This window comes from Solanum pennellii, chromosome 1 (assembly GCF_001406875.1).
Source record: "Solanum pennellii chromosome 1, SPENNV200".
Taxonomy (NCBI): domain Eukaryota; kingdom Viridiplantae; phylum Streptophyta; class Magnoliopsida; order Solanales; family Solanaceae; genus Solanum; species Solanum pennellii.
Window position 1 is genome coordinate 108,626,109 of NC_028637.1, and position 70,288 is coordinate 108,696,396.

Consider the following 70,288-nt stretch of genomic DNA (forward strand, 5'->3'; position numbering starts at 1 on the left):
TTGGTTAATCTTTCTTATTATTTCTAGTTTCTTCCAGTAATCTGTCATAGTGTCTTAACAGCTGATAAGTATTATTATATGATTTCATATCAACTACTTTAGCTCAGCTTGTTCTTATGGATAAGACCACTCCAAAAGTTATGACGCTGTTTATTCATGTACGGGAAGGCATTACTGAAGTGATAAATGCTGCTATTTACTGGCTGAACCATGAAACTGAATCATCTCAATCAATAGAGCGCTGATTGAACATGAATTTGTAGGACACCACAACCTTGAATTTCAGCAACAACATACCAGTGCTGTCTCACACAGTTGGGTTTGGGGAGGGTAGTGTGTACGCAAACCTTATGTCTACCTTAAAGGTGGTGTAGAGAGGCTGTTTCCAATAGACCCCCAGCTCAAGACAGACTAGGAAAATGCATAATGGAAGTACAATAGACAATAGATAGTAAGTAACTTGTAGCCCACCACAACCTTGAATTTCGGATGCCTTCTAAACTGGAACCAACTCTCTGAAGAAGTACTTACGTTGTCGCAGAGAAAAATGTGAGTTAGGTATGGTTAGGCAGAGAGGAAATTCGATTCATACAACTAGAAGTCTTGGATCTCAGCTATAATCACTTTCAATAACTCTAATTGTTATGTGGTCCAACTGCCAGAAAGTCTCTTTGAGAAGTGACCTATTGCAGATTGAGATTTGAGATAGATGAAACAGTTAAGTTTTGGTTAAAAGTTTCAAGTCTCATTTAAATAAATGCAGCAAACGTAAAATCTATGCAGTTTTATATGGCTTAGCTAGCCTAACTTTTGAAAAGAGTCATGTAGGAAAGTCACTAATCACATTACTTTGTGTCTGAATTAGAATTGGAATGTGTATCTTCAAATTTTAAGGCCAAAAAATACTCTAAATAATAGAAAACACATTGCCTTGATTTTGGAATTGGAAGTTATTAATGAACTTAAAACAGATTAGTTTACTGTAATCTATCGCTGAAGTTCAAATGTACTACTGTTGAACTTAAAAGTTCACAAAATATTCTAAACCTAAACGTGAAGGATATATCTTCTTGAAGTTACATTCAAGGACATTTTTTCTTACATCCAAATACATAAAGAACTTTTTGTGGTTCCTATCTTCTAATTTGCAGCTAAAATGTACTTTCCTTTTCTGGAAAGTTTTAATTTAAATTCTCTTTCCTAGGAAGTTCAGTTTACACGAGTCTAATTCCTTTTTTCCATTGCCTCCTTTAACTTTCTTCTCATCTATTTCCATGTTCTTTAGTCTAATACTGTTGATGTGTTTCCATTAGATCTCCGAGAGGATAAGCAATTCTTTGTGGACCATCCAGGTGCTGTTCCACTTAGCACAGCTCAGGTATACTACCTTCTATGTGTTTTGAATAACAACTGTACATTCGGTGTTTTCAGTTTCACGATTAAAAATTTTATGTGGCCCCTTAGCCCTCGGACAGAACCGTAATTCGTGCTTATTTTTAAGGGTGAGGAGCTGAGAAAGTCGATTGGTGCTGCTGCTTACATTGAATGTAGTGCAAAAACTCAACAGGTGCTTTTCTGATTCAAAGATGACTATATGCATAAGTTTTCAAGTTATCTTGTTACATATTTCAATTGCCAAAATTGCAGAACATTAAGGCTGTTTTTGATGCCGCCATTAAGGTGGTCCTACAACCACCCAAGCAAAAGAAGAAGAAGAAGAGAAAGGGTCAGAAAGCCTGCTCTATCTTGTGATTGCTAAAAGCATTAGCTGAAGGAAGGAGATGTAGATTGTTTATCAACGTCTTCCAAGTTCAAAAAATGCAACATAAGGTTCAATATTGTTAGTCTTGACTGACTATAACTGGAAAGCATCAAACCTGCAGTTGTCCGTTTGATTATAGGCCGAGATGTATATTTGTGATCCGAAGTATGGTTTAGGGGTACGAATGTGCAAAAATCATCTCAGTTCGTTTTAAATATGTATAATCTATTATGTAACACTAGTATGATGATTTTTCGTCTGCTAAATGTCGTTGTGTAATGTACCTGAACATACTGATTTAGATTGTCCAACAAGTTGATTTGCTATCGTCATTGTTTTGAAACATAAAGATGGTGGTGCTGCATTTTATAATTTTCTGATGGAAACTATTAGGTCACATTGGCTTGTATTAGTTAGAAGTTGGAAATGCATGTCATAGTTGCAGTGTTGGTCAATTTATACTGATCATTTTTCAAAGAATGATTTTGGTTTTCATATAACTGAACAAATACAAGTAATTTGGTTGATATTCTCGGAAAATATCAAATGAATTATGAGCTCAATACTTTCTGTTTATCATAAAGATGTCCATGTCTGCATATAACTTATGAGATATTATGAGACGCAAAATATAAATTTATGACCCATGAAGAATCGTCTGTTATGAGAAGGCGTATAGTATTTTTGAAACAATTTTTTTTTTACCTCTACGAGATAGGATAATGTGTGTTTGTTGTTGCTGACACAAGACAGATGTGTTAAGTCCGTTCGAGACTTTAGTTAATTAGAGCTGCAAGTTAAACAATCGATAATATATATTATAATACAAATTATAGAGATTAGGTAAGATCTGTAAGTATAATTAGGTAAATAAATAGACAGATACGCTCCTCAGTCCTCACATCATAAAAATTGGGTCAAAATTTGAAAAAAAATCTGCCAATAATATATATGCATGTCCCCTGTAAAAAAATCTAATATGAAAGTGATTGATGGTTTTTAAAATTTGTGGGCCTGTATCCTAATGGGCCACTCATTGTGGGCCTTTACCCAAATCTTTTCCATTCATGTTAGAAGGCCTATGGATCTTCAATTTAAATTTTCTCCAATAACAGGTAATGGGGTGGGGAATATATGTTCTAATTTTATAAGAGAATTGAATATTGTGCATATGAAACTAAGATATTATTTCTATTCGATGTTAAAAAGATTATGCAAAGAAGACACGTGTCGTACTTCATCAGCTTAATATAAAATATCGAATGTAAGTAAGTTTGTTTCTCGGATGACAAATTGCTAAAAACGACGACCTATCTTTTTTAAGTGTTGTTATTTTTCCTTTAATTGATACAGAATAAATTCAATCAATAATATTCTCAAGCAGTGCTTTGTAATAATTCATATTTCTGAATGAAAGATTTGTCATATAGAAGATAAATGGATGGTTATTCTTTGAGTTGGATCTCTTTATATTCTTTCCATTTTTCTATAGTTTTAGCATAAAATGAATAAATAGTATTTTAGATATTATTCCATTGGCCTTTCTAATTTTAAAGGTTGTTGGGGGTGGGGGTGGGGATATTGATGGGAAAAGTTACAAACATCTGGTAATGCTCATACTGTGCGACCGTCGGTGGTATTATTGTGAATTTATTTTTGTGATACGATTTGGGACAGAATAAGACATATCACCAAAGCATTTTTTTTTAAGTTTCTTTTATTTTTTCATTTCGTGTCGGAAGCACATATTAAAGCTTTAACTAAATTTGAATTGTATGGACTTATTTTAGGGTGACATTCTTAATAAAAAAAATTTCAGACATCAAACTCGAGACCTTTGATTAAGGGTGAAACAGTTCCACCACTGCACTAAGAACCCATCTTGATAAGGGACTCCTTACTGCTCTAATGTTTTCTGTCATATGTTTGATGTCTATTTCATAGCCCAACAAATTGACTTGTGTCGAGAAGTTCTATTTAGGCACATGTAGCGCTTTAAGTTATGAGTTCAATAGGTTAAATAATTTTAGCTTAAATATTTCTATATATGTTTTATATATATATATTAGTTTTTAGCATTTAATATGACTGTCCTACTATCAAAATTCATAAAATTTAAATTTATATAAGCTTCGGAGGTAAAAGGCTTCCTTTTGAAAGGCGATTCTATTTTTATGTTTGAAATTCAAAATTTTTGATTAAAAATCAAGGAGAATTATTTTTTATGTGAGCTTACTTTTTATATATTAAGACAATTTAAAGTTAAAAAATCTTGAATTTTCCACTATCCTACGACAACTCATTGGCGGTATGTTTCCTAAACTATGACCTTAATACTTTTTGTCTAAGGTGAAATAATTACCATATATTATTTGAAAATAAAATCATTTATTTAAATTATACTTGAAATAGTGTGAATCATCAATTTTTGAACTAACCATGAATACATGAACGATTAATACATACTGATGAAAGGAGGAGATATGCCATTTGTAAATTAAATTACGTGAAGTAAGTTCTTATTTCTAGTAGACGTAAAAAGCAATCCTACCTTTTATATTTATTAATAATTGGAAGTTTATTAATAAAAACATATGAAAAAAGTTGAAAGATATTTGATATTTAGTATATAAGTATAAAAATATAATTTTAATAATATATTTGATTTTTTTTTAAAAAAAATTGAGATTAAAAATATATTTGGTATGAAAAAAATATTTTTTTCATATCAAACACATTCTAAACACTCAACCTTTTTTAATTCCGCTCATAAAAAGAATTACGAATGTTTTCCCTTTCTCATTTTTGTTGGAGAAAGATGATTTAAACTTTATAATAGATGATAAAGTCCAAACATTTCTTGCCACGTTCTGGCTATGAGTATTTTGCTTTATTTCTTTTTTCTTCCTTTTTTTGATAATTAATGGAAGCTTGCACATGTAAGATATAAGATATTTTAGTAGCCGTGACCATGACATATTGAAACCGTCCGTTTTTTAAAAAAATTCTTAATAAGAGATTTTATTATTTGAAGATTGAAAATTTGAATTTAAAAAGAAGAGAGAAAAGAGTTTTAAATTTGCTTTTCACGAGGAACGTTAAGTGACACTTCTTCGCATGAAAATTAAATTATTATATATTGATACTTTTCTTTTATATATTGAAGGTTTAGTTTAGTGAATAAGAGAATACAAGAATTTCTAAAAACTACGTGCTTTAGTCTAGCCAGCTAAGAATATCAACTCGAATCATAAGTACGAGTCAAGAGAATCAAACCTTGATTGTCCATATAAAAAACACGACAAAAAGAAATATCTTTTTAGCTTTTATTCTAATATTTAATATATTTTTATAAAAAAAAGTCCAGAGGAATATGCAATTCTCATTTAATAACTTGGTTACTACTCTCTTTGACATTTTTAAATAATAATAATAATGAAAAATATTTATATATTATACATATTCTCAATTTATTTAGAGAGTTAATATTTTAAAAAAAATATAAAATTTTTTAATGATTGATAAGAGTAAAATATGAACTTACTTTAATTATTTTCTTAAATATGTGGTAGTAAAAAATGTACAAATAACCGATGGAGTATAATGAAAAGATATTGGCTATTAATTAATGGACAAAAATAGTTACACTTGTCCATTTCATTTTCCTTTAAAAAATTAAACTAAACCTTTCAAAAACTTTCTAATTATAGTTTGACATCTCATATTAACAATAAAATAGAAACAAACAATGATATGAGGTAACCAGAGTTTGACGTTTTTGATGGCATATATGATAGCAATAATTTGTCATTATAGATTATAATTTAATTATGTAAGTATTAAATTTATTATAGTCATGCTTATCTTTTCAGTAAGCACCTTTTTGTTCTGTTTGAACTTTGAAGAGCTGCTAAAAAGGAAATTGTAATAAATTTCTTACTGGCAGTCAAATTTGATTTAGTCATAATTAAAGTAAAACATGATAACCTCCCAAAGTTGACCCAAAAAATCCAATATTCCAAAGGCTTTTTTTCTCCCTTTTACTTATTTTTGACCATTAAAAACTTATTTTAAATGTCTCCAAATCATTCAATATTTTTTTAGTATTATCATGATAAATACAAATAAGTTTTAATAAAATTTATGTATATATACAAAGTTGCCTATTGATTTAAACGAGTTTTAACTGTTTATTGACTTTTAAAAAAAGTTCAAGTCACCCATTTGAACCATCAAATGAAGACAAGTAGTGCTTTTTAAAAAAATAAAATAAAATGTAGTACTCCATAAGGAACTTTGAACTATCGACTAGATTAGCCACGGACATAAATACTTTTTTTTTTTTTATATTCTTTTTAACTTGTACATTTAGTAAAAAATAAAAAGTTGCTACACACAAATATATATTATCATATCATATAAATTCAATTGTTAAAGAGCAAAATTTAAAGATAATTCATTTTAAGGACAATTCATACAAATTTATCAAAATTACCTTAACCTCAAAATGAGATTTAATGTGTTACCATGAAATATTTTTACCTTTTTTCCCCAGAATTCAACTCCAAAATAACACTAGATCAAACTCCAATTTTCAAAAATTATTGTTCATTTTGGAAATAATTTTTTTTTCAAATTTTAAAATGAAACATGACCAATTACCTGTTAAATTATTCAAATTTCAAAACGAATATCTAAAAATAAAAATTTAAAATTTAAAATCTCCGTCACAAATGAAATAGTTTCAGTATGTTTTGAAAATATGATCGTTGTCGTAACGTTGCGGCAAGCTATTAACTCAACCAACAATATAGTAAGGCCGCTGGAGTTTTCTTAGCCCTATTTGTCGGTGGTTAGCAGAATTCAATATTTTCACCGCGACTTACCTGCATGATTTTATGAACAGAACCCAACAATATTATATATATAAAAAAAAACAATCTTAATTTTAACCTCTGTTTTTTCAAATACGTTGTTTAATGTTTATCTCTGTTTTTATCCCTCTTTCCCGGCAATTCTTTATTCCTTACCCTTCCTTCCATCTTCACTATACTACCTAGGATTTTAGGTATCAAATTCCAAAAATAAATTCTCTGTTTTTTTTTCTTTTTTTCTAAAATATAATATTTTTAAAAAAATTATTGAATTTCAAGAATGCCCATTTGCTGAAGTAAGCTTTATTGTCAGCAAAGCACCTACCTTTGGCATGTATTTGTTTGTTTGTTAGTTCAAACAAGTTTGTATATAATCTTGGTGGCTTTTCTTTCTTTTTTCCAATGGCTTTAGGTAATTCCCTTTTTTCCAATGGATTGATATAATATTGATTATTGGTCATTGTGGGTGTTTATGAAAATCTCCATTTTTATTCTTTAGAATTCAAGATTTGGATCATTAAATTCATATGATTGGAGAAAAAAAAAAGAAATCTTTTTGGTTGTTAAATTTTAGGAAGAGAAGATGATATTTGCAAAGATATTAGAATCAGAACAGAGAAATGTTATTGTGGGAATCCGATTTGATGGACATATTAGAGAGTTGTTGAATTGGGCTATTGTAAAAGTTGCAGAACCTGGAGATAGAGTAATTGCTCTACATGTTTGTCGAAATGCCGGTACGAAAATTAAATTGAATTTTGCTCTGTTTTTTAAAAACTAACTGTGTTGTTTTTGTCTTGACATTGTAACTTTAAATCATTGTTCAGAATCAATTGCAAACGTTAAATCATCGTTGGACACTTATCTTTATGATTACGATGGCTTGTGTAATAAAAAGCAGGTTCTTTTTTTTTTCCTTCCTAGTGACAGATACAATTCAAGTTTCTTTAAATTGTTTGTTGTCTTTTAGGAAAATAAAGAAAAAGGGCCGATTTTGATTGACGTGGGTTGTCTTTGTTTGTGAAATTTCAGGTTGATCTTATTTCTTTGGTGACAGAAGGAAGTTCTACTAGAAGAGTTTTGGTGAGGGAAGCAAAGAACCATGATGCATTAGCTGTAATAGTAGGAAATTGCAAGCATAGTACTCTTGGGTAAGTAAAAGCTATATGCTAGCCCGACTAATTCAGATTTTGGGTTCATATATATCTTGCTAATTCTATTTTGAAAGCGGACTTGTATAGGGGCTGGACCTCAATTGCTAAATATTGTGCGAAGAAGCTGCCTACCACTACTGAAGTTATGGCAATTGACAATGGGAAAGTTTTGTTTAGAAGAACCTCTACTTCCCAACTCAAAGGTACTTCAAGATTGCTTGCACATTTGAGCTAAAAAAATAATAGTCATAACAAAATTGAATATTTGTTCTGTTCTTGATGACAGGTTCTTTTAGTGATCCAAAACCAAGTCTTTATCTAGAAAGAATTTCTACTGCAAAGGATTGCGAGTCTGAATTTGGTGAATCGGAGATATCCGAATTTGGAAGGTTCAGTTGTGAAGTGACTAGAACTTTGGAGAGATGGACAAATGGTACACAGAACATAAAAGAGGAAAATACAAGTACTTCAGGAAAACACAAGAAAGGTTCTCTTTCACTAGGTTCAATTTCTCTTCCTACCGAAGATTGTGCTGCTGTTACTACTACTACTCCTGGTTGGCCCCTTTTACAAACTACGAGTTCGTTGAATGAACCTGCTAAAGTAAAAAGAAAGATGTCGGTAGTGCAGTGGGTGATGACCTTGCCAAACAGATCTATGTTAGATAGTCCTAAATCAAACTCTTCTCCGAAAGAGAGCCAAAATGCTTTTGGAATGGAAAATAGTTACTCCCTCATGGATTTTATCGAAAAGGAAAGTGCATCAGTTGGTAGCCAGCTGATAAAAGATTATTTTGGCTGCAAATGGTTTAGCTATGATGTTATAAGATCATCGACTTCTAACTTCTCCTCGGGTTGGTTTCTCTAGCTTTTTGTCTACAACATATTCTCTTTTCAGCCTTGCTTCTTTAACATTGAAAATTTGTGCAGAGAAGTTGATCGGCAAAGGTGGGGAAAACAGTGTATACAAAGCGGTTCTTCCTGATGGAAAATCAGTGGCGGTGAAGGTTTTGAATTCATCAGATGAAGCAAGGAAGAATTTCAGGCAGGAAATGGACATTATGACCAGAGTGGAGCACAAGAATATTGCTCATGTACTTGGAATTTGCATACAGGATTCTGATCTGATATCTGTTTACGATTTTCATTCAAAAGGGAATTTAGAAGAAAATATACATGGTAAGCTGCAAACCAAAGAATATATTCTATACATAAAACCACGAGTTAATTCGTTAATTTGGAATGCAGGAAGAACTAAATCAGTATTGCCATGGGAAAGAAGATTCAGAATAGCGGTTGGAACCGCAGAAGCTTTAAATTACCTACACAATGAATGTCGAAGGCCCGTTATTCACAGAGATGTCAAGTCATCAAACATTCTTCTGAATGATGATTTTGAACCACAGGTGTGCTTTTAGATAAATCCGTGATTATCTTATGATTGATTTGATAATATAAAAATATATTTCATATTATGAGTAGATAGAACTTAAACTTGTTGGATAATTCTTGTTTGCAGCTATCCGATTTTGGGTTAGCGATATGGGGACCCACAAAGGCGTCGTTCTTGACTCATAGTGATGTGGTAGGAACATTTGGTTATCTAGCACCAGAGTATTTTATGTATGGGAAAGTTAGCGATAAGATTGATGTCTACTCCTTTGGAGTGGTTTTGCTGGAACTATTATCAGGGAGAAAAGCTATTGGCTTTGAGACTCCCAGTGGTCAAGAAAGTTTGGTCATGTGGGTAAGCATCATCTCTACTTTGACATGAATTACTACTTCCATTAGTCGCTTCATCCGAAATTTTTAAAAAATAATTATTACTTTCCAGGCAAAACCTAAGTTAGAAAGCAGGAACTACAATGCCATTCTGGATGAGAACTTGAATGTAAATATTGAAGATGATCAAGTCCAAAGAATGATTCTTGCAGCAAGACTCTGTCTTACACAGGCAGCACGACTACGTCCTAACATAAGCCAGGTAACTATAACAGCATTTACTTTTCAATATAATCTCAGTATAACTCTTGGTTTTCGTATTTAACTCTGCATGAGATATACGATATTTGTGGAAATCAAACGTTATGGGAGAAGCTATGCACTTTTAAATGAGATAGAATGTAGGATAAGAATACATTATGCCATCTATACATCTATGTTGCTTGGACCTTCCAAAAACACATCTGCACCTATGTCGGATCCTATATATTATTGTTTTATAACTCAAGCATGTTGTGATTTACGTAGATCCTAAAGATGCTGAAGGGGGAGAAAGATGGGAATGAAGAAGTAATTGCTAGAAACAACAATACGGAAGAATATAATGATGATGAAGTATATCCAGATTCAAGTGCAGAGTCTCATTTAAGTCTTGCATTTCTTGATGTTAATTATGATAATTCGACATGTTTCAGCAGTAGTCAAGACCAAAGTAGTCCTCTTTCATCAGTAGATGAATATTTGAGAAAAAGATGGAGTAGATCATCAAGCTCTGAATATTAATAGCTTTTAATTAATTTACAATGTGATTTGTACAGTTAAAAAAAAAAAAAGCACCCATTGTTGAGGTGATTAGATGTAGAAAGAAGGTACCAGAAAACTTTGTGATAATAGCACAAAAGTTTGTCAACCCCACAGAGATTTTGCAATTCTGTGGATCAGATTTGAAATTTGAGTGTGATAAAATATTGTGTTTGTAATAAAGTTGTTTGGTATTTTATTCTTTTGCTTTTTGAGATAGTTTAACTTAAGCTCGAGGAGATTTTTTAAACTTTCGCAAGTTAATCAAGTTACATGACATTTCATAATGTATTGTATTATATTATAGTGTGTGTTGTGTTGTATTATGTTATGTTGTATTGTATTGTTTTAATATAACATTTTATTGTTTTTCGTCGTTACATAGTCATGAGGTAGAGCGATTATAGAGAGGTAAATAGAAGATAAAATAAGATTAGTAATGTTCGCAACAAATTTTCGTAGTCGCTGAAAATTAACTGCAAGCAAAATAAATAAAAGAAAAATGTGATTTTATTAATAAATCGTGTGAGTACAATGCTGTTGTTCTCTTGATTCTTCTCTCATAAGTTTTTCCGTGATTCGAGGGCCTCAGTACCGTATTTCTCGAATGTAGGATGATGTAGACCTCCTTGAGATGTATTTGATCTCCAGAAATGTCGGAAAGTGCTTCGTCGTTGCAAGTGATCTCTGGAAAGAACTCCGTTGATCAATCCTTTGAAGAGTTATGTAGTTGATGTTGTAGCTTATGTAGACCTCCTTGAGACGTATTTGATCTCCGAGAACGTCGGGAAGCGCTTCGTCTTTCCAAGTTGATCTCCGGGAAGAATTCCGTTGATTACTCCTTTGAAGAGCTATGTCGTTGATGTTGTAGCTTTCTCCAATTGCAGAATGCTTGTTGAAGTCTTCCTTTTTTGAATGTCATGTTCATCCCCTATTTATAGTTGTAAGGGGTGGACAAGGTTGGTTGTGATTGGCCGAAGGATGTCGTTCTGACACCTGGCGCATTATGATTCGTTCTTGCATTTGACTGAGACTACCACCTCATTTGGACATGTGGCGTCAGCTTGTTGGTCTTAGATGTCTAGTCACTATGACACGTGGCATGAGTTTGGGATTCAAGGTTAAATGAACCTTGGACTTGAATTTAAGTAAAAATTGACTTATTTATTTATAAAGCCCAAATTAATTATTCAACCCAAATAAACATGGATTTAATGCCAATTTTGTATGAATTAAATCCAATAAGATTTGTGTGTCTACAAGTAGATAATAAACAAAAACTAATTAAGAAGAGAAAAATGATAATGACATAAAAAAAAATTAAAAGACAATCATTATTACAACATAACAAGTAACTTTGAATTATTAGAAGACAGCAATAACATAGAACAAAATTTTAAGTAACAATTAAAAGAATCATTATTACAATTCTATATAGCTTTATGATCCATATAACGTAGTGTAATTTCTCTTAATTCTATCCTATTCCTTGGTATGGAGGACTTTTGTTTACTGTATATATATCCTCATTGCTTCTTTTGGATGGGTTGTAAATATTAAATACCCGATCGTTTCAAAAATAGGGAAAAAGACCCCTAAAATCTAAGTAATTCTATATGGCTTTTTGATCCATATAACGTTACTTAAAAGTAAAACTTACTCCTATTAAATTTCTTGTGGAAACAATTCTAACTAGCCTACAAACTCTAATAAGTTAGTCCAACAAAAACATTGAAAGCTTGCCCTAAGTGAGAATCCAACTCAAATATTTACAACATTATGCTAGAAGTAGCTCTTTATCTTATGGCAATATCAACGTATTAACGTCCGTTTGGCCATTACGATATGGAATCATGATATAATATCTTATGGCAATATCAATGTATTAACGTCCGTTTGACCATTACGACATGGAATCATGATATGAAATTAAGAGATTAAATTAAAGTTTTGTTTAGACATGTGATATGAAATTATATTATCAAATTCAAGTTTTACAATCTGAAATTATAATATATTATCAAATTCAAGTTTTACGCAAGGTATCAGAGGTTAATTAATTAGTATTAGGAGATTTGATATTAAATTCTCAAAGAATCCAATGTTGATTCTATTCTTTCACTAATTAAAAAAAGTGAACTTTTTGTTTAGGATAAGAAACCAAAGTTACTATACTACTTAATTTCTTTCCAATCACTTAAAAAAAGTGAACTTTATGTTTAGGTAAAGAAACCAAAGTTACTATACTATATTATTTTCTTTCATATTAGAAAATTTTCCTTTGCTAAAAATCTAACTTCGTGTATGAAGAAACTATATACTTAATTTTAAAATTATTCGATATCTATGCCACATTTTCACCTACGTAATAAGTAGTTAAAATATAATATTTTATGGAAAAAATAATAATTTTAAAACTCTAATAGGTAATTCAACACAAGTATGGGAAACTTGCCCTAGTTAGAATCCAACCATAATACTCTATAAATAAATTTGACCTTATGACAAAATAGTTGTTGCAGTAAAGGAAAATTATTAATGCATCCTCTACTTATAATTTGGTGTTTCCTCGTGGATTTATATTAAAGACAGTTAATTATTTTGTTGACAATATTATTTCTTTGAAATAAATTTTTAGCGATATTAAATATTGACATTAATAGAGAGTGTTGAAATCTTTGCCGGTATTAGTTAAGTGTTATTAGAATCAATGTGGCTAAATGTTTTAGGGACATATATAAAACTGCTTATTAGTACTAAAAATACACATTTAGCGATAATTAAAAATTAATTACTGCTAATGATCATTTTAATGTTGTGTATTTAGCTTCTAGTAGAAGTGTTTTTTTTTTAAAACTAAGTTGTAAACATTGTAGCTAGATATATATATTCTTTACCAATTTATGGATTAATGTGCATTTTCATTTAATTTCAGTCTCACCTAGTTTTGTGCAGTCAATATTGCTCTATTTCAATCTTACTATTGCTATTAAGTATTATCTTTAACTCAGTAATTTACTTCATTATATTGAAAATTTAATACTAAAGTTAATTTTTGAAGATTCTACTTTCTAGTCAACAATTATATAATGGGGCCCAGAAAACAAGTGGAATTAGGGAATGGGCTATATTACCTAAATGTCAACGTCTATTCACAATAATTTGATTATATTCTTGTCGTCAATTGATTACCCCAAAAAACAGATTTAAATGGAGCTCATTTCATTTTGTCAAAAAAAAACAATTAAAGAACTGGTACGTTTTTCAATTAGCACATTAATATTTGTTTAATTTTAGTATAAATCTAAGCAAGGCTGACAAATAACTTATTGGGATGGAACACTTGTCATATATTATATTTATAAAATCAAGAAAATAGAAACATTAAAATCTAAACTTTGATGGACAATAATTTTTATATAATTATATTATTGAAGTTAGCTTATATATAGATATAAGATAAGTTTGTTAAAGAAATTTAGCAAAAAATTAAAAAGTAAGGCCAATTTGTAGCTATACAATTTCAAATAATAGAAAAAAGGAATGTGCATAAAAGAAGACGTTCCCAAAAATAATTATTTCACTTAAAATACTTTTCAAGCATATTGAAATGGACAAAATTCATTAAAAAAAAAAGAAATTTGTTATATTTTATAATATTTCATTATTTATTAATACTATTTTTTAAAAAATATGAAAAAAAAAAGTAAAAAGAAAAAAAGAGTAAAAAATAGGAAAGTACCAAGTACGAAAAGAAATTAATTAATTATAATGTTGTGAATACTCTTTCTTTGATTAGAGAACTCAAATTTTATACCATAGGACAAAAAAATTCTTAATAAAAATTATTTTTTAATTAAGCCCCTACTAAGAGCCTGTTTGGTTCAGCTTAAAAGTTGGTCAAACTGACTTAAAAGCTGATTTTTGACTTATTTAGCTGTTTGGCAATACTCAAAATAACTTATTTTAAGCCAAAAGTTAAAAGTTGGGGTAGGGGTGCTTTTTCTTTTTTAGCTTATAAGCTGTTTTAAGTTGACCACGTTTTTATCTTTTTGCCCTTAATATTTTTATACAATATCCAAATTACCCATATAACCCTAACATCTCTTTCATCAATTTCTCCCTTTTCACATTCGGCATAGCATCTTCAGCACTTTTATCCAAACGCATAACTGCTTATTTTAAAAATAAGTTTCAGCACTTTCAAAAGAACTTTTTTAAAGCTGCTTTTATTAAGCCCATCCAAACGGGCCCTAAATATGAATACAAAGGGAAAAGGGTCAAATATGCCCCTAAACTATTCGAAAAAATTTAGATATACCCTCCGTTTAAAGTTTGGTTCACTCATGCCCTTATCGTCCAACTTTTGGTCCGAATATGCCCTTATGGGCGTTAGTTTCCATGTTGGACATATCCAACTCATTTTTTTTATTTCTTTAAATGCCACATAGAATTGTCATGTCATTTTGACCTTACCACATGACATTTATATGAAAATGAAAAGATATTCAGACTCATAAACACCTAATCCGATCCATAAATCAACTCTTTTTGAATTTACTATCCGACCCATTTTTAATAATTTTATTTATTTTTTTTCCGATAAATTCCGAAAATAAGTAATTGATTAATAAAAATAGGAAAAATATGAAAAAGTATAAAATTAACGCAAAAAATTCACAAATAAATATAGTAACCTTAAATCTAACATTTTAATATATTTTTTTTTATTTTTTCGCTAAATCTCGAAAATGAATAATTTGATCAATAAAAAAATATGAAAAGTATGAAAAAAATATAAATTAACGCCAAAAGCTCAGAAATAAATATAGTAACATTTCATTCTACAATTTTTTTTAAATTTTTTATTTTTTTCGGCAAATTCGAAAGTGAGTAATTTATTAATAAAAAGGGGAAAATATGAAAACAAAATAAAAAATTTACGTCAAAATTCACAAATAAATATAGTAACATTTCATTCAATAATTTCAACTGCTTTTTATTTTATATTTATTTCATATTTCCTATTTTTTATTTTGTGAATTTTTTTATGTAATTTTTATATTTTTTCATATTTTTTGTTAATGAACTCATTTTTGGGATTTGCCGATAAAATTAAAAATAAAAAAATTGTTGAAATTGTTGAATTTAAGGTTAATGTATTTACTTTTTAATTTTTGGCGTTAATTTATATTTTTTTCATATTTTTTATCAATCAATTACTCATTTTCGGGATTTATCGAAAAAATAAAAAAAATTATAAAAGAGTTTAAATTGAATTTAAGGTTACTATAATTATTTGTGAATTTTTTGCGTCAAATTTATCTTTTTTTCATATTCTTCCTATTTTTTTATTAATCAATTACTCCTTTTCAGAATTTATCGAAAAAATAAAAATAAAAAAGAATTGTTGAAAATCAGTTGGATATTTTTTTAAAAAGTGGATTGATTTATGGGTCGGATTAGGTGTTTATGAGTCCAAATATCTTTCATTTTCATATAAATGTCATGTGGTAAGGTCAAAATGATATGACAATTATATGTGGCATTTAAAGAAATAAAAAAATGAGTTGGATATGTCCAACATGGAAACTAATGCCCATAAAGGCATATTTGAACCAAAAATTAAACGGCGAGGACGTGAGTAAACCAAACTTTAAACAGATGATATATTTAAACCTTTTCAAATAATTTAAAAATATATTTGACCCTTTTCCCGAATATAAATTAATCAAATGTGACAAATGACCCGATGAAACAGAAAGTAGTTGATTGTGCACCGCTAATTGAGTCCGTATAAAAAAATAATTAGGATCGGCCCCTCAAATAGGTATAAATAACAAATTGAGATTTGCAGAAACGGGAAAAGACGAACTCAATTTGCAGCAGCCAGCAGTCGTTTGTTGTGGGTGTGCGCGCATGTGTATGTGTTGGAATCTTGACCTGTGGCCCATTTGTTTTCCTCCATTCTTTTTCCGCCATTAAAACTATTTGACATCTTAACACCCCTTTTTAGCTTTTTCTAGGGTTCCTTCACTTTTCCTCACACCCCCATTTTTCTCTCCTTTTTCACGCCCAGACTCTGCTTCACTGTAAGTGCTTTCTTTTCCCGTCTTTTTTCAATTCAATTTCACTGTTTTGTTATTGATTTCGATGAATCGGAATCCATCGCCTAGCTTTGTTGTGATTCGGTGGGTTGTTTCTTCTAAGTTGTTTGAATTTGACCCAGATTGAAATTTTATATCAGAATTTCAATTTCAAGATTTGGGGTTTTCTCGGAAATTATAAATATCGTACCTTTTATGTTCAAGTTGAAAACTTTATGCCTTGAATTTCCTTTCTTGAGGGCTTGCTCTGTTTTTGACTGGACTCGTAGTTAGGTTTTTATCTTGAGGGTTTCTGAATTGCTAGTGTTTTACTGCAGAGTTTGACATATTGGTTACTATTGAGGTTTCTGTTATGGCTGACGGGGAGCTGGACATTTCTAACCAAGAAATGTTGTCAAGTTCGAATTTTGGTGAATTTAGTAGTTCAATGGACAGTTTTTTCAATGAGATTCTCAAGGATGCGCATGCCTGTACTCATGCCCACACTTGTAACCCGCCTGGTCCTGATAACTCTCATACTCACACTTGTTACCATGTTCACACCAAAATAGTGCCTACCACAGATGACGATAAGAACCCCAGTGATGATACTGCAGAGTCTGCAGAGAATAAAGGAAAGAAACGTCCGGTGGGTAATAAGGAAGCTGTTCGCAAGTATCGTGAGAAAAAGAAGGCTCGGGCTGCTTCATTAGAGGATGAAGTTGTCAGATTGAGGGCTATAAACCAGCAACTCTTGAAGAGGCTGCAGGGTCAGGCTGTATTGGAAGCGGAGGTTGCTAGGCTCAAGTGTTTGCTTGTGGATATACGTGGAAGGATTGAAGGGGAAATTGGATCATTTCCATATCAGAAGCCCATGAAGAGTGGCAATACATATCAGCACATAGTTAATCCTAACTTTCCTGGTGCATATGTGGTGAACTCTTGCAACCTACAATGTGATGATCAGGTTTATTGCCTCCACCCAGGCGCAGAAGGTAAAAACTCAGACGGCACTGTATTAAATGGACAGGGCTTCAACAACTGTGAATTTGAGACTCTCCAATGCTTGGGTAATCAAACCTCTGGACTGGAGGAGGTTCCTGGATGTGTTGTGGGTAATAGCACACCTACTGACAACACTTCTGGTCGAAGCAAGAGAAAAGGTGAATTGAAGTGCATTTTCTCTTCTTTTTTTTAAGCTGAAGATTTGCATTTTCTCTTAAAGTTGATATTATCTGAAAATTGTACCATGTTAACTATTTTACAACTTAACTTAACTAAGCATTGTCCTTTAGTCACATGAGTGCAGTATCCATTTAAGACTAGGACTTAGTTTCTTTACTTTCACAAAAGGGTATCTTCATTTGTGTACAGTTAGTTACTCATCTAGTCGAACCACTACTTTGATATATTTTTAAACAGTAACTATTAACTGCTCCATATTCTTCCTCATGCTATCTTTAGTATTTTGTTATGGCCTCTTCACTTCCATTTTTCTTTTGCCAAACTGCTTTGATCTGCTTTTTCTTGAGGCGAGGGTCTATTGGAAACAACCACTCTACCTTCCAAGATAGGGTAAGATTTGCGTACCCCTAGCCTCCCCAGACCCCACTTGTGGCATGGGATTACACTAGGTATATTGTTGTTCTTCTATTAACTAATATAATTCTTAAGTCAAATCAACTTCTTGAACCTCTTATTTGGTCAAATATCGTCATATAAAATGGATGGAGGGAATGCATGTATATTTAAAAAAGTGTTGTGTATATATATGGAAGAAAAGTGTGAATACATAAAAAAATGTACCTCAACTGGCATGGTAGATAGTTCACTTTTTTTGAGCACGTGAATAGGTTATATTATGTTGACGTGATAAAAAAAAATACCAACATTTCCTCTCTTATAACACCATCTTCTTCCTCCTTCCCTACATCCTCGGTCACCATTTACTATCCACATAACAGAGCGATGCATAGAGGACGTAAGTCATGTTTTCCCCTTGTCAACCACAAATACCCTCCAGTTTACATCTCCCCGGAAACCATTCAACCAACACCAAAGCTATCACCATCTTCCTCGACAACTCCACCATCACCAATGACCAAATGCATTAAGCAATAGCAATTGTAACAACACATCATTAGGAATGCCGTTTTAATTTTTCCAATATTAGCCAAACCCCCTCCTCCCACTCGAAAGAGAAACACAATCATTGTAATCCAGAACTACTTATTTGTCCAGTAGAAATGCCATTGTAATTTTGCTTCTACTCTCCTTTAAGCAAATCACTCTTGACTGTAAAATCTATCTTCGTTGTCTTACACTTACAGCAGGTTGGGACTAAACCCAAACTTTGTTAGTAAATCAGAAAACTTAAACGATATTTTGGAGGTTGTTCTTGTTTTTGTCTCGAATTATGAGGCTATTCTGTCTCTGTAGTTAGTCTTCCCCTCTTTTCTTCCCTTGAATTTAACCTGGAAATTCTTAGAGTAGTGAGCCTTAATCTTCTGGACTTTGATTATAACATTAGATGTTGGCGTGTGTATATATAACATGTTATATTGTATTTGTATATATAGGGGATTTTTATGGTAATGGTACTTGATTTGGTTCCCAAATAAATAAAGAGAATAGACATTGACATGCTGAATAGTACTCCCTCGATTTCTGAATAAGTAACAGCAAAGAAAAGGCTGAAGAGGTTCTGAGTAACAAGTGTCCAAGCATCTAATTCGGTCTAGTTCTGACAAATATTTCATAAAAACTTGGCATAATATAGTAGTCATTATAAAATAATTTATAAGTACATTTGAACTAAGATCAACTACATGTAAAACATTTTTTTCTTATTGATAATTATGATGTTCAAGTACACCCGAACATTAAATTATTGGTATTTAAGTTGGAATGAGGCAGATTCTGCTACCATTTCCCGAAGATCCAATATTATCTAAGCGTTCAGGGTCGTCCTTAAGTCCCTTGTACTTGTTTGTAACTAAAATATATGTATGCAAAGAAAAACTAACCTGCTAATATGGAGTGAAAACAAGGAAAATATTCAAGAAAGTCTGGATCACATTTCTGTGGTGCAGAATCTGGTGTGCATTTGGAAAGAATAAAATCGAAGATGCTTTGAAGATAAACTATACCAGCAAATCCTTGGGAGAACTGTATAAATCTTTTAGTTTTTTGGTGTAAGTTGGATTTAAGACGATTTGGAATAATATATATTGATTCTCTCCGGTCCCTTGAGTTATTGAGTAGGTAAAAACAATTGTTAGGTGTCTGATATTTTGCTTCAAATAGAGCATATAATTGATGTCGTGTGAATAATACTTAAGGCATACCTCATTACAAAATGAGAAAAAATAACTTGCTCAGCTTGATTAGTATCCATACATAATTATCTTTTGACTGAAATTCTAAAATTATGATGGCAAGAAGAATTTAAATGGTAAAGTTTGCAACCTCTTGTACCCCTTTTATGTAGCTTGTAAACTTTGTTAATTCCATTAATGCCAAAAAGGAATCTCTATGTTGATTTCACTTTGAAATTGGTGAACTGAAAGAGTTAGTGCAATCTTCTTGATCTGAAAGGAGTGTCAGAGATCTTGGGTGGCTTCTGGTATCTTTGCTAGAACTTTTGTCCTTAAGATTTGTTTAGGAAAAAAGGTTTTTCTTTTCGGCAAAAGAAAGATCCATATATTTGCAATATCTGTCAAAATAACTGTTTTCAAGCGCTTGTATGCTATGGCATTGGTTGATGACATTTATATTATTAATTAATGAATGTGAGTTATGATGTGTTTTATTTGGGTTGGTGGTGCAAAACAACCAGTAGCTTCAAGTTTGACTTTTCTTTCATTGAGCTGAGTGATTAACGCATTGATGTACCAGTGTAGAATGGCAACTTAGTTTTGTGTTTAACCCTCCTGGCTGTGCTCCTTTATTTTGATCTTTGCTTTGCTTTTTCAGGAGGCGCGCGTACAACAACAAGTTGATGAACTTCTTAGGAGAGCATCATTATTGTTGAAAATAAGTATGTTTTGTTATGTGCTCTCTACCGTGAAGAATTCTCTACTTTGCTGAGTTCGACTTGAGAATCTTCTTCTGGCTGTTGAGTTGGTGGTCTTGTAGGTGTTTGAGTGTCTGTTGTTTATCAACAGTCATGTAAAGCAGAAACAACCGAATGGATATAGCTAGCAGAACTCATGAAGAGGATGCCAAGGGTTGTGGTTTTCTGTGAAGATCTGGAAGCTTTATTCCTCACTGTTGTATTTATTCATTCTTTGATCTTTGATGAATGTCGCCTCTTACCGATGGATGTCTAAATTGATGGTTATCGTTCTTAGTTTATGTGAATTTGAAATAGATGGTGGTTTTTTATGCTCGTGATTCTGCTATAAAGAGTGGAAAATTGAAACACTAGACAAATTATTGAAGTACATTTGCTTGGTTTCTCAGTTTCTGTTCCTTTGTATTTACTTGTGGCACCATATGTTGGTGTTTTGAGCTGCAGGAAGTACGACAGATCTCATGAAGTAGAAACACTGATTGGTGAAATATGTGGCATTTCATATGCCCTCGTCGGTTTTCTCCTTTTCTATGTTTGGTTGTGGTCCTCTTTTGTCATTGGGTTATAAATCAAAGACCGCTGGTCATGGAGTGGTTGGTAGGGGAGAACAAAATCTTATGTGAAATTTGAATTTCATGTCTCAACTGAGTTTTACATTGTTGGCAGTGTTTAAATTATTTTTTGCTTTGATGGTTCAATCATCAATAATTTGGAGCAAGAAGACATGTAGGATTGTTGACACTTGCCATTGGCTCATCACCGCGTACCGTAAACATGATGCTTAATATATTGATTATTGAGATTAGTGTGATTGTTATTGTATTAAATGCTGGATGAGTTCAACATGCTATCTGAAACTTATCTCTTATAAGACCTATTTGTAGATGAAGCAACTTAGCTAAATCTGTGCCAATTCAAACCACCATGATTAATAGTATAGTTGCACTTGTACATGGATTCAGTTCTCAATGTATATAAGTTAACAATGCAATCAACGATACTCTTCTACTTGATGATTTTACACCTAATAAAGTTGATACTCGATGCCATAAACGAGTATATAACACTCTTCTAGTTCAGATCTGCAGCATACAATTAGAATGGCCTCCACTTATGCCAATAAAATTGAACATCTCAGCAGTTGCCATTGCCATTGTCCTCACGGTAGATGCTCTCAGCCATCTGCCAGACTTGGACACAGTTGTCTTCTGCCACACTTGAAATGACCCATGGCTCGTTCTTGTTCCATGAAAAATCAGATATCTTTGCTTTGTGACCGCCATGAGAGAAAAGAAGTTCTGACGGTCCGTCTTCAGCTTCCCCTTCCAATTGCTCGTCACCAATCCTGAAGACAACAAATCTTGTTGTCAGACAAAAAATGTAAACCATACAATTCTCTCTTTAATTATTATCACCATTATCCCGTATTAAACTTTAGTGATAACTGATAATCCACCACCATCATTTTCGTGTTGTGGAATTCACTTCATGCATGATGTACCTGTTAAGATCCCAGACCATCAACCTTCTATCACCACCTGAAGATGCCAGTACGGTCTCATGATTAGGATCCCATTCTACCTGGAACACCTCATCCCTGCAAAAAGGTTTAATGACAAAAACCGTATCATTGGTAGAAACAAAAGGTAGAAGAGTTGTCACATTTTAGCAGAATGCATGAGAATTCCTACAGCAATGTCATCTAAAACCAGGAATTGGCTGAGTAAGAGCATAAGCAGGGCTCAAAAGCAACAACAGATTTGACCAATTTCTGTGTGCATACACAGGCAAAATAATTCAACAATGATGAAAGAACTGCACCACGACAAGTAGATTTGACAGATACTTATAGTTTTCATAAGTTTTTTGTTTCAAAAGGAGTTCTGTATAGCATACTAAGGGATCCAAATATTGACAAGTCAATCATCACTGGAAACGAGCATCAGTAAACTGTGATTTCGATAGTCACCAAGCCAATAAAATAATGGAGTGACGTAAAAAATTGACTACAATAAATTTGAAGACTTGAAATAAGCTGAAGGACATACGTATGACTGCCAAACACGTGCAATGGAGAGCTAAGCTTTCGCATGTCGAACAGACCAACAGTACTATCTGACGATGCTGTAGCAACAACCCATTCAGTATATGAGTTGAAAGATAAATAATTCACCTGCAGAGAGGAAGAAAAACAAGATCAGCAAGACTGCCTCAGGAGAACTATTGAGAAAAGTTTGTTCAGACGGTGCACATGCTATTAACTTTCTGAATTCGCATTTCATTAATGCATGTGAAACAGGTGACAGGATTAACCTCTCAAACAGATAAAAATAAGACCACTAAAATGTACGAACGACAACCATTGTTGGAGGTCCCGTTACTCCAATACTCATGACATCTCAACAGTACTATCCAATAGTTTCATATGTTTTTCTTTAATACCATATTGGGTGCCTTGTGCATGATCTATGGGTTATCTTTGAACGATTAGACAAGCATAGTAGAGATTAATCTCAATGATACAGATAAAACAGTGTGTGGTAAAATATTAAACAAGATGGAATTTGAAGACACTGACCTCTTTCTCATGCGCTAAAACCGAGTGTTGGGCTTTGTTTGTCCGTAAGTCCCAAATGATCAGACGACAATCATCTCCGACAGAACCAAATAGGTTCTCATTCTTTGGATGCCATGACACATCCTCAACTACATCTTCATGCTCCTACACAAAAATACCAGAATTAAATTCATATCTGCCATAGTGATATTCAATTCCGGAATCAACAAAAGAAACTCAGTTGAATCAGCACATTGGGTGAAAGGACAGATCACATTACCTCATAAGTATGATGAGCCATAAGAACTTTATCTTGAGGCAATGCAGATATATCCCACAAACAAATCTTCTGATCATTTGAACCACTCAAAAGAAAACCCTCTTTAAACGGGCTCCACGACAAGCCATAACCTTCTTTATCATGCCCACGAAGTCTAACATCAGGGTTACAAGACCCACCTTCATGATCAAGGGGCTGTTTAGCTGAGTCAAAGACATAAACTTCAGAGCTACTAGTCTTAGCTGCAACTACAGCTGGCTTCTGTGGCATACATCTCGCTCTATTCACTTCTCCGTCAACATGAATCTTTTGTACTATCTCTACCTGTGAACACTAGAAAAACTTAATTGACCAATTTATTCACAGGTTTTAACACTAGGGGAAAAAATAATTTCAGATTAAACTTACTTCATATAAACACCGATAGGCACCACATATTCATAAATTGATTCATTAAGAAATAACTTCCTTCATTTGGATATTTCATCAAACAGTTCATATATGTACACATATGGATCACTCAGCACGAATATAGAAATTCTGTAACTAATTTTTACACTATTAGCGCATTTTAACAGATAGGAAATAACTTTTTCCAAATATTAGTGTAGTTTAACCGATTGTAAGGAGTTACAGACCTTAGGGATTTGAGGATTCATGAGATTGTGTTCAAGTCCTGAAGCAGGATTTCGAGGGAGATGAACATTTGCGACCATGAGGAAGTTGGGGCAATCGTCGGAGGTGTGAGTGCCGAGAATGAGCTTGTGTACAGCAAAAGCACCGTCGTCGGTGGTTGGAGACGGAAGCCATTGAACGGTGAGAGAAGGCCATTCAAGGGCATGACAAACGACAAGATCGTAGAGCAACGGCGTGTTCTTCTTCCAAACGGCGAACTCTTCTTCTACATCTTGTTCGGTTTCTCCCGCCGCCTCCAGTTCTTCTTCAGCCATTGTTAATGGAGTATGAGGGTTTTCTGTTTCCCGCCAAAAATGGAAAATGGAGTCTACGAAAGGCGGTTGGAAAGTTATCGATAAGTACTGTTGTTACTACTTACTACTACGTATACTTGGGCCTGTTGTGGCAGTCCAAGGTCCTTCTTTGGATTTTCACTTATTTTTTGTGCATACAGACCAAGGGCCCGTTTGGCTATAGATCTTCCAAATTAAAATAAAATTAGTGAAACTTATATTTCTCTTATTTTTAAAAAACCTTTAAACTTTCTTATTTCTTAATGTTAAGTATATTCTATTAGTTACGATCAAAAATGTTCTACTTCACCTAACTTAAGGAAGGATTTAAATATGTTCAAGATTATATTTGAGTTTGTTGGATCAAAGGTGTTCCACTTCAACAGACCTACAGAACTAGAGATATTCAAGATTATATTTGAAATAATTAAAATAGATGCACTCCCCAACAAGGAAATGCTTTTTTTTTTTAGCTAAGAAAAATCCATATTAGTCACCTTTATTTTTTCTTAATTTCTTAAAAAAATATGAATTTCTTTAGCTAGAAATTCCATATTACTCCAAAAGAGATTTTCCAAATAGTTCATCAATCATTACTTTCCAACGTAAACCCACTAGACAATTGTAAACAGAAAAGTTCAATGACAAAGAAATCACTTGACATGTACAGTTTTCTTACTCCCTGCAATCTACGGTAAACAGCCAATTTAACGAGTTTCAGTACTCCATTTTGTCTTTCAACAACAGGATACTCAATACAGTACGTACAATAATGATAAAATTTAAGAGTATGATCAAAACCAAACCAAATTTAACAATAACAGAGTAGTAGATTCATAATAATATAGTTCACATGACCACACAGGCTGCAGGATTCTCGTCGCTAAAGGCAGTAGTATAGCGAACTTCAGTAGAACTAGCACGAGCAAGTTGGTTCGTTTGGAAATCATCTCTTCGCACGTATCCAGCAGGAGCCTTCTTATCGTAGACACCCTGTGCATAAGGATGAGCAACGACATCGTATGGGACATAGGGCCAAATCTCTGCCTTCTTACCTGTGCGATGGGCTACACGAGCCACAACTTTCTCTGGATCTACATAGCCTACTACTGTCAGCTTGTGCTGTTTAGGCTCGATTGTTACAGATGAAACTCCTTTCATTCCCTCAACAGACCTTCGCACTTTCCTCTCACACCCTTCACAGTCCATCTTCACTTTTATCTCCACTGTCTGAAAATTCAAACTTCTCTTATTATTAACACTCCCATTTGCCCATAGATTTGGAATTACATTTTCCACATTCTTTGTTCATAAAATTTTGTGCTAGCTAGTTTTAGGGTGAAATTTTTACTTCCACAAGCAAAACTTCAATTTATTTCCAAAGAAAATGCATGCAATTTCCAAAAACTATTTTTTCAACTAAATCTAGGGTCAAACGCTAGCCAAGAGAACGGAAAGATGAAGTGAGGTGGTAATACAGTCAATGTGGACTAGAAAATAGTTCAACTTTTGTATGATTTCATTAAAAGTAAAATGTAACAATAGCGAGATGAATTTGACACTCCATCAGTTCTAATTTATGTAAAGCTCTTATCAAATGAGTCTCTCCATGAAAAGTCTCACATTTCTATAATCAAAACAATTCAACTTTAAGATTCACTTCTTATCCTTAATTTTTTTTCAAAAATAATTTATAAACATACAAATATGTATAGGTCATTTTAGACCACAACTTTCAAGAACTTAATGTTTTTTTCTTTAAAGATCGTGTTAAGTCAAATGATGTCAGATGAATATCAATTCAAATGATGTTTAATAGTAGTAGTAATATATTATTAATGCATATAAGTTATTTCTTGGCAGGTCCATAAATAAAAAGGGCATATGGCCCAAAAGGGATACTGAATCTGCAGTATCCTTTCTGCAACACATCACTATTGATGGAAACTTTCTACTTTTGCTTTTGCTTTTGAAAAGCTATGAAAATACTCACTTTGGTTATAAAGAAGGAAAAATATAATTTTTAACAATAAATAAAGGCAGTAGAGTAGATCATGTGACTGCAAAATAAGTAGACATAGTTATAGGAGAAATGCTATTAACGAGAACGAGAGCGTGCACATGGGAAGACCACCCCAAATCTATTATTAGCACGCATTTTGCTAAATAGCTTCATAATTAACAGGGGTAAAAATAATAAAGTCATTATGTCAATTATTATTTTTTTAATAAGTGTAATTGAATCACCTCTCCCATATAATTTTCGAGCTATTGCATAGAAGCAGGATTTTAACCAAAGGGTAGCCGCTGAGAATTTTTCTTGTCATTAAAAAAAATAGTACAAAAACAATAAGAGGGTAAAAATGGGGAAATAATTAATTGTACGCTGCTTCAATAAGTGATCAAATAATAAGAAACAAATATTTATAACAAAATATGGGACGAAGGGAGTACTTATTTCATTTAGAAAATCAATAGTCATTTATCATTTTTCCCTTATTATTAACTATAGTCATTTTCTAAAATATCAAATTTATTATATTTACGATGTGATATCGCAATATCATTCTAAATATAGTAGGGAAGGAGATTTTTCTGAAAAAATAGTGTCACATCGTAATAGTTTTTGTCAAGTCTCTCTACTGCACAACCAGGAATAAGATATGCTTAAATCATACCCCAAAGGCCCAAACCTTTTATGAAATTATACCAAAGATATGTAGTTTTTACATGTTAGCATGTACAGTATAATTGCATATGGAGTGTTCTATTGAACATACATTTTTGATTAAGTGACACATCTACCAAAAAAAAAAGTATTTTATGCAAAAATCTCATATGAACTAGTATTTACTTCTATGCAATTTGTTAGAGAGTTGTACATTTGAGCCATTTATTTCCTTCCAGATTATGCTATCAGACAAGAAGAAGAAAAAAACCCAAAAGTGGCCGGCAGGCGGCAGCAGATACATGGTAATTGGTATAAAATAGATCTACAAGACAGCTGGATTTGAGATGTCAGAAAACTAATAAACTAAATTGTATTTTTTAAAAAAAATAATAAACATAAACAGGACCTGGAAACACTGGAGAACCATTTGGTAATAAATTTTCTGGATTAATTGGAAATCAAATCTGAAGAATAGCTTGTAACCTGTTTCTACTTATAAAGGTAGTTCAAATAAAGTGCAAAAATGCCTAGCAATAGTATAGGAATCAACAAAATAACTGTGGGGAATATGTTTAATTTGAGATCCCAAAAATAAAGAAGTTGGGTATACATACCTGCAATTGTTTGCGTCTTTTGTGCTTTGAGTGTTCAGAAGAGCAATCAAACATATCAGATATATGATCAAGAACACCCATTGTTTTGTGTGAGTAAATTGTGATGAGAGAAGAAAAAAAGGAAGAAGAAGAAGAAGTTATGATTAGAATGAGAGAAATATCCCACTTAATTTCTTGACGTTTACTGGCACATGATAACGACTCATTACCATCTCCTTTTTTTTTCTTTGTCGCTTATATAGCCTACTATATACATATCTTTAATATTAGTGCCATGAATCATTTGATCCAAAAATACGAATACAAAAGTGTTAAATATTGTTTGGCCTGTAAAAATGATTTTTTAAAATTGGAATTAAAAAATAAAATAAATGTGACTTCTCTTTAATAGCAACCGTATAAATAAGTTAAACTTTTAACGAATGATATAAATAAGTTATTTTTACAAATGAGTCTTTTCTAAAAGGTTGATGGTATATTTGAGTTTTTTTCTTTTTAAATATTATAATATTATTTTACTATATATTAAATTTTAATTAAATATTATATAAATGATATGTTTTAATTAAATCTCTTTTAAATTTAATTATTTATTATTTAATATATTTATAATATTAATTTTAGATATAAGATTTTACTTTTTTATAAATTAATTTTTCTATATATGACTTTTTAAAAAAATGTTAACTCAACTATAAATTATATACAATATAATTAACTTTCACAAAAATTAAAAATGCAAGCATATATATTTTTAAACAAATAATATGATTGTGGACGAGCGTAATCTTACTTTATCAATTCAAATGCGTTGGAATGTCTAACTCTGATCGTAGAAATGACAATAGATGAAAGTTATTAATTTAAACAATTTCTAGCTCGATATAAAAAATAAATGATAAAAAAACTTTTTTTGAACTACATAATATATTAATAGAGCATTTATAGGAGCACAGTTGAATGTTTATGTATAATTTAAAATAAAATTTTCAATTATGAAATATTTAATTGCATAATTTTACTTTTATTTCTATTATTCATTATTATGCATATAATATTTTTTAGCAATTTATATTATTCAAAAATAATGATGTAAAATAATTTTATATTAAACGATTATAAAAAAAATAATATGAATCCATATGGTGGATGTCTTAAAAGAAACTTTGTTTTAAAAAATAAGAAAATATAAATGACATAATAAATAATAATACAATAATAAAAAAGATCTTTTTTAATATAAATTTGACAGAGTAGTTTAAAGTTGATTACATCAAAATTTGATGCTAACACCAAATCTTAATGTTTGAATCGCCGATTACTCTTTCAATTATTTTAATCATCATTCTAAAATATTATTTTACGCTGAAGTTAAAAAAATCTTTTTACAACTTTTTTTATACCAAATGGTATTTACTTTTAATTATTTATATCGATGGTATATATAATTTTTAACTTCAATTAATTTCATTTTTCATTTTCATAGGGTGTTTGGTTATTATTTACACATTATACTATTTTAAATGATTACTCCATAAACAAAAAATGGACCAAAAATAATACTTGAGACGACCCCACGTGAGCTTCAGTTATTTGACATGCATGGAACCGACCAAGGGGTAATTTGGATAATATCAAGGAAACCCAAGGCCCACGGCCCAAACTAATTGGGAATATCAAACTTCAATAATCGAGACTCTTTTTCATATTTTTTTCAAGAATATTCAAAATATAAAATACTAGTAGTATCGCTTTTATCACTTTTTTTTTATTTGCTAAGTTTAGGAAAGTAAATTGTTAGGTTACCTGAATAAATAATAATTATATATGTAGTGTAGTGTAGCTTTAAAGTTGACATACAACGTACTGACAACATTTCACATGCAAGTATGAAAACATATTTATGGTATTGACGAATAGTCCACATTTTATGCTAAATCTAAAAATTATACATATAAATATTGTAGGTAGGTCCAGCATCCATCAATCTACTTTTTTATTTTCTTGTTTGGAATTATGCTACTACTTTTTTCCCCTCTTCTAATCCATAATATGATGTTATTTAACTTAAATATAAAATTTAATGATGAAAGAAAAGTCTCTGATTCAAACAATATTATATTTAGGAGTAGTAAATAAAGCATTGTATGTGCAATGCTCTTTTTTTAACAGTACATTACGATTTTGACACAACAATTTAGAAGAACACTTCATATCATTAATCGTAAGTTGTATTTGATTAGATTATTGTATATAATATATATCCTTTTTAAAATTAAATTAGTTATCAGTCACAGAAAATAATTGAAAAATACTACTTTTAGTAATGACATGTTATATCTTTTCTTGGGGGGCTAAAGTGACCACTCATTTGATGAGTAACACAATTATAATCAAAATTGAATTGGATGAGGCCTGTCCATAACTTTTACATATAGCCACTTAAGAATAGTCTAATTACTCTTCATAGTTATAGTTTGATAATTACAATTTATAGCTACATATTATATGGAGGAGCGAGGTGAGCAAGACAGGGAGAGAGAGGAGAGAGGAGGGGGGATAGTGGAATAAAGGTGAATTGTATATTTATATCGGTTAGACAATTATATATTATACATATGTATTTGTATATATGGAAAGTGAGTTTGGGAGAGGGAAGAGAGAGGTAGACTTGGAGAGGGAGGATAGAGGCGAGCGATAATGGGAGAGGGAGGACAGAGGCGAGCGAGAGAGGGCATAGAGTGGGAGAGAGGTGAATTGTATATGTATATAATTGTATATTATGCATATGTATTTGTATATTCTGGCGAATTATACATATACAAACATGACTAATTATACAAAACTCGAAGTCAACCCACATAATTAAATCAAACTGTAGCTATGATAAATAATTAAATACTATAAATTTACTTAACCGCGTAATTTTCCATTCTTTTTAATATTGGACTCTATAGTAACGCTTTAGCATATCTTTAGGAATGACTGATTGGGCCTTATACCCAACTTAGGAAGCCCATAATCTTTAAGAGAATCGAAACACCCAAAGCACATCCTTATTCCTTGCTGTTAAAGAATAATTTTTTGGAAAAACTACATGGCAAATTTTAATATACATTTAAGTAATATAGATACAATTTAACTTTTTTATGTTATATAATTATAGCTATACAATAAACACCATATTTAATTGTATACCAATAATCAGTTTTTTTTTATATTTAATATATATAAATAATAAATAGGAAAATTATTATTAAACTCATAATTAATTATGTATTCATACCTTCTCTTTTATCAATATCTTTACATTACAGATTTTTTTGTATTTCCCTCCCAATTCCTTTAATTTCAAGATCTTTTTGTATGATTGTAGGAGTGATTTTTGTGGTTCAATTCATTATACTTATATTTATACTTATATTTGTGGTTCAATCAAATGTCAAATGTTTATATTTAAGAATACTTACGTACATAGATAATTGTATTGTAATATTAATAAAATGGTGATTTGTGAATACAAATATATTTGGATACATAAGTAATTTGTCCAATTTGATTAAGCAATACAAGTATAGTTGGATACATCAATACTATATTTTTATAAATAAATACCTAAATTAACGTCAAGCCTCAAGTATTATAGAAAACTTGACAAAAAATAGATCGGCGTTTTATTGATTTTTTAAATTTTTTATATAGTTGAATACTTACATACTTTGATACATACACATTTTATTGTTTTTTTCTTTTTTTATTTAACATCGGTGTATTCATATTATAGTATATTGGTGTATTCATTTTTTGGTTTAACAATAGTGTATCCATTTTTCAAATTGTTGTATTCATATGCTAAATTGTACTACTTTACCTTGTTTGATGTATTAATACATTAAATTTTTTTAAATACTTATATCCTTGATATATTAATACTTTAAGTTTTATAAATAGAAACACCGATTTGAATTCAAAGTATTCATATGCTAATTGTACAAGTAATACATTTTCCTTATTTAGTTATTGTAATTACCACTGTATTAGTGTATAAGTAAATAAAAAAATAAAAAATATATGCAAAAATACAATGAGAAAAGACATGAATAAACTTTTATATTCAAAATTTTATGAATACCTTTATGATTAGTATTTAGTGAACATATTGTATTTAGGAATATAAATACAACCTTTTGTATTATGTTAATCAATCATATTTGCATACAATATGTAATTATTAGTTGGTAATTTAACAATGAAAATTTAAGTTATTTAGGAACATAATAAATGGTTGGTACTTGAAAGTTATGGTAACATATCATACCTTATTTAGTGCATTATATAAATAATAATAATAACAATAAATAAAATAAAATTTAATACAAACATGGAGCTAGGAATTGATATAAAATATAGTCATTTGTAGTAAATAACATATTTATAGCTATTGAACTTTAATAACCCCATGAATATAGTTATTTTTGTAAGTTGGTCATAATTTTTTAGTAATATGAGTCGCTTTTGTTTCCATTTTTTTGTTCGTATTTTTTTTTAATTTTAGTTTTTCGTATAACGTACCTAAGATCATAAAATTAAATACACTTTAATATATTTTATATATTTTAAATTAAAACTATCAGATTAAAAATAATATCATCTTAAATTTTTTAAAATGAAATAAATAAATAGAGTATATCTTATTTGTCGCAGCACGAAAGATGGAAGAGAAATCACGGCTTCCTTCATTTATTTTAACAATAATATAATTCTAGTTTATATTGATAGAGTAATTAAATTGTTCGTGCACAAGTGAGATTAAAATATTAATTTTCATAAACCATATCTTTAATATTTTATTTCCCTTAGTTTAAGTAGTGTTTTCCTTGACTAATTGTCTCATAGCTTTTTAGTTTCAATCAAAAGGCGCAACGTTCTTTTGCCATGTGTACGGAAAGGACTACTACATCGTTTGCTTCTATTCCTTTATTTATTATTTATATTTTTTGGATAAGTTTTGAAAATAATATATTCCAGAATAATAATTATCATATAAGCTTCTTGGAAACTAGGAAAAAGAAAAGGCAGAAATTAAGTTTGATAAAGAAATATAAATTATGGGGTATTCTAATTTCTAATTTTTTATATATTGGAATTTGGAAGAAAGCAAAAGCGTGTTAAATCGAAAGAAACATTCATAAAGGGAAATTAGGAAAAATAGATGCCCTACATTGTAAGAAATAATAAAAATTCAACTTAGACTGCTCCATATTCCCATGAAAACTTTAATACGTTTGGACTGAAAAAGAAAAAATATTTTGAGAGAAATATAAAATTTAGTCATTTAGTATTTTTATTTATATTCTTAAACCTAAAATAATATCGTACACTGATTTATATTTATGTGGAAATTAAATCTCCATAAACGTAACCACACGAACAAAGGACCTAATTTATAATAGTGATTTTTCTTTGAAAAAAAAAAGGATGAACGTCATTATCTCTTTTTCAGGAAAATAGTGAATGCTAAGTCAAATAATGGGACCTCATGCTTTTGTATTGTTATTAGTTAGACTTACTAGTAAACACGTCAAATTTAAAATTGAATATTCGAACACTTTAATTTATTTTTATTATATTAAATTTATGCTTTTAACTTATAAAATTAATTATATAGATATCTCCAAAGATATAACAAATTAAATTGACACATCAAATTGAGATATCAATCGGTGCACCGAAACGTCTCTTCTTTTTTTTTTATTTGAATAAATAATTAAAGTTTATCAGTAGACTGAACAATTAAATCTACCTTCTAGACTGGTAAATTCAAAGTCAAGCTGCTTTACTGACATTTAAATTTTGAAAAATGAATCACATGTTTAGTCCTTTTATGGCTCACCGCAACAATAAATCCCAAATATCGAAAAATCAACCCCAACTATTCTTCGTTACATATAATATTTTTTGAAATATAAATATTCCAAATTAAGTAGACCATATATCTCAGCAAATCTTGGAGTCTTTGAAACGTCAGTCTTCACATAAAAAAATAAAATAAAGTATGGTCAAAATTAGGAAACTGCATGGACACGGTATTAATAAGTGACAAAGGCACGTCATAGGTGAAAGAAAAAATAGAAATAACGCTTTTTTCTCGAAAACATTTTATATATTATCAATTTCCAACGAAAATGCATACTTATATATCACTACTTTAATCAAAACACATTAGCTTTCGTCAAATATTCAATTGGCTTTGTTATGTGTTGTTTGGACTTTAATTTCTATGGAGTTACTATTACTAATATTCTACACAATTGAATTGGTAGCTTGACACCTATAAAATTGACACATTAAGGTGACCGACAATCATCTATCCATACCCAATGTTTTTTTATATGCATACATAATATCAAAAAGATTCAACATATTATAATATAATGATTTGACAAAAAAAATTATATGGATGGTTAACGAAACGATGAACTATTAATTATAAGGTCTAAATAATCCTCCAATCTACTCTCTTAGAATTACAATTTTCTCAATGAAAAAGTGTCAATTGATTTTTATCCAATAGGGATCGGTCGTGTTAAACTTTTCATCATATGACGTTCAATACTCGTTTATTTATCGTAATAACAATAATAATTATGTTTCAATCTCATTTATCATCACCTCTTAATTCGTGGGACGACATTTCGTGCGATAGAGTTAACTATATATTAAAAAAACAATTTATAAATATTTAGTTCAAATAAGTTGTAATAATTAAGCTCTTATTCATAGCTAGACTAGATCTAAAACTATAAATTCACCAATGCTAAGTTTGTTTCTTCCTCGAAAACAAAAATATATTAATTGAATGGCAGTCCAGTTGACAATACATTGCACTAATAGCATGTCTCTTTAGTCCACAAAATGGACCACAACACCAAACTGATAATGGCCCATTCCCCATTTGAGAAAACATGTCTTTACCTCTGGACTTTTTTCAAATTTAAGCTCAACGGCTTTAACTAATCATATAGGACAATTTTGATCGCATCTCAATTAATTTTATTAAATATTTATTATTTTCAATTATTAAAAAATATCAGTTCTATCCACAAAAATTAGGACAGATAAAAAAAATCACCAATTTTTTTTTTGTTTGTATTGAAATTTGAATCTGAGACCCCTCAACTCTCTAGTTATATAGTACTTATGTAAAAATAGGGGAGACGCCCACATCAATTGTATGTCTCTTAAAAATAAATGAGTATGTAAAATTACGACTTACAATTTATAATGGAAATATGTAATTGTACCATCATGATCACGTAGTACATGTTGTTTGCTTGAATATAAATGGTAGTAGTAAGTATTTTATTTTATTTTTTAAAAAGAAATCGCATCAACATTACTTGTGATATTAATATATACTAGCAAACATGAGTCATGTGATAAACTGATCTAACATTAGGTTAGACATGTTCAATTTATTTTTGTACTGTTGGGTATGGGAACAGTACTAGCAGGGACACTTTCAATTGTTATATTTTCAAATAAATAGATAGATAGATGATGTGGAAAGATGTATATTTTTTTAATATAATAGTCTCACACTGCTTGAAAACATAATGCGCCATAAATATGAAGTTAGTTAACGAATTTATCGGTAATTCTTAGTCACTCAGTTGCTAATACAATCAGCAGCTAAATAGAATTAGTATGAGAATTTTATTATCTAGCTACAAAATTTATTTTTGATTAATTTCTTATTTTAATTTAATATTAGAATTTATATTTATCAAGGTGATAAAAGAAAGTGCTCGGTATGAAATATATCCTTTTATTTCAATTTGTTTTTTCTTAGTTGACTTAGAAATTTTTTGAAGAAATAAACAATTTTGACTTCTATGATGTTAAATTATTAGAATCAGTTTGTCCATGAGAACTATTTACTTTTTTGAAGAGATTTTTCCATTTTATTTGATAAATTGTTTTTCCATAAAAATCTGCAACCCTATTTTCACTTTTTTTCAATTTTATTTTCTTAAATTTGCTCTATTTTCTTACTGTTATAAAATACTCTTAACTCATTTAAATTATACTTTCTCCGTTTAAAAAATAATAATGATCTAATTTGACTTGAAATGGAGTTTAAGAAAATAAAGAAGACTGTTTAATTTTGTGGTTCTAAACTAAAGTTATGTCAAATGTATTAAAATGCTCTGATCTTAAACATGTCACGTGAAAGTTAAAATTAAAATATTGTCAAAAAAGAAAAGGAATCATTTACTTTTTAACAGATTAAAAAGAAAATAGAGTCATTCTTTTTTAAACAGAAAGAGTATCTCTTTTTTTTAAAAAAATTACTTTCAAATTCTAATTATATAATATTTTAAAAATATGATCATATATAATTTTTACTTTAATTTAATCTTATAATTTTTAATATATCACGCTAAAAATGAAAACTAAAAGTTGATATATACATTGTTTTGTAAATAAGTTGTTGGAAGAGTTGCATCGATTGGAAATGAAATAGTAAGTGCGGACGCATGCAGTTTTACTTTATTGCGCTCTTTCCTCCAAGTTGGACGGACATATAGCCAGTACGTTATGCACAACAAACAACACGTTACCCATATATATCTACTCCAATTTCTCTAAATTTATTTATTATTCTACACAAAAATATAGAGTAATAATAATATTTTTGTAGTTCCCTAGATGGATCAGTGATTGGAACTATTTGGTTTGGTTAAACAAAATTGGAGTAGTGTTCACATGACATGTGATGGGAAGGGGTACGTATATAGTTGAAAAAGAAATATACGTGGCGTAATGAATAAGATTATTTTTTTTTAATAAAAAATTTTAAATTTAAATTTTAAATATAAAATTTTAATTTTTATTGTAAATAATTATTCAATTTTAAATATAATATTAATTTAAAATAATCAAATTTTAATATAAATATCAAATATCGAATAAGAAAATCAACAAAGCGGTGAAGGCATTTAGTAGGTGGGAAGCACATGGACCCCCTAATCAGCAATTGCATTACTCGTTTTCCCCTTACTTTCCTGACCGTCTCACCGATCAACACGCCCTTTCACTTCAACCAGGTACCATTTCACCCTAAAATTCTTTTCTAATGAGAAATATAATTATACAAATTTTATATCATATAGTAAAAAATTACTATTAACTTATTCTTAATTTATGCACTATGATAAGAAACTAATAATCTACAATTACTTCTTATTTGATGTTTCAAAGAAACCTCACTGTTATTAAAGTCAGCACGCGATAACTAAAATAATACTATATCCCTAATATAACATTAAATATCGTCATATAAAATAAAAAAAATCGAGAAAGAAAAGCGTCCAAAATGGGGAATGGGTCAAGTGTGGTACATACACATTTAGTTAGGTGTTAGTTTGTGGATATATAATGGGACATGTGATGTGTGTCAAAAACAAAGAAAGATACGTTAGCTGATTTCTTCAGTAAAGTCAGACTGAATTATTTTATATATAAAATAAAGAGTCTAAAAGGATGTAAACGAGGGAGCACACATCAAGATTTGAACTTATTATTATTATGACTATTGACAACTTCATCCACTTTTTGATTTGCAGTTCTTTTCATACTATTTTTCTCACCTTTCACTATAATACATGCCCCCCACGCTATTACAAAATCACTTTTTTCCCTTTATTATTTAAAGAAAATATAACTCAAAATTAAAAACTAGTTCCAGAGATGAAAATTATCTGACAAAATAATACTATTCCGCCAACCGAGTGTGTTCAACATTATGTGTGAGTCTAATATCGATTAAAATAAAATTTTGATAACAAAATAAACATTAGCCTAATTTATTTAACTCTAAGGAGACAAATTATCACCCCATCGATTGATATTGGATAATTAGTAGTTTGATATTTATTTACTTAATTTACTCATTAGGTAACTAAGTATGTTGTATGAAATTGTATATGAAAAAACACTTTTGCACTTTGAAGTAAAATTCTCTATAAAATTAGAAAATATTATATAACTACACATCTTATTTAATCATAATATTAAATATTTCTTATCATTTAAACGAATTACAAAAACTTCCTTAACGATACACTCTATATCCTTTCGAATATATCTCTATTCATTTTTAGGTACATATTTCTATTTCCTTTCAATTACATTCACATTATTAAGTAATGTATTCACGTGTTTCGTGATATATTCTAATCCTATAAACTTTAAAAAATTATTTTTTAATTTAAGAAAAAAAATAAAAATATGATATAATTAATACGAGATAATAATACTTCCAATAGGCTAATAGGGGTAAGACTTTTAAGAGTTTGGAAAGAAGTGAATTAATATAGCTCAGATTCGTAAAGAGGGCTACTAGCTAATACTATTAGGTAGGAAAATGTACTTCTCCAAATAGATTAGCATGGGGATTTACACATAATTTATTAGTAACAAATACTAATACTCTTTTACTCCCTATTTATGTGATATATTATATTATTAATAAAGTTTTTTTCTTTCTCATACTTAGTATTTAGGGGTGATACAATTAGTTTGCGGAAAGTATGATGTGTCATAAATTTATTTATTTATAACTCAACCTATATATACAGCTGTAAAATATATAATACAATGAAATGAAGAGAAAAAATAGCTTCTTAAAAATTATGTATAAAAGAACAAACTAATTATTTTTTTTTTGAAGGGACTGGATTATGACTTGTTTTTCTGGTGCAAACAATTTTTGATCAGCTTGATAATATATTCGTAAATTAATTCCGTTCAAATTAAGTTCCATTCGCGTATTTAATACCCTACTTGATATTGATAAGAAATTGATATATAAGGTCTTTAATTTCTTACGTATTTATATAAAGTAATGATAAAAAGAAAACTACGCGTGATTATCCAATATGATCTATAATGCTAGTTTCCAAAAGTGACTGTTAGGAGATACTAACAATTTGAAAACGAAAGGATATAGGTTAATCATATGAATATGCATTGATACATTAATTGAAAGAGGGTAACAAGCAAGAAATTGATGATTTTTTTTAAAACATAAAAGGACACATCTATTCCTTGTTGCTTTATTCATGTGTTCTTGATGTCTCTCCAACTATATATCTCATCCTTTATAATACATGGTGAATCTCTTAAACTTATTTAATACTTTTATTTAAAAACTTAAATTGAGCTTTGTTTTTACTAAACACAAATTTTTTTGAATAAATTATCTTGAATAAATATTTATAGTTCAAATTATGAATATTTTTATTTATTTATTAGGTAGTAAAGTTCTTCGGATAATGTCTTCATTTATTATACATATTTACCTAAAAAAATTATCCATAAAATTTGGACATTTTCTATTTGAGATTGATTTGTATAATTAAAAAACATGTCGTATTATATGTGGTTAACTTAACTATATGTAGACTAGACAGAGGTGACTTATTGCCTTTAAAAATGAAGCATCACCTTTAGGCCTCCAAATTTAAAAGCTCCATTTTCTAATAATAATAAAATTATTATAAGGCTTCTTTAACAAAATAATAATATTATATCTTTCAATTTTTTTTTTTTAAGTTCGTTTTGTAATATTAAAAAATGCATTTTTTATCAATATTTAATTAAAATTTCAAATACTATATTGAAGACCGTAAAATTAAAATATATATATATATATATATATCTTTAATTTAAGAACATAAAAAAATAAAGTACTTTAATAAAAAGAAAAATATAACTTTACATCTTAGAAATTCTAAAATTAAAAATTAGATTTCGATTTAATTTTTAATTTAGGATACAAAAGGGCTTGAGCCGCCATTGATAATATATGTAAATAAGAACATGCACAATTTCCCTATGCATTTTAATGAGTTCTCCTTCAGAGAAAAATGGCCAATTTAAGCCTAAGATGTATTTTTTTCACTGTGTAGAATTTTAAATTTTTAGCATTTGACTAAAGGACAAACATGCATACCGTAATTGTTACGTAGTTTAATATTAGAATAAAGTTAATCTACTCTGATGACAAATTTCGAAACTTTATATATTTAGAGTGAAGTTAATTTACTTGATAAGAAATATTGAAATTTTAGTCAGAAATGTTGTGCTAAATAACAAAATAATAGCGACATGTAACAAAATATGGTTTCATCATCAATTATGTCTAATTCCAGTACTTGCTGCCAAATTATGGGAAAACAAAATTTCAACTTCCAACTAAAAGTCATCACATTTGGCACTTGAAAAAAAAATAAAATTGAATCTTTCCTATAACAACGAAAATATTGTATTAAAAAAAAATGGTGATGAAATAAATAGAATTCTTTCCTCACTCGTTAACAAATTCAAATTAGAAATGTTAATATTAAAAATCATCTTCTATTTAAATCGTTCTTAAATGACTCGTATCTTAATTAATCGAGATATTATATTCTTAATGATGTAGGTATGCGCAGTAGCCTTGGTTAGCAGCCATAGGTGACGGGCCCTTATGGACCATGCCCACTGTTTTGATAGTTAATTAGGAGACGAATTATTCAACGTAATATCATATTTAACATATAATTAAGAAAGACGATAATTAAAGTTAAACGAAAATTTATATATTGTTTCATGCATACTAGAATATAAAATAACTAATATATAAATAAATAAATTTTCTATGATTACTCTTTGCATGAAATAATATTAAAATTATTTGTGCATAATTCTAATCATTATCGAAGGACTCTACAGTGTCAACTAAGTAATTATACATGTAAAATTTGATTTTGTAATTACTTACAAATTTATATTTTCTTACAAATTTTTTATTTCATTTTTACACTTTAAAATATGAAAATAGCACGAGAGATATTTTTGTAAGGTTCATCTTTTTAGGGGGGTAATATGGAAGGTCCAAAATTAACTTATATTCTGAATGGCTAATCAGCATTATTAAGTACATAACTTCTGAATCTAAATATTAATTTACTTAATTAAACACTGTGGACTATAAGGAGGCATGAATCACCATTATGACTTATATGCATGAAATATTTAATGCAAATCACAACAATTACAACACGCGTTAGTTTTAATGCAATTGAGATTAGCTATATGAATTCTATTTATATTTAAATTCCAGTGATGATTTTTTTTTTCAATATAGAGATTAGAAAAAGTATTTAAGGAAAAGTGCATAATTAACTTATTCATTAAGTTAGAAGAAAAATTGTTTTGAATTCCACTCCAATACGTTGGTGTGAATTCCTTAAATTTGGATTTTATCACTTCCTTGAAGATTTGTAGGTATTAACTTCCTAACAAATCACTAATTAATTTACCAGAAAAAAAGGTGTGAAAATAAAGTAACTTCTTCATAATATTATTACTTTTAAAATTCATCTATTCCAGTCAATTATCAATCTAATTTGGATTAGTATTAATATCAATTAACACAAATCACAAATTGTCTAAACCAGCTTTGATTAGATTAGCACGAAATATAATAATGGACAAATTCAGATGTAACTCATAGGTAGAATTAATTGTACAAATATTTGGGTCCTTCCGTTTTTATTGAATTTTAGTTTTAATCCCTCACATTTAACTTCCCATCATTTGAAATATGTACTTTTAATCCATTTGCTTATCAATATTTTTAATCTTCATAATCATTACGAGACTAGAAATATTACACCAAAAATATTATTTTTTTTTTAAAAAAAGAAGAAGTTTTATTAATTTTGATAAAAGGAAAAAGACAAATGTTTGATTCGGTGTGTTAATTAGTAGAGAGTGAAGTCACAAAATGTGCATGTGTACGTACTCTTTAAATGCCAATTTTTTTCACAAAGAAAGAGAGAGAGAATCCCTTCACTGCCCCTTTTTCAGGTTTTCTGTTTCTTTCAATAAAAACACAAATAAACACTTCTCTACCCAACCATTTTTATTACTAAAATACCCATCTTCTCTTCTCTTGCTTTGTTCATATGGCTATACAAGCGCAATTGTATACGGATAATCTTGGCTTCTCGTTAGCTAGTTCAATGGAGAATGCTTGTGGATTTAATCAATTTTGTTTTGCTACTCAGCAACAGCAACAACAACAACAGCAACAGATTTTTAACCAGAAATTAATGAATCAGAATTTGATGAATAACAACATTACTGAATCAATGCCTTTTTCACAGTTTCTAATGAATCAGATGGAGAAACAGAGGATTGAAATCGATCACTTCATCAACTCACAGGTGTGCGATTTTACAACTTTTTTTTTTTGACTTCTCATATTCGATTTATTGATTGATTGGTTTTTGGTGAAAACAGAATGAGAAATTGAGATGGATTTTAAACGAGCAGAAAAAGCAACAACTAGCATTGATTTGGAGAAAATACGAATCGAGACTTGAGTTTTTGCTGAAACACAAGGATGAAGAAATCGTTAAAGCAGGGAACAGGACAAAAGAGCTAGAAGAATACTTAAAAAAAATGGAGATGGAGAATGAAGCATGGCAGAGAATCGCTAATGAAAACGAAGCTATTGTCATGTCATTAAACAACACAATCGAACAACTAAGAGAAAGTGGGTATTGTTTGTCCACCAATGGAGAAGATGCAGAATCTTGCTGTGATGTTCATGATGAAGATGAACAAAAGATGATTTGCAAAAGCTGCAATTCTCGATCTTCGTGCATGATTTGCTTACCCTGTAGACATCTTTCTTCATGCAAAACTTGTGATTCTCTTTTCCATCAATGCCCTGTCTGTGGAATACCTAAGAAAGCTGCCATTGAAGCCATGTTTTGACCCCAAAAAAATAAAAAAAAGCAAAAACTTTGGTAAATTTATTAATTTCTTTTATGTTTTTCTTTTAACTCTTTTGTCAGGGCGATTTACTGATCTTTTTTGGGGTTGTTTTTTGTGTACTTTTTTTTTTTTATGAAATCCCCTGCTGATGAAATGATGAATAGTTTACTAGTGTTTAGTGTACAGTGAAACAATGAGTATCTTTTTTTACTCTTTTTTGAAGACTTTACTTTTTTACCTTTTCTGGTGGGATTTTAATTCTTTAGATGTTGCAGTGATTTGATTATTTATATCTCACTCAGAATAGCAATTGTTTTTTCTTAGTATATAATAAGTTACAACTGTGACAGGGGAAAAAAAAAGTTAGATAGCAATATGTCGTCAGAATTTCAGTATGGCTCCTCCTGTTTTCGTGATCTCGAAATTTTAATACGTAAAAGCTCGATTAATTTTGAATTCACATAATTCTTATGAAATGATTTTTCAAAAATCTAAGGTGATCGGAAATAAATTTTAATTTTGCATTCAACTTTTATTTGATAAGCTAAGGCGTTTTCGATAAGATTTTTTTTTCATTGTTCGATCAGAAATCAACTTAGGTTACAAAATTTCTTTAGGTCGGTCATAAGTAATTATTGTTGTTTTAGAATTTTAAACTGTTTTTTTTTAAAACTCTTAATAAAATTATATTATTTATAGAAGTAATTAACATTAAGTTGATTATCTCTCATAAATTGATAGAATAATCATATTCTTAAAAACAATACTCTTAGAATTGTAATTTTTATCATTTTAAGAATTGGTAAAATAGTTCTCTGTATAGAATCTAACATAAGGTATACTATATTTGGTTGATCTTATCTCATTCAGCATAACACTTTACATGATTAATAATATGAAAAACTTCATATATAGTAACTTAAAAATAATTAATTACTTTTCATAGCTATAGTTTGATAATTATAATTTGTAGCTACATGTTATATGGAGGAGAAACACAAGCGAGTCTCGGAAAGAGAGGAGAGAGAGGGAAAAAAGTGGGTGAAAGGTGAATTGTATATGTATATTGGTTTGATAATTGTATATTATACATATGTATTATATATGGGAAGAGAGATTGGGAGAGTGAGGAGAGAGACGAGCGAGAGAGGGCAGAGAGTGGGAGAGAGATGAATTGTATATATATATATATATATATATATATATAAATATATATAATTGTATATAATTGTATATACTTGTATATTATACATATGCATTTGTATATATGGCAAGCGAGATTGGGAGAGGGAGGAGAGAGGCGAGCGAGAGATGAATTGTATACGTATATAGGTTAAATAATTGTATATTATATATATGTATTTGTATATCCTGGCAAATTATACATATACATTATAAACACTCAAAGTCAGCCCACGTAATTAATGTATAATAATGTTAGTTGCGAGTGGTAATTCAAACCCATCAATGGCCACCTAAAGTTGACACTAATTTTCAGTTAGACACCACAACTGAGCTTTGTTCATTTTAGACACCTCATATCATGTCCCGTTGTGTCAATTTGACCCTTTTTGCTGAGATAACATAGTAATTGTGATACACTCACTAGACGCGCGTGAGAGCCTCATTTTACCAATTTTTTTTCTTCTTCCACAATTTTTGAATACCATTTTCCAAGCGTAAACTTTTTCCATGGTTAAATAAATTTGACGATGCCACAAACAAAAAGTAAATTCTAGCGTCCAGAATTTTTTAGCTTCGATACTTTTACTTATTTAGTTGTTCTTCTTCCTCCTCAAAATAATTTGAGAAAAAGAATTATAAATTTAAGAAGAAGAAAAACTAACTCATAAATGACAAGAAATTATATTTTCAATTATTAAAATCAACATTCATAACAAATAATTTTAGCGTTCTAATAAATTTTTATGTATTCTCTCATCATAATCACAAAAAAAAAAATCTAAATTGAGACTCCATATTTATATACTAAAGCAACAATTTTTTATTTGCATAGATCCAGAAATTCAATGTAAAGGAAAAAAATTTTTTCAAAAAGGTAAAACAAATGCATTACCACATTCACCAAATCAAACATTCAAATATCAATATATACAAAAAAAAAACGTTCTTATCTCACGACATTCACAAAGTGACAAAAACAAACAAAAAAATCTTTTTATTTAGGCAATTTGGGTGGGGGAGGGTCAGGGGTGATGGTGGGTGAAGAAGACAATCTTGGTGAGAGAGAGGGGTTGAGGTTTGAGGTCGGGGTGGGATAATGGAGCAGACAATTTGGGGTGGAGGTGTTGGAATAATTTTTTTAAAAAATTAAAAGTGGTGATTTTTTTAAAAATTTTTTTAGTTAAATAATGCCACATGTCAATTAGTGATTGCTAGTTTTTTTCTACTAAAAAAACACTTTACAAATTTGACAAATTATCAAAAAAGTGTTTAAATGACACAGTTAAACATGATATGATGTGTCTAAAATGAACAAATCCTAGTTTAAGTGTCTAAGTGAAAATTGCTGTCAATTTTAGATGGCCACCGATGGATTAGCGCTTATAGCAAACTATAATTATGATGAGTAATTAAATAAGTATGAGTTTGTTTAGCTGTGTAATTTTCCCTTAATAAATCACAGTACATAATTTTTCCTTTTATGTGTAATTAGTATATGTGTAAATTATGAGAATTTTTTTATATTAGTTTATATAAATAAAAAAATAAACTATAAAGCAACTAAAATTGCTTTATTAATTTTACACTATTAATATACATGATTAATTCCTAATTTATTAAGTAATATTTTTTTAATAGTAATACATATCCATAATTCTTATCACCTATTAAATAAACCCTTTAATGCTACTAAAGCAATGGCGTGAAGAAATGGAGGAAAATATGATATCGTTGGTTTTGAAAACTGGAAAATTTCATTAAATGATTGTTGGTTTAGTTTTATCATGCTGCGTTACCTTTACACACAAAAAAATAAAAATTATTTATTGTAGTGAATGTACATTAGCATTGATTAATTGGGAAAAGGTTCTGTACAAACTTGTGGTCCCTCCGTCTCATATTATTAGAAATTATTTGTCCGGAACAATTATTAATTTTACATAATTATAGAGTGTATTAATAAGAGTTACAAGGCAATTAACGAATTTTCTTTTTTTTACTTACGATTTCCACAGCAAAGATGTGTATTATTAAAAAAAGTTAATGAATGATATGAGATAAAAATATATTTTCAAATCCTCCTACGAAGGCTGACCTCGCTAGCTTGGCCCTTTTGCGACTTTATTCATATATTGTGAAGATAAACTTATTAAAATATATAAATATTTAATACAAATAAAATTATAAAAATGAAGATATAACCTTAAGTGCCAAAGCAAACTATAACAACAACATAGCACGTAATAAGTGTGTGAAGTTGTTAGAAAAATTAGTGATTCGGTTTGTAACTATTCTTGTCCAGAATAGTAGTATTGATAGAAAAGATATGGGCAGTCAAAATAATAGTAGATTGAAGGTTACGTTATTAGAGTAGTAGTAGTTGGATCGGTTTTGTGTGCATTACGTGTTGTACAGTACGCAAATGTACGGATATAGAGCAGACTCAAATTGGGCTTCCAAAAAAGTAGGCCCTCTTTATGGGCACGTAATTTAAAATAAAGGAAAATTGTATATATATAATAGCAAACTAATAACTTAAAATAAATGGAGTAGCTAGGGTTTGATTTAATTGTGCTCAATGGCAAACGTTTGCAAAAAAATTGTCAGGCGCCTCTCTCCCAAATATCTCGCTCGCCACTCTCCTCCAATCTCTCGCTCGCTTTCTCACTTTTAATACAAACACAAGTGTATAAAAATTGTTTCTAATTGTATAAAGCAGAGAAAATTGTATAAATACATATATTTTTGTTCCCCTCTCTCCTTTCGTCAAGATCTCGCTCGCCACTCTCCCAAATCTCGCTCGCCACCCTCGCCTTTCTCACTTATACAAACAGAAGCGAAATGTATAAATTGCGTTTTTGTTTGTATAAAGCGTGAGAAAATTGTATATACACATGCAAGTATATATATTTTCGTCCTATACACTTATAATTATACAATAAAAATACTCCCCTGCCCAGTTTCTTTTGCCTTTCTCTCTTTCTCGTTTTATACAATTTTCAAATTGTATCTAATATCTCTCTTTCTCGTTTTATACAATTTGATTTAATTGTATATTCTTTGTCAAGTCTCTTTTGTCTTTCTCTCTTTCTCATTTTATACAAATTCAAATTGTATATAATCGTTCTATACACTTATAATAATACAATTTTCGTTTTTATACAATTCTCTGCCCAAGTGTCTTTCTCTTTCTTGTTTTATACACTTCGTTTTATACAATTTTCTTCAACTGTATATGTATAACGAATTATACAGTTTCTATGTTTGTTATGGAGCTCAATTATGCGAAATTTGCTATAGCATACAAATATAAATTTTTTATTTGCTATATGTGAAAGTTGCCCTTTAAAAAATAATGAATATTTTGAAATGTTATTAAATTTTTTTCAATAAAGTAAATCCATTTTTCTCTCTCTTAATAAATGTATTAGAGTATTATATATAAAATTAAGTGGGACCAATAGGGATAAAAAAGATGTTAGACCTTTAGATACTTATCATATAAAGAAATGTGACATTCTTTTTACCAAAAAGAAAATGATAACATATAAAATGAGACGGAGGGAGAGCATGATTTATGTTGATTCGATGAATATCACAACAACTTTTTTGATTAAGTTTATATTTTACTAAATAAATTTTATTAATAATGTTTTGAAGCTTTATATTTAGCTATTACTTCATAGGTTCCAAATAAGTGTTACAAAAAATTATTTCTTTCACCCCTTTTATAAGAGGGAGGGAATCGACTGAAGATTCCCCAATTCTTGTTGTCTTGGATGATTGTTATAGGGATTTTCAAAATACGTTTTTATTATCAATGGTTAACAATGGTTTTGCTAGCTAGATCAACGCCTGATATAAAAGATCTACGTACCCGTTGGCCATTAGAAGCTAGAGAACCTAAAATACTGAACAAAGATATCTATTTCCCTCTAAGAATAAAACCTAAAATATTTTAATATTGACTTTGCAATAAAAAACCACAAATTTTCAAGTTAAGCAACAAAACTCATATCTTTACTCAAACAAGTGGGAGATAATCTTCAAATACTAGTATATAAAATCAAAAGTTACAGTCCACCAAAATACTACAAGCTTTCTCTTCAATCAAAACATATATCCTCTCATCAAAATGACATCCCCTAACACGGAACGTAAACTATTTTAATCGCCGGATCAGACCTAATATAGGCTAAAACCAAAAAACTGACTGACGATAATAGCAATTCCTAAGCCAATTGCTATCAGCGAAGAAGCCCAAGTGAGCTTCTCTGTTATTCTAGGAACTCTATCTTTCAGTGCCTGACTACACGAGCCAATAAAGACGGTATAGCTTCCCATTGCAATAACAGTACCAACCAAGAACATACCCAAGAAGGCGGCGCCAGCCACGCGAGAAGGCAAAGCAAGTGCAGGCAAGATCATCATCAGTGCATCCGGTTGCAGCCCATGGACAATGCCAGTAGCAAAAGTTGCAAAGCCTATCTTTTTCTTCTTCCCAATGAAAGGGGTGTCAATGCCTTCGTACACACTAACATCACAGTCACCATTTTCAAGGGCAACACACGGTGTAGCAACTTCAGATGCTTCCTTGATTCCCATTGCTCCGATGACAAGAAGAGTGAATCCAACTACTCTTGTCCCCCATGTACGAATAACTTCAATGTGGAGTCTGTCCTTTAAGAGAAGAAACAACAGCCCAAAAATCAACTGTCCAGCATCATGGCCACAGCCCCAGAGGGCTCCTACTGCCGCACTCTCCATTGGTGTACGGCCTATTGACAGAGGAGCCAAAGCAGCAAGATGGTCAGGACCTGAAAGGGTGTGAAGGCAACCAGCAAAGAAACCAGCCCATGCACTTGTTAGTAGTTCATTACGTACAAGTTGAGTCCCCACTGCTGCTGCAGCTGGACCCCCTGTCTTAGCTGCAGTTTGGAAACTAGCAAAAGCAGGTGAAACAATGACTGGGTGGAGGAGCATAACAAGCATGGCTGAGAGTAAGACTACTGTACTGGTCGAAACCACCTGAAAGGAACCAAAGTTATCAGAAGCTATATTGAGGAACATAGCATAAGTGCCTTCTCTTGATAAATGAAAAATTTAATGCATACTGTAATGCCACAGATTTTTTTTCTTCTTCTGATAATGCATGTCCAAAAAAGATGAACATTAAGAGAGCAGAAGGCCTATTTCCAAACAAAAAGCTTAGGGTTGCTGAAAATGAAAGATTTCCACGTAAAAAATTGGATACTTCTAAATTAAAAGATTCAAAATAGGTCCACGGTGATGATTACAACACTAGCTAATCTATTAACACATACAGCTGGTTGAATCCTTAATTCTCTTGAATTTGAGATTGTTTTTCTTTCAATTCCTAAGTTAAGTTCAATTTCTGTAGATATGAACATTGTATGAGATTTTATAAGGCTACAAAAAAAAGGTGAGTTACTTCCTTGCCAGAATTCGATTTATACAGAATTCCAACTATAGCAGAAATGGTTTAGTTGGTACTTGGTACTTCCCGAACTTTTCTGTGATTCCAAAGTAATAAAAATGTAAAAACTCTACACTAGTTGTTCTTATTTACTATCGTGAATTGCACTTTTACTTGCACTTGGAAGGGACATTTAGGACAACTTGTTCATTATAGATGTCAATCATCATTAGAAAGAGTTACCTCCTGCTTCATCAGATAATGATTTAGTATGGTTGCCTTCAATTTTAAAAACAATATACCTCTACATATATAGGATTGTTGGTTCCGATATTTCTAGAATCTAGGGTACTCTCCATATTAAATTTCTAAAGAAGAAATAGGAGAAAGCCGAAAGGATACTGCACCAGATGATTCAAGCACAAAATGCAAATCATACTAGTATTAGAGCACTAAGACATTTTGGTTTCTAGTGCAACTACACGTCATTCATCACCTAAAAAAGACTTCAACTAACATACTCACTTGAAACACTGCCCTAAAACCGGCCTCTCCATAATAAGCAATGTTATTATTAGTCCTACAGTGTGTAGCATTGGAATGGAAAAACCAAAGTTGAGGTCTGCATTGGCTCTAGGATAGTCCTTATACCTGCCAATCCTAAGCATCAAATGAACAAAACAAGATTGGCAACTGCAATTCTTGTATTATTTCTACCCTGTTTCGATAATATTCTTTTATTGGCTGTCCTTAGGAATGAGCAGTTGGTAGTTGCTGATTCGCACTGCAAGCTGTGTTGCTGCAGGACAGATTCACTTATCAGAGTAGCATTATTAGTCCTTGTGGTTTCATCCTATGTAGAGTAATAACTCCTTTACCTAAATCCCCTGCTAGCCCATCTGTCCATCCACTATAGCTCTACACTTCTACTTTTCTCCTTACAACTAAGTGGTTACTCCCTTCAACAATACTACATCCAGTTATAAGAATGTGAGAGATGTAACATGAAAAATCAAAACCACATTTTACAAATAAAAATCACAAATGACAAACCTGCCTAAGTGAACCAATCCTGGCACTGACTGGCTATGATTTACTAGCACAACTTTTATAAGATCATTAGAATTAAGTTTTAACTAGTTTTGTTTCCTCCGAGTGAACTACATTTCAAATTATCTAGTCCTTTTTATCACACTTTTAAACACCAAAAGTTAAAGATATTATGCAAGAAGATAAAGGCCGCAACTTCCATATTGATTTTTTTTTGTTTGATAATGGTACTGATAGGTTAAGAAAAAGGTATGTCATCGTCAAAGTCAACTGATAGAAGCTTTATTGTATTACAAGGACAAGGATTTCCAGACCCTAACTGCAATTGCAAATGCTCAACAAAACAAGCAAAAGGTTTCACTCATCTACTTAGTACTTGGCATTGATGTCAAATGTCATACTCATTCGCTCCATAAAACAAGCACAAATATTATCACATTAGCAAATTCAAGAAACTGGAATTCTGTGCATTAATCATCACTCAGATACAATCCTAGCAAATACAAGTCAGTAGCACTTATGAACCAGATACTAACATTATGTATACTAACCTGATCAATGGTCCTCCCGTGCAATTCACCATATTTAATAGTAGCATAACACATATTATATCATCAAACACATCTACATCTAGATTGGTACTATACACGAACAAATATACCCTGAAATCTCAACTACCGAGAAAAAGCAAACAATTACACCAGCAGCTCAACTTTATCCAATATGCATTGCAAAAATTTCTTATTGAAAACAAGATTAAACCCGCTTCAAACAAAAACGTGTCTGAAAATATAAAGTGATTCAAAATCAAATACCTTGCGTTGTTGAGATAGAATTTCAGCAACCCAATTGAGCAAATGGGGCTTCGAACCCGACCCATCTTGCAAATGCTTAGATGCCGACGAATTACCCGCATGCCCATCACCAAATCTGGAAGATGCGATCGACCCAGAAGATGAAAACTGGTGAAGACACTTGCAGGAAAGCGAATTGGGTCTACGAGACTCGACATGGAGAAGGGAGGAGAAGTGGAGTTTAGGGAGACGAGGAAAGGTCTTTAGATGGAGTTTAGAGGGAAGTGAGTTGGTATAGATAAGCCTCTCCATTTGAGTAAATTGTGCAGTTTTTCCTCCAAATAAGTATGACCTATCTATCTTCTCAATTTGTCGGTTTGTTTCTTAGTTTTTGGATTATTATCCCTGAAAGAGATTTTCAGATTATGCATCACAGAAGACAAGAGGTTGAAGAAGCTAAAGTATTTGGAGTAGTTGATGACATTTTTCCTTTTTCGTCCATTCTTTAATCATGGTATGATTGGCATGTAATTTTTGGGTTAAGCGCCTAATGCAATTTTTTTTAATCTAATACACCCTCAGTCTTTTACGTGATAATTCTCTTGATATATACTCAAATTGATTTATATTATATTATTGAATTTCATACAAAATTAAATATATATTTGTTATCCATTTAAAACTAAAGCATACAAATACAGATCGAGATCAAGTTAAAAGATAAATATTAATATTTTTATCCACTATAAAAATTGTTATATTTTTCCAAGTTTGTTACCTTTAGAATTCTAAAAGTGACTAAATATGATTCTGATTAGTTGTTAAAAGATGTGTAATAAGATACATCAAGTTAAACTATAATGAAGTGATTCAGGAAAATGATATGAAAAAGTCTATGAAGTACTAAAAGTCATAAAGATACTTCAAATTATGCACTTGCACCATCACTTAGGAGAAAAGTAATTAGAAGAATGAGTCAAAGTCCCATTTAGGTATGCTAAAAAGTGAGTAGTTTTTTTTTTTTAAATAATATTTAATATTTATATTGAAATATAAATTAAATTTAAATTTCTATATCATACAGTTTATTTGTGTAAATGACATTTTAAATATTATTTTTTATTATTAAAATTTATTTATTTATCGATGAAGAGATCTCAAATATTTTCATAAAAAACAACTCATATGGACTGACTTAAAATGTGGTTAGGTGATGGAACTAATACCTAACTAGGTTGACTGATTAATGATTATTTTGATAAGAGATTAGTGAGAGGTGTGGCTTCTTTCTCACCACAATTTTAACAAATTAAAAGAATCACTCTTTTTTTAAATTATTTTGACAAATCAACATTTTTAGTGGATTTATAAGGAAGGATCGTGGATTATCATAACAGATGCATTTTGTATCAATTTGTCTAGATATATATATGTTTTTTTTTACTGTAATAAATTTATTTGATTATACATTTGTATCAATATGTATATTAAGTATATTTATTTTGAATTATTAATTTGTATTAATGTATTCAAAAAGATATATTCATTGTTTTAAGAAAAATTCATAATAAAAATATAGTTAATGTTTGTATAAACCGTCACTCTGTTTCCGGAAAGGATGTATTTTACTATTGATTTACTCTAATTTTTTGCTAACAGATTTCATTTAAGCAAATAACCACCTAATTGCTAACAGACGTCACCTTTCACGAAAAGATGACACCTTTTCGAATTCCTTACTTTTAGCAACTTCTAACTTATCATGAACTATTAATTTATTTTTTTGTAAAAAACAGAAAAAATGGCCTGAATTATGAAAAAAATAGATGAATATCTTTCATGATTAATAAATCTGAATGTATTTTTAGTTAATTTATTAAAATGAATAAATAAAAAAGAAAAATGTTTTTATATAAAATTCAAATGACTTCTTTTTAGCTAACTTTTAATCTCCATGTTATCTAATTTTTTAATCACTGAAAGCACCTTGAAAGAAATGACATCTTTTTAGCCAAAGGAAAAATATATAACTACTCTGGTATATTATAGTATATAAAAAATAAAATAAATGGATATACCTACAATACAGGTGTATGATAAATATTAATTGATTACCAATCTATCCGATAAGGAAATTGAATAATTAGACAAATTAATATGACATAAGTTTTTACTTGTGTGGCTGATTGTGAGTTTTCTATTTGATGTATTCCCATGTAATGATTATTAATGAAAAAAAATGCAAAGTCCAGGTTAAATTAAAATGCAGATTACTTCATGTATATAATGACAAACCAATGATTCAAATTAAATGCTATAATCACATTTTGATTTAATTGTGCATGGTAGCTAACTAACTGTTTGTCAATCGTCTCTCTCCCTCAAACTTTCGCTCTCTCTCGCTTTTATACAAACACAAATGTATGAAATGTGTTTGGGTTTGAATAAAGCGGGAGAAAATTGAATATATACATATATTTTCGTTCCCCTCTCTCAAATTTCGCTCGCGATCCTCCCCCCTCTCGCTTATACAAACAAAAACAAAATGTATAAATTGTGTGTTTTTCTATTTGTATAAAGCGAGAGAAAATTCTATATACACATGCAAATACATATATATTTTTCATCCTATACACTTATAATAATACAATACAAATATTGTCTGCCCTATTTTCTTTTGTTTTTTTTTCTTTCTCATTTTATACATAAACAAATTATACAATTGATCTTTTATATATGTATAGCGAATTATACAACTTGTTTATTTGGATATATATAACGAAGTATACAACTGTTTTTATTTGGTTATATGTATAACAAAATATACATATTTATGTTTGTTATGGAGCGCAATTATGCAAAGTATAACTATAACATACAAATATGATTTTTATGTTTGTCATATGTGAAAGTTACTCAATTTTATTCCATTCTCCAATTGTATGTTCAATAACCTAATATTAATAAGCCAATAAACTATTATTTGCATTGCCTATCAATTACGGACTTAAAATTCGATTTTTGCACTCCCCGCTCTCAATAGATCTGCACATAACAAATCCAATTGGAAATTGAAGTAAGTTAAAGGATGGGAAATGATTAATTGAGTACTAATTAAGAATTATAAACAAGTAGCTGCAATGGCGCATAAAAATTTAATTATTATATATATTCAAATTCATTAGTTTCAACTAATTTTAAATTGAAAAAGGTGTTGAATTCAATTTCACTTAAACACAATTTTATGCGTAAGTATGATATATGCTTTGGTTGGAATTTGAAGTCCAACCTCAAATAACAAAATCAACATATATTACTTTCTATTAAATGGTGTCATAGACATTCCTTCGCTCAAACATGTGTTCGCCCGTGTGGATATTTGATTTATATGAATATTAAAAAAAATAGCATTGTGTTATAAAATGAAGTATTAGAAATTTAATGACAAAGAAAAATAGAGAAAGATGACTAATAGTTTTCTTTCAATCTTTGAATGCATTTGTATCTACCTCGATGACTATATATAGAAAGTAAGTATATCCGTAATTCTTTAAAGTCAGTAAAGAAATTTTTAAAGTTATAATTAAATTCTCTAAAATCATACTTAAATTTTTAAAGTCGTGAAGTTTGAATTTGATATATGACATCTACATTTCATTATTTATGACACACTGCACCTACTTTTTCAAATTAGTTGGATTGTCATTAACAGCCACATGCAACATTTCAATACATCTTATTGTTGTTTTGGTTCTAAAATTTCATGATTATGATGTTCTTAATTTTGTTAATAAAACCTTAATTTGGCTTTTCAATAAGCCAATTAGTTATAACATAGATTGTGGTGAGAGTCAGATTAGATTAGAGTGTCCACACTGCATTATGGGTGCGGAATATATATGTTTTATGGTGTAATAATTAGAAGAGATTGGTAAAGAAAGTCATGTGGGGGCACTTAAAGTTTGGTTCACAAATTTATTTGGGGTAAAGATAGGAGGGGAAGTTACGTGGCATAAAATTGGAGTCTCATTATCCTGTACCAAAATGAGAGGTGGTCAGCCCTAAATGACAAATAATTCAGAAACCATATGATATGATTTAAACAAGAGAGTTTAGAGTTTAGAGTAAATAAGGAGAGAGCAAGAAATGGCAAAGCCAGTGCAGATTGAAGTGTGGAATCCAAATGGAAAATATAGAGTTGTCAGCACAAAATCGATGCCTGGGACTAGATGGATTAATCTTCTCATTCAACAAGATTGTCGTCTTGAAGTAACTAACATATATTATACTATACTAGTAGCTTTTTTTTTTTCGAAAAAACTCATTTGATTTATTTATTGAATTCATTTTGTAGATATGCACTGAGAAGAAAACTATTTTATCAGTTGATGACATTCTTGCTCTTATTGGAGATAGGTGCGATGGTGTCATTGGCCAGGTATGTGTTATGACTAATTCACAATTTTTAACTCTAACCCCTCAAGATATGTTGCTAATGATTCATATTTGCCCATTAACTCTGCTGCCGTTAGAATTGAACCACTTTGGTAAATTTGTTCCCGTAGTCCAGAGGCAAATTTAATCTGGACCTTTTCCCTATTTTAGCTACCGTTTTCCCATGAAATTTCACTTGTTTTCCAAGTAAAATGCAATCTATGGCCTATCTAGTGAAACAAGTAACCTGTCTCATCATTTTTAATTATATATGTGTGGACATTCAATTGTTATGTGACCTCCTCATTTGTGTATCCAATGGAAGTTAAATTTCATAATATGGTTTGTGTTGTTCAGTTGACAGAAGATTGGGGAGACACACTGTTCTCTGCATTAAGCAAGGCTGGAGGGAAAGCTTTTAGTAACATGGCTGTAGGATACAACAATGTTGACGTCGAAGCTGCTAACAAGTATGGTGTTGCTGTTGGAAATACACCTGTGAGTTTATATACTTGTCGTTTTTTACACTTCCTATTAAATTTCATTTCTTAGCTACTCCAATAACCAGTAATTTTGCATTATAGATTAGACATCTTAGCTTGTAATGTCTTAAATGCTTAACATGTCTTCGGATAGTTTTCTTTTGACTCTCTCTTTTTATATCGATATTTTGTTTTGCATATGAATACATAGTTAGAGCCAAAAGCAATGAGTTCAGTTGAGCCCACATAGCTCGATCCTGGACCCCCTCTGGATGAATGGAGGATGACTAGAAAGTCGAAGATGAAATTGTTAAAAGTTAAAACTTATCAAAACCACTGAAAATCTTTGCCGACACCTATCCAACTGGCATTTAACCCAACACATAACAATGAATCAATAGTATAATATCAAATTTAAAGTCAGTTATGTATCCTCTTAATAGCAAGTTTTTTTATTTGTCATATAAGGGCTTGTACCTGGAATTTCTGTTATGAGGGAATGCCCCAATTCACTTTGAATTTGAAGTTGATAAAACATTTTTTTTTAAAAAAATACAAGGCACATTAGTTGTCCTGAAGTTGCTACATGTGTGTTAAGTTAATCCTCGGCTTGTAGATGCAGTAGGAGTGATTTTATTGGATCAAATAGATTTGATGGTATGGTAAATGATGCAAGAAAACTTATTTGAGTTCTGAATATGATCATATCTGTAGAGGCATCCTTTAATCTTCTGATGCAATGCTCTATAATCAGGGAGTACTGACAGAGACTACAGCAGAGTTAGCGGCTTCACTTTCTTTAGCTGCAGCGAGAAGAATTGTGGAGGCAGATGAGTTCATGAGAGCTGGAAAATATGAAGGATGGCTTCCACATTTGTATGAAAATCTTCAATTCTATTTATTGTGTCTTCGCAGGTCTATAACTGAATTCTTTAGGTCTAAAACTTCAATGATTTCATTGCCAGGTTTGTGGGGAACTTACTTAAAGGACAAACAGTTGGCGTGATTGGGGCTGGTCGTATTGGATCTGCTTATGCTAGAATGATGGTAATCAGCGCTAGTATAATCCTCTTAAGTTTTCTTTGAACTGTTTCAAAACTTCGTGATCGCTGTAACTCATGATTAAGAAATTGTATGTAAATTTGCTATGTTAATTGGAGCAACTTTGGTGTTTTATTGCAACAGGTTGAAGGCTTCAAAATGAACTTGATATACTACGACCTATATCAATCTACTCGTCTAGAAAAATTTGTGACAGGCATGTTTTAATCAATGCTACATCAACAAACTTCTCAAGCTCATTGCATGTACTTATATGTTTTCTCGCCTTTGCAGCCTATGGTCAGTTTTTGAAAGCCAATGGTGAACAACCTGTAACATGGAAAAGAGCTTCATCCATGGAGGAGGTCCTCCAAGAGGCTGATGTGGTAATTATGTACATTGAGAATGCACTATTAGATTTCTTATTCATTTATCTTTATACATATTTACTGGATTCTCATTCAAGTTCTTGTCTTGATCAAAATCTTCTCTAGATAAGTCTACATCCAATCCTTGATAAAACAACGTACCATCTTGTGAACAAAGAACGGCTGGCACTGATGAAGAAGGTAGTGAATATATCTATTTTGCTTGCTGATTTACACAAAAAATGTGATATCATGATATTACTTAAACCAAACTTGTAGGAAGCAATACTTGTGAACTGTAGTAGGGGGCCTGTTATTGATGAAGTAGCTCTTGTTGAGCATCTGAGGGAAAATCCCATGTTCCGTGTTGGCCTTGATGTCTTTGAGGTAATAACAGTAGTTCTGCCGTTGTGAACATGTAAAATGCACCATTTCTACCAAACAAAAAGCTCTCAAAGTAACCTACATGAGTAGAGTGTAGGATGCTTTTTCCTTGTCTTATGCGTTCAAGTAATTCTCTTCTTTGATGATCTTGTTGTCTTAGGATGAGCCCTACATGAAACCCGGCCTTGCAGACATGAAGAATGCTGTTGTGGTACCCCACATAGCTTCTGCTTCTAAGGTACTTTTGCGCGTATTATGTATTTATCTGTGCTAAACTGTGTAAACTAAGAAGCAATTTTCTGCTGTGATAGCTACTTTTCATCCAATTCGCCAATTCTTGTGATTTTTTTTAAGTGTGTCCATTTCATAAGAAAAAACTAAAATCTCCCGACTCTTAATGCAGTGGACTCGCGAGGGAATGGCTACCCTGGCCGCTCTGAATGTTCTGGTACGGAATTTTGAATCAAAATTAAGGACACTATTGTGCTGAAAATTACAGTGACATTGTTGTGTGTTTGGATTCTGAATGTTGATGATGTTACAGGGGAAAGTTAAAGGCTACCCAATTTGGAGCAATCCAAACAGCGTGGAACCGTTCTTAAATGAGAATGCACCGCCCCCTGCTGCATGCCCTAGCATTGTGAATTCAAAAGCTTTAGGTAATTAACTCGTTTATGGAATTCGTAAGAAAGTGCAAATTTGTGTCAATTTGCTAAATACATTATGGTTGATTATTGCAGGCTTACCTGTTTCGAAGCTGTGAAGTTGAAATGTTTTAAGTGATTCAACATATATATGCCAAATTACTGGAAATGTCTATATATATTTCAAGCTTGCTATACTATGTCTGTCATGTATCTCTCATTTGGTTTACATGATTTTGCTATAATTAGGACACAAATTTTATACGCAATTTCTTGTTTTAACACAGATGTGATCTATTAGGCTCAGCCCAACTCCGCCCCTGTTTGCGACATCAGGGAGTTGGCCAATGGGGTAAGCTCGTTTCAAGAAAATATTTAGTAAATTTCCAGGAGATAATAAGCTTGAAGAAATGACAAACTTATAATATGGTTTCAACTTTCAACAAGAATGTATTTAATTGTATGAGAAGTTAAAAATATAATGTAATATAAAAATTAAAAATAAAAATAAAAATTAATTTTTTTTTAAATAGTTGTTTTCTTTTTCTTACCAACTTTTTTTTTCAACCATAAAAATTTATTTGAATACTTTTATGAAAAAATTGCTTAAATTTTTTAAATAATTTACTTGAGAATTTTAAAATTACCATGTAATAATTGTACACAATAGTTCTTTCATTAAATTTAGGAATTACTTTTTTATTTTTTTTTTATAATCTTCATAAATCTCATGTAATTTATATATTTGTTTTGGGAGACATAAGTTTGATAAATTAAATTGATGTATTCTTTTTCAAGACCATGATTTAATGATATGATATAACAACTAAAACAGAAAGAGACTTTTGAAGTATTTAGTCTTATTTTATTTTGAATAAATATAATATTATTCACTTTATAATTTTTTTCAAAAAAAAAATGGTAAGCATGAATTTCAAAGTACATAATTAACATTACTGTAATAGTTAATTGACCTTTAATATTGTTGATTCATTATGCAATTTAGGATTAATTGATGTAATTAATATTTTTTTGTGAGTGATTTGTATATCAATATATTTTAACTATATATGTTTATAAGTATTCAAAATTGATGATATTATAGTACGTTTTCAAAAATCTATTTTTCATAAAATAAATAAATAAAAAGTTAAATTCTGATAAAAGATTTTTAAGTATGAAATTTATTCTTAATAAATTAATATATATATATATTTTTTAAAATCATATGATCATTATTTTAGTTAAATGAATTTAATGAATTAAATATTAAAAAAAACTTTAATGACATGTCACACCAACTAAAAGAGAGGGAGACTTTTGAAATATCAAATATATTTAGAGAAAAATAATAATAATTGAATGATATTTTAATTTTAAATATAAATGATATCTTAAAATAACTTCTTAAATTTGGACGATCATTTAAAAAATACGACTCCATATTTGACTTGTTTACACGTAATTCTCCTACTAACAAAAATATTAATTATTTTCTCCTTCTGGACTTCTTAACTTATATGACAAATATGGACAAAGTAACAACGGAGCATAATCATGATAATTTAGCTTCAAAAGGAATTTGGCATTATCCAAAGAAAGAAAAAAAATAGCAATTGTGATATTATCCAAATTCCATAGATAGAAAAATGCAAAAATAGAAAAACAATCACAGTTGGATCAATTCAGTTACTCTATTATTTATTTTTTGATTTTCCAAGCACTGTCAAACACTAAATTAATTTAAATTTTATATAACGTAAAAGAAAATATGCTCTTTCTAGAAGTCATTTAATTATACTCTTTGACGATGAATTATTACTATTATTTACTATAAAAATATTATGCAAGTTCTAAAAATAAAAGATTGTGAGAGACACACACAAAAAAGAATCATTTATTTATGCTTATGTGAAATCTCAATTAAAACACTATCATAAAATTTTACAAGGGCAAAAAAAATTGAGTTCAAAGTTGAAATGGTAAGATAATTTACTAAAAAATTTAAAAGGGCATTAAAATTGATTATTGAATTAAAAGGCCAACTTTCGTAAACTTGATACTGTTTAAATTAGGACAGCCGTTACAAGACGTGGAATTTCACGTTTCTTGTAAGGCTAATAACAAGTTTAAACCCTAATTACAAAGCACGTGAAATTTCATGTCTTGCAGTGCATGAAATTCGCGTTTTGCGATGGATGCCCTACTTTAAACGGTGTTAAAATACAATTAGAAAAATGGCTAATGGAGGCTGTCTTACAAGTGCCTTGCGGTGGCTGCCCTAATTTAAATTCTAATTTTAACGGTGTTAAATTACAATTAGAAAATGGCTAATGGCCGTTGAGCGTTACAAACACATGAAATTCCTCGCCTTGCGGCAACTGTCCTAATTAAAACCATAAATTAAACAATATTAAATTCACAATTAGAAAATTATCCTTTTAACTCAATAGTAAATTTTATTATCCTTTTAAAATTTTTGACAAATTTTCTTACCTTTTTAATTTTCTACTCAAGACAATCTCTTAAGAAGAGAAGAAAACGTACTATTGTATATATATATATATAATTAGGTCGATGGAGCCGAAAAGGTATAACTTTAAGGAGGGTGGTAAATTAAAGAGAATTACCACAGTAAAATCAAAACGGTTACTTACAATAAAACGCCTATATATAGTCTCCCTCCCCTCACTCACTCACTCACTTGTGCTTAGTAACAAAAACTCAACCGTTTTCTCTCTCCGTTAGTGTTTGCTTTCTTTCTCGATTCACCGACCCACTGACCGACTATGTCTTCTCCAAAGAAGATCTTGTTGAAGAGCAACGATGGCGAGGTTTTCGAGGTGGAGGAAGCGGTTGCTTTGGAATCTCAGACCATCAAGTTTTTGATCGAGGACGATTGCGCCGGCTCACACATCCCTATTTCCAATGTTTCTGGCAACATTTTGGCAAAGGTTCTCGAGTACCTTAAGCGCCATGTGGAAGAGGAATCCACATCTAAGACAGAGGGCGCCGACGCTGATGTTGCTTTGAAGGTCTTTGATGCTGAATTTGTCAAAGTTGATCAGAAAACTCTCTTTGACCTGATTCTGGTATGGTTTGATTTTTACTCTTTTCGTTGTTAATTTTTTATGATTTTGTTTGTTCTGATTTCTACTGTTTGCCTTGTTTTTTGCTATAAACTTCATCTGAAGTTATATGCTCTGTTTTACGATTTCTGCTTCTGTTAATTTTATTGTTTGTGTATTCGGTTTAATTGTTTATGCTGCTTGTTGATTTTCCTGTTTTTCTGGTTTTTTAGGGTGTATCCGTAGTTGCATCTTTATGCGATGCTTAATAAAAATAATCTGTGTATGTGTATGCAGTTGCATTGTTAAGCCCTTTGTTGTACTCATTTGATTTATTTATCCTAATTGTTTAGGGTTCATACGCATACTATAGTGCATCTATTAGGCAGTTTACAAATATAGGGTGATAACGTGTAGAGTCTGTAGTTTTGAAAATTCTGGCTGAACGTTGGATATGTTGTACACTTTTGATCTGGCACTTAAATTGCAAAGTCCCAAACTGTATGACCCCAATTCAGATTTAATATTGACATACTATTCTCATAGAAGTATCTTCTACCCGCCCCAGTTCTCTCTCTGTGTGTTCATGTTTCAAAAGTTACATCAATTTTTAGGCATTAGGGGGGCTTCAACATGCTTCTAATTTCTTTTACAATGTAGATTTTGTTCCTTTGTTCATTCTGTAGTTTTGGAAATTCCAACCCCTATAAGTGGCTGATCATTGTATGTGTTATACTGTTCAATTCCTTATTATAATTATTATTATTAGAATTTGGAAGTGAATTTGAAAATTGATCTCTCAACATCTATAGTTTAATATTTGCTACCCTGTCATTATCACTAATAGATCATGTGAGAATAGGAATAGTCTCTACCCACCCCAGGTGTGTTCATGTTCATGTTGTGTGTATAAAAACAATGCGAGGATAGCAATTGGTCGCTTGAACCCATTGTTTATATGCTTCGTTTCTTCACTTTGTAATGCTATGCTTTAATTATAATGCACACTGTTTTGCGACATTTCAGGCTGCAAACTATCTGAACATCAAGAGTCTGCTTGATCTGACCTGCCAGACTGTGGCTGACATGATCAAAGGTAAGACCCCAGAGGCGATTCGCAAGACCTTCAACATAAAGAATGACTTCACTCCAGAGGAAGAGGAGGAGGTTAGGAGGGAGAATGCATGGGCATTTGAATGAAGCTCTGCCAATGTTTTCATATTCTGGTGCTGGAATTGTAGTAGATTTCTATCAAGTGTTATGTTTGTTGTTTTCTTAATGTTTTGTTGTTGAAACCTTTAGATATTACTTTCTTGTTCACAACTTTTGCTTTGCAACTTGAAGTCGTTATGCAACGAAGATTTGATAATTTCTTTTTGCTGTGCGTATATTTATTTATTATCCATTTTGCAATTTTTTTCTCATGTCAAAATTTAATTGTATATCAAAATTTATATAGACTTAGAATGCTTAAAATGCACCTATTATTTCTATCTTAATAAATAGAATATATTTTTGAGTTCCTACTGAAAGTATTTCAATTATTATATTTGGAAGAGGATATCTACAGTCCAAGTTTTTCACATTAAACATTCCATGACTTATATGCTTTGAGAGGTTATTTTCTATTCTAATAATAAAAAAGCTTATTATTATAATTACAAAAACTCTTGAGAAAAGAAATTTCATATATTTGGATATAACTTGTGAAGCCAGAAGTAAACAATACTTCTTTATTTTAACTAAAACAAAATCGAGGCGGTGAAGCCGAAAAGGCCAAACTTTTTAAACTGAATGATCAAAAATTTGCAATACAACTATGATACCATAAATTTTCAAATATTCTTGACAAATATCATTCAAATGAAAATATTAGTTTGGTCATAAATTTTTAAATATTTTTGATAAAAATATTATTTGGGTGAAAATTTCATACCATATGTATAATCATAAAATTTGGGAAATAGCTATCACATTTTCAGAAAAATATGATTTACACCCATAAATTTTAAAAACTATCAAAACTAACTATAAATTTGTATTATAAGTCAATTAGATGTTCGTTACAACAATAACAAATAATGTCCATGACACTAGAGCAATGTAGTAATTTGGAGTGAGTGAAATAAGCATCATTCAATACATCGTGACTAGACAAAGTACATGACTTTGTTACATTGAGCTAATTTTTCATCATTTTCATCAACAATCATATTATTTTTTAATAGTCACTAAGTATTTGATCACTATTTTGGTGTTCACGTATAAGATTACGTAATACAACGCAAATAATTATTATAGAAGGTATTTTTATAAAAGAAAAAAATTTGGGATAAAATTTTAATTTTTAAAAGATCCCAAATAATGAGATTTTGATCCTAATATTAAAAAAATTACTGTTTAGAAATTTGAAATATTTACCAAAAGTATTTGCCAAATAATAATAAATTGTATCAACAAACATGGCAAATATTTTCTCAAATATTATTTGAGAAATCTATTTCCAAACGGGCCCCTATATAAATCTATTACCCTTTCTATTAGACTTCTTATTGTTAGCTTTCACAAAAAAAAAACTCATCCGTTTTCTCTCTCGTCATCAGTTTTAGGGTTTGATATTTATCATCGACCGACTATGTCTACTCCGACGAAGATCTTGTTGAAGAGTTCTGATGGTGAGGTTTTCGAGGTGGATGAGGCGGTTGCTTTGGAATCGCAGACCATCAAGCACTTGATTGAGGACGATTGCGCCGGCTCTAACATCCCTCTCCCTAATGTTACAAGCAAGATCTTGGCAAAGGTGATTGAGTACTCTAAGCGCCATGTCGAAGCCTCGTCTAAGACAGAGGACAAGGCCGCCGAGGATGAATTGAAGGTCTTTGATGCTGAATTTGTTAAAGTTGATCAGGGAACTCTTTTTGATCTGATTCTGGTATGGTTCCAGTTTTACTGTGGAATTGTTTTTATTATGTTGATTTTTTTATGGTTTTGCTGTACTGATTTTGACTGATTGCTGGTTTGTTTGTTTGATTTTCTGTTTCAGGGTTGTATGGCTTGTTTTACGATTTCTGTTTCTGATGCTTCTATTGTTTATGTATTCGGTTTAATTTTTTATGCTTGTGATTGGTTTGCCCGATTTTCTGTTTTTAGGGTTTCTCTGTAGTTTTACTTTTTATGCGATGTTTCCTTTCTCTTTTGCTTTAATTGTTTGTGTATTCAGATCTGTTTTTATGCCTTCGTTGTACTTATTGATTGATTGATAGTTTTATTTGCCTGATTGTTTAGGGTTCATTCGCATACTATAATTCAATTTTTAGGTATTTTACAAGTATAGGCTGATAGCATGCTTATAATTTCCTTTAATGTAGACTTTGTTCTTATTGTTGTTTCTGTAGTTATGTGAATTCTGGCTGATCAGGTATATAGTATACAGTTTTGATTTGACACTCATATTGTAGAGTCTCTAAATGTATGACCTAATTCATATTTAGTATTTGCTTCCACTGTCACTAATAAAGTAACCTCTAGCCTCCCCAGTTCCCACTTTGTGTGTTCTTCTTCTTGTTGAAAAAGTTAAACTTCAACTTTTAGGCATTTTACAAGTATAGGCTGATAACATGCTTATAATTTCTTCTGATACAAACTTTATTATTATTGTTGATACTGTACATTTGGGAATTCTGAACCCCTTTGAGTGGTGGCTCATCATTGTGTATGTTTCACTCTCTTGATCTGGCAATCATATTGAGTCCCAAAGAGTGTGACACATTCATTTTACTTTTAGTGATAATTATTATTATTTTGGAAGCCAAATGTTCTTTCAATAACTAGTTTAATATTTGCTTTCATAGTCACCGATATTAATATATCAATGCTAATAGAAGTAATCTCTACCCTCCCCCAATTTCCACTTTGTGGGACTACACTGTGTGTGTGTTCTTGTTGTGATAGTAGAAGTAACATCTAAAACAATCTACAGATGAACTGTGGAGCCCTGATAAATATAGTTGGTTGCTTTAACTCATTGTTATGTGCTCTTTGGTTCCTCACTTTGTAATGGTATATTGGTGATTTGCTTTAGATTCTAATTCATACTGTTGTTGTGATTTCTCAGGCGGCTAACTACCTGAATATCAAGAGTCTGCTTGATCTGACCTGTCAGACTGTGGCAGACATGATCAAAGGAAAGACTCCGGAGGAGATCCGAAAGACTTTTAACATCAAGAACGACTTCACTCCGGAGGAAGAGGAGGAGGTCAGGAGGGAGAATGCTTGGGCATTTGAATGAAGCCAACCAATGTTCTCATATTCTGGTGATGGAGTTGGGAATATATAGTAGTAGATTTCTATCAGCAATCGTTATGTAGTAGTAAATATGTCCTTGATGTTTGCTTCTGAACCTTTAGATATTGTTCTTCCTAACTTTTGCAGTAAAACTTTGTTCTTCAGTGAAGACGAGTTGATCCAGTTTTTACTTAGTTACATATTGCTGGAGATATATGTTGATCGTAAGGTCTCTTCTTATTGTTATTTGAAGTGGTGTTTGGCTAGTGGGATTTTAGTCCTTGGCATCTGCTTCTAACTTCCATGGAAGTTGCAACTCAAAGAAGGCAACAAGGTGATATAGAGTGAAGCAATACACTAAAATGAAAGCTATATGATATTTGACAAAGCCAAATGGGAGAAGCTGTTTGAACTGCAACTATATTGAACAACACGCAATAACATTGAACTGTTATGCAACTTCAGTACTGAAGCTCATTGTAGAGCTATCAATCTGCAACTAGGCCTAGTTAAATTGCGATTTTGAATCTTTATGTGTTATTTACCTGATTATTTATCCTACTCCCAATATGGCCATATATCCTTTAAAACTACTACCTTATTGTCAATTAAGAGGGAAAAACAAGTAATGTTCAGTGTCACTGCGTATTCCTGTTAAGTATACAACTGGACTTACTGTTTTAGGATTATTATTCAAATTTCGAAATATGATGGGTTGCTAACTCTACCTCTTTTCACTTGTCGGATCTCTACCAGTGTCCACGCAAATCCCAGAAAATATTACCCAAAGCTATTATTTCCCTGAGGACACCACTAGTTTTCTAAAGTTTAACTCTTTACTTTCGTCTAACTTGGAATCACTTGAAGTTTGTCATATCTGATGCTTGGATATAGTTTAAAGAATATAACCCGTGTCTATCACAATCCTAAAAGTTACTCTCTCCGTCCCTAATTACTTGTCCACTTTTCTTTTTATAGTTATCCCTAATTACTTGTCCATTTTGACAGGACAATTCTTTTTACCTATTATACCCACAATTAAATGACTAATTACTTTGAAAAATGTAGAACTTTTCATCCACTTCATAATTAATAGGGGTAAAATGGTAAACTCATTACGTCATTAATTATTTTCTTAATAGGTGTGCCAATTCAAAAATGGACAAGTAAAAAGGGACAGCAGTTCCCATGTCTTTTGAGAAAAAACTCGTAAAATCATTTGTTTTGCAGATTATAAACATATTATGAGAAGAAGATAAATCTTTACACAGCTCAAGTCTTCTTACATGCATCACATGTCACAATTATATGTCAAACTATACATAATCCTCAATTGCTCTATTAATTGCAGTTTTTTTTTTAATTCTTGTGGAATATCATATCTTTCATCAAAAACCTCATTTTGATGCGGAGGTGTTCAATTTTGGACCTAATCAATCCTCAATTTTGTGTTCACATTCATATAAAATCACCCCATCATTTTTTCAATCGCTAGATCGTTTGTTTTTTAGACAATAAACATATCATAAGAAGAAAGATCTTTTCCATAGCTCAAGTCTTATTACATACATCATCACATGTGCCAATTATCAAACTATATATAATAATCAATTGCTCTATCTAATTGCAGTTTTTTTTGTTTTACTTTAGGAATATCATATCATATCTTTTACAAAAAAAAAAAATATATGTATGAACCTCATTTTGATGAAAGTGCATATGGTGGAGGGTGTACAATATGTTGTTCTTTTGCCAAAAAGATTTGGCTGAGGCAGAGTATATGTTTGTTTTCATTGTCACCTTCTTTTACTTATTATGGGCAAGTGGGCAACAACATGAACTTGTCTTTTCAAGAATCAAAATGCTACAATATATATCCACATACATAAGACAATATAATTCAAGAAACTATGGAATATATATATATGTGCAAATATAAGTGTGGTCCGATTCTTATAATGAAGACAAAATTTTAAATATGTTAAGCTGTGTTCCTTGTCTATACAAAAACAAAATATATATCACTATATTACTTTACCAAAAAAAATAATAATAAAACAAGGGTTATTTGATACAATAAATTACGTAGATCCAACTTTATTGACAAATCAGAATAATAAGATGCATCGAATGAGATATCAAGGCAAAACCAAATAGCCTATTTAAAATAAAGAGCACTTCACTCAACTTCAAGATTAGTGATAGGGTAAAAATAAAGGAAGGACAAAAGAAAGACTTCGATATTAAATTAATTGATCCTCTATGAAAAGAAGAAAAATGGCATATAACTTATTTTATATTTATCTATCAAGCCCTTATAAATTATATAAAAATTAGTACTTATTTCTTATCCAACTATTAAGTCACCCAATTGAATTAATCTGGTAAAAACCTTTATCGATACCACCATAAGATAAGTAGACTACACTAATTTTATTTTTATATTTTTAAAAAACTTCACAGAATCATTAAAAATAATCTAAACCCTTAAAAGGGTTGCTGTATAATATAATTATAAACGAGATATATAATCTCATTTTTTGAATTAATATGATAATCAAATACAATACAAATGGAAAATTATCGTAAATAGTCATTATAATAAATTTATTCATTCTCCATAGCTATAGTTTACATATTTATGGGATGTAGCTATAATTTAAGCTGTCTCGTTTGTATAATTCGCGGATGAGTTTCTATTATTGAGCTAATTTTTTTTTTGTATAAAGTTGAAATATAAAATTTATAAAAAAACAAACATATGAACTTTAAACAATCATACAAAATATGTTATACAAAAGTTATACACATTACAAATATGTAAACGATACAAACTCAAAACTCCAGCTCATAATCATAGAATATTGGTTCAGAGTGATAATTAACTAAAATTATAGTATGATGACTGATTAAATACTATATATTTAAGGCAGAATAACCTGGAAGACCCTTATAATTGACTATGTTTATCACCTGAACTCTTCTACTCACGACTTTATCAACTGAACACTTAAAATTAAAGAAAACTATAAAAAAAACTCATTTCCATTATGTTGTATTTTTTTTCTTCTTCCTCCTCATAATTTCACCCAACCCCACCATCACCACACACAATTCTCTCTCTTTCTCTTCGATCTCTTCTTCTTCAAATTTTTTCAGTACTTTTACCCACAATTCCCCCTCTTTCTCTTGTCATATGCTACCTATCATTCGAGAGTTCTATAACGATTCAGGAAAAAAAATTTATTTAGATTTTGGTAAAAGAGGGGAAGGGGAGGAAGTGGTTCTAAATTGTGAAAAAATGTGAATTTTAGATGAGTTATTGAAAAGCGTATTTTTGAAAATTGAAATTTCTTTGTAAATGTAAGACTTTCAACATTATTAAGAATTCTCTATAATGACCCATTTTTTGTCTCCTTCTCTTCTTTCTCTCATCCTCTATCATTAGAGTCACTTTATTTTCTCACCACCATTAAAATAACAAAATTTATAACAAAAAACATAACGAAAGCTGTGCTTATCTCTAATTCCTCTTCATATTAAAAAATTCACTATGAAAGGAAAAATGTAATTAGTAGCAAAATAGATGAAAAATATGGGAAGAGAAGAAAAAATAAAAAGAAATCAAGAAATAAATGAATTTAAAGATTAGTTTTAAAAATATTATTTGTAATTAAAAAAAATATGTGACTATGTATTTATGATGTGGATACTGGATAGTGAGCGATTGAAAGACACACTTAATCATTCTGTTTAAAATATTCTATTTTAATAATTTTAAGTGTTTAATTGATAAAATCATTAATAGAAGAGTTCAGGAGATAAATTAAGTCAAATACATTAGTCTCTCAATTATTCCGTCTATATTAAAACTTTCACAAATATCCACTATTAATCCCCTAATTTTCCCTAAATCTAATCACAAATTAAATATCGAAATAATTTGGGGCCCTTAATAAATTTATGGTATTTGCAAAAAGTGGTTCGAACGGAAAGAAATAGATTCAACCGTTGCGTACCAACTGCCCAAGGAACTCTCTGGAAACACCAACGGCTTTTTCCAAATTGATACGTGTCGACTTCTCACTGGTTCCGGTTTTTCTCTTTTATCCTGTTCGACTAGCAACACAAAACTCCATCTATTACACAAAAGTTACGTTGTGATAGGGTGAGGATGGAATTTTGCGATCGATATAATTAATATGAAATATTATTATTCGAGGAACTTGTTTTCTCTAATTTTATTAAATTATTTTTTAAAATACATTTTTAAATTTTTTAACCAATTAAATGTTTGAAGTCTCCACTGTATCGAATACACCTAAAAGAGTCAATTTTTCTGATGATTTGTCTTGTCCAAGCAAAAAGTAGTCCTCCACTAGTTGTAATCAATACAATAAGGACTGGTTTTTTTTTTCCTTGTAACGTCAACGTGATGTTTGTTCTAAAGAAGAATCTACCAGCTTCATATAGCTAGCGTTTGGCCATAGATTTCCAAATATTCTTGGCAAATATTATTTGAGTGAAAATTTGGGTGAAATTTCACCATCTGTTTGGCCATAAAATTTGGGAAATATATTTCAACTTTTTAGAAAAATATGATTTATACCCACAAGTTTTAAAAACTATCAAAACTAACTAAAAGTTTGTATTACAAGTCAATTGAATGTTCGTTACAACAATAACAAATAATGTCCATGACACTAAAACGATGTGGTA

At 30.4% G+C, this 70,288-nt stretch overlaps 10 protein-coding genes across 13 annotated transcripts in view; 7 read left to right on the plus strand and 3 right to left on the minus strand.

Annotated features, from left to right (window-relative positions):
- Positions 1-2,159, plus strand: part of LOC107008217 (rac-like GTP-binding protein 5) — a 5,453-nt gene extending 3,294 nt beyond the window's left edge. For both annotated transcript variants that reach the window (XM_015207153.2, XM_027911810.1), the window contains exons 6-8: positions 1,314-1,378; positions 1,502-1,567; positions 1,648-2,159. In XM_015207153.2, coding sequence (XP_015062639.1) covers positions 1,314-1,378; positions 1,502-1,567; positions 1,648-1,752 — 236 coding nt within the window. In that variant the 3' untranslated portion in view covers positions 1,753-2,159. The remainder of the gene's footprint in view (positions 1-1,313; positions 1,379-1,501; positions 1,568-1,647) is intronic.
- A 4,606-nt stretch (positions 2,160-6,765) lies between these two features.
- LOC107007907 (pto-interacting protein 1-like) lies at positions 6,766-10,531 on the plus strand. 2 transcript variants are annotated; one of them, XM_015206754.2, is made up of 10 exons: positions 6,766-7,373; positions 7,464-7,537; positions 7,669-7,787; positions 7,878-7,993; positions 8,077-8,643; positions 8,720-8,968; positions 9,038-9,195; positions 9,309-9,536; positions 9,624-9,773; positions 10,040-10,531. In XM_015206754.2, the coding sequence occupies exons 1-10, from the start codon at positions 7,220-7,222 to the stop codon at positions 10,292-10,294; spliced, it is 2,070 nt and encodes a 689-aa protein (XP_015062240.1). In that variant the 5' UTR covers positions 6,766-7,219; the 3' UTR covers positions 10,295-10,531. The 2 variants fall into 2 exon arrangements, with proteins under 2 accessions (XP_015062240.1, XP_027767615.1); XM_027911814.1 differs by lacking the exons at positions 6,766-7,373; positions 7,464-7,537 and having other exon boundaries at positions 7,567-7,787; positions 7,865-7,993.
- A 5,518-nt stretch (positions 10,532-16,049) lies between these two features.
- Positions 16,050-20,861, plus strand: LOC107003163 (basic leucine zipper 23). Its single transcript, XM_015201440.1, has 3 exons — positions 16,050-16,404; positions 16,737-17,561; positions 20,374-20,861. Exons 2-3 carry the CDS (start codon positions 16,772-16,774, stop codon positions 20,397-20,399), a joined length of 816 nt encoding a protein of 271 aa, XP_015056926.1. The 5' UTR covers positions 16,050-16,404; positions 16,737-16,771; the 3' UTR covers positions 20,400-20,861.
- A 506-nt stretch (positions 20,862-21,367) lies between these two features.
- LOC107003156 (WD-40 repeat-containing protein MSI2-like) lies at positions 21,368-24,349 on the minus strand. Its single transcript, XM_015201427.2, has 6 exons — positions 23,949-24,349; positions 23,311-23,634; positions 23,052-23,195; positions 22,522-22,646; positions 21,975-22,070; positions 21,368-21,818 (listed from the first exon to the last, which is right to left on the minus strand). Exons 1-6 carry the CDS (start codon positions 24,258-24,260, stop codon positions 21,608-21,610), a joined length of 1,212 nt encoding a protein of 403 aa, XP_015056913.1. The 5' UTR covers positions 24,261-24,349; the 3' UTR covers positions 21,368-21,607.
- A 551-nt stretch (positions 24,350-24,900) lies between these two features.
- Positions 24,901-27,761, minus strand: LOC107003172 (heavy metal-associated isoprenylated plant protein 26-like). The gene is made up of 2 exons (XM_015201451.2): positions 27,564-27,761; positions 24,901-25,508 (listed from the first exon to the last, which is right to left on the minus strand). The coding sequence occupies exons 1-2, from the start codon at positions 27,642-27,644 to the stop codon at positions 25,128-25,130; spliced, it is 462 nt and encodes a 153-aa protein (XP_015056937.1). The 5' UTR covers positions 27,645-27,761; the 3' UTR covers positions 24,901-25,127.
- A 13,652-nt stretch (positions 27,762-41,413) lies between these two features.
- Positions 41,414-42,635, plus strand: LOC107027228 (probable BOI-related E3 ubiquitin-protein ligase 3). The gene is made up of 2 exons (XM_015228410.2): positions 41,414-41,842; positions 41,919-42,635. The coding sequence occupies exons 1-2, from the start codon at positions 41,582-41,584 to the stop codon at positions 42,396-42,398; spliced, it is 741 nt and encodes a 246-aa protein (XP_015083896.1). The 5' UTR covers positions 41,414-41,581; the 3' UTR covers positions 42,399-42,635.
- Positions 42,636-47,581: 4,946 nt separating this feature from the next.
- Positions 47,582-51,402, minus strand: LOC107008317. Its single transcript, XM_015207300.2, has 2 exons — positions 50,886-51,402; positions 47,582-48,611 (listed from the first exon to the last, which is right to left on the minus strand). The coding sequence occupies exons 1-2, from the start codon at positions 51,174-51,176 to the stop codon at positions 47,769-47,771; spliced, it is 1,134 nt and encodes a 377-aa protein (XP_015062786.1). The 5' UTR covers positions 51,177-51,402; the 3' UTR covers positions 47,582-47,768.
- Positions 51,403-54,941: 3,539 nt separating this feature from the next.
- On the plus strand, positions 54,942-58,600 carry LOC107004123 (glycerate dehydrogenase). Of its 2 annotated transcripts, XR_001454697.2 has the most exons (14): positions 55,011-55,133; positions 55,219-55,302; positions 55,656-55,796; positions 56,535-56,656; positions 56,746-56,827; positions 56,966-57,038; positions 57,116-57,207; positions 57,316-57,390; positions 57,469-57,576; positions 57,734-57,811; positions 57,977-58,021; positions 58,118-58,232; positions 58,314-58,418; positions 58,505-58,600. XR_001454697.2 is itself a non-coding variant. In XM_015202360.2 (13 exons), the coding sequence occupies exons 1-13, from the start codon at positions 55,011-55,013 to the stop codon at positions 58,334-58,336; spliced, it is 1,161 nt and encodes a 386-aa protein (XP_015057846.1). In that variant the 5' UTR covers positions 54,942-55,010; the 3' UTR covers positions 58,337-58,503. The 2 variants fall into 2 exon arrangements, 1 of the variants encoding a protein (XP_015057846.1); XM_015202360.2 differs by lacking the exon at positions 58,505-58,600 and having other exon boundaries at positions 54,942-55,133; positions 58,314-58,503.
- Positions 58,601-60,754: 2,154 nt separating this feature from the next.
- LOC107004142 (SKP1-like protein 1B) lies at positions 60,755-62,662 on the plus strand. Its single transcript, XM_015202383.2, has 2 exons — positions 60,755-61,309; positions 62,312-62,662. Exons 1-2 carry the CDS (start codon positions 61,007-61,009, stop codon positions 62,483-62,485), a joined length of 477 nt encoding a protein of 158 aa, XP_015057869.1. The 5' UTR covers positions 60,755-61,006; the 3' UTR covers positions 62,486-62,662.
- A 1,161-nt stretch (positions 62,663-63,823) lies between these two features.
- LOC107008272 (SKP1-like protein 1B) lies at positions 63,824-65,783 on the plus strand. The gene is made up of 2 exons (XM_015207235.2): positions 63,824-64,217; positions 65,400-65,783. Exons 1-2 carry the CDS (start codon positions 63,921-63,923, stop codon positions 65,571-65,573), a joined length of 471 nt encoding a protein of 156 aa, XP_015062721.1. The 5' UTR covers positions 63,824-63,920; the 3' UTR covers positions 65,574-65,783.
- Positions 65,784-70,288: the final 4,505 nt, after the last annotated feature.

What these genes read in the sequence shown, in the direction of transcription:
- LOC107007907 (XM_015206754.2), top strand. Translation starts at nt 7,220, where the DNA reads ATGATATTTGCAAAGATATTAGAATCAGAACAGAGAAATGTTATTGTG. An exon ending in GACTTCTAACTTCTCCTCGG is followed by an intron (nt 8,644 to 8,719) that starts GTTGGTTTCTCT and finishes AAATTTGTGCAG; the next exon opens with AGAAGTTGATCGGCAAAGGT. An exon ending in TACGTCCTAACATAAGCCAG is followed by an intron (nt 9,774 to 10,039) that starts GTAACTATAACA and finishes TGATTTACGTAG; the next exon opens with ATCCTAAAGATGCTGAAGGG.
- LOC107003163 (XM_015201440.1), top strand. Translation starts at nt 16,772, where the DNA reads ATGGCTGACGGGGAGCTGGACATTTCTAACCAAGAAATGTTGTCAAGT. An exon ending in TGGTCGAAGCAAGAGAAAAG is followed by an intron (nt 17,562 to 20,373) that starts GTGAATTGAAGT and finishes TTGCTTTTTCAG; the next exon opens with GAGGCGCGCGTACAACAACA.
- LOC107003156 (XM_015201427.2), bottom strand. Translation starts at nt 24,260, where the DNA reads ATGGCTGAAGAAGAACTGGAGGCGGCGGGAGAAACCGAACAAGATGTA. An exon ending in TGAATCCTCAAATCCCTAAG is followed by an intron (nt 23,635 to 23,948) that starts GTCTGTAACTCC and finishes TAGTGTTCACAG; the next exon opens with GTAGAGATAGTACAAAAGAT. An exon ending in TGGCTCATCATACTTATGAG is followed by an intron (nt 23,196 to 23,310) that starts GTAATGTGATCT and finishes ATTTTTGTGTAG; the next exon opens with GAGCATGAAGATGTAGTTGA.
- LOC107003172 (XM_015201451.2), bottom strand. Translation starts at nt 27,644, where the DNA reads ATGGGTGTTCTTGATCATATATCTGATATGTTTGATTGCTCTTCTGAA. An exon ending in AAAGACGCAAACAATTGCAG is followed by an intron (nt 25,509 to 27,563) that starts GTATGTATACCC and finishes TTGAATTTTCAG; the next exon opens with ACAGTGGAGATAAAAGTGAA.
- LOC107027228 (XM_015228410.2), top strand. Translation starts at nt 41,582, where the DNA reads ATGGCTATACAAGCGCAATTGTATACGGATAATCTTGGCTTCTCGTTA. An exon ending in ATCACTTCATCAACTCACAG is followed by an intron (nt 41,843 to 41,918) that starts GTGTGCGATTTT and finishes TGGTGAAAACAG; the next exon opens with AATGAGAAATTGAGATGGAT.
- LOC107008317 (XM_015207300.2), bottom strand. Translation starts at nt 51,176, where the DNA reads ATGGAGAGGCTTATCTATACCAACTCACTTCCCTCTAAACTCCATCTA. An exon ending in TTCTATCTCAACAACGCAAG is followed by an intron (nt 48,612 to 50,885) that starts GTATTTGATTTT and finishes GGTTCCTTTCAG; the next exon opens with GTGGTTTCGACCAGTACAGT.
- LOC107004123 (XM_015202360.2), top strand. Translation starts at nt 55,011, where the DNA reads ATGGCAAAGCCAGTGCAGATTGAAGTGTGGAATCCAAATGGAAAATAT. An exon ending in TCTAGAAAAATTTGTGACAG is followed by an intron (nt 57,039 to 57,115) that starts GCATGTTTTAAT and finishes TCGCCTTTGCAG; the next exon opens with CCTATGGTCAGTTTTTGAAA. An exon ending in ACATAGCTTCTGCTTCTAAG is followed by an intron (nt 57,812 to 57,976) that starts GTACTTTTGCGC and finishes CTCTTAATGCAG; the next exon opens with TGGACTCGCGAGGGAATGGC.
- LOC107004142 (XM_015202383.2), top strand. Translation starts at nt 61,007, where the DNA reads ATGTCTTCTCCAAAGAAGATCTTGTTGAAGAGCAACGATGGCGAGGTT. An exon ending in CTCTCTTTGACCTGATTCTG is followed by an intron (nt 61,310 to 62,311) that starts GTATGGTTTGAT and finishes GCGACATTTCAG; the next exon opens with GCTGCAAACTATCTGAACAT.
- LOC107008272 (XM_015207235.2), top strand. Translation starts at nt 63,921, where the DNA reads ATGTCTACTCCGACGAAGATCTTGTTGAAGAGTTCTGATGGTGAGGTT. An exon ending in CTCTTTTTGATCTGATTCTG is followed by an intron (nt 64,218 to 65,399) that starts GTATGGTTCCAG and finishes GTGATTTCTCAG; the next exon opens with GCGGCTAACTACCTGAATAT.